General features: G+C 36.7%; 1 protein-coding gene across 3 annotated transcripts; it reads right to left on the bottom strand.

Moving 5' to 3' along the window:
• Nucleotides 1-2,380: 2,380 nt before the first annotated feature.
• Nucleotides 2,381-38,461, bottom strand: kcng4a (potassium voltage-gated channel, subfamily G, member 4a). 3 transcript variants are annotated; one of them, XR_007829686.1, is made up of 5 exons: nt 37,805-38,461; nt 34,522-35,440; nt 3,272-5,507; nt 3,062-3,127; nt 2,381-2,907 (listed from the first exon to the last, which is right to left on the bottom strand). XR_007829686.1 is itself a non-coding variant. In XM_051134937.1 (3 exons), the coding sequence occupies exons 2-3, from the start codon at nt 35,269-35,271 to the stop codon at nt 4,641-4,643; spliced, it is 1,617 nt and encodes a 538-aa protein (XP_050990894.1). In that variant the 5' UTR covers nt 35,272-35,440; nt 37,805-38,461; the 3' UTR covers nt 2,381-4,640. The 3 variants fall into 3 exon arrangements, 1 of the variants encoding a protein (XP_050990894.1); XR_007829685.1 differs by having other exon boundaries at nt 3,062-5,507; XM_051134937.1 differs by having other exon boundaries at nt 2,381-5,507.
• Nucleotides 38,462-56,445: the final 17,984 nt, after the last annotated feature.

Below are 56,445 nucleotides of genomic sequence, written 5' to 3'. Positions count from 1 at the left end.
TAAGCAATGCTCATGCTAAAAATTTAAGATTAGATGAGATTAGGCAGTGCATTATGGGTAATTCAATATATGCTGCATATCCAGATCACTACAATGTCAGCCAAAGTTCACAATCTTAAATCCTTTTATAAACAAGTTGGACAGACCGACTGACAAACTAATGGCCAGTTATAACTGACATATTAGATCATATATGGAGAACTCAAACATCTGTTCACTTCTAGTATCTCTGCCAAAAGCAAGCTAAACGCAGTGATTCATCTTAATGCAGTGATGAAAAGTCACATTTGAGCCTGACAACATCATAAGTATGCTAATAGAAGCATCCAGTCAGCAATGCAACTCATGTCAATCGTGAACAGTTTAAGGATTCATGTAAAAGGAAATAGTGTTCTTGATCCTAAAAATGCCATTTAAAGAAACTACGCTGCAAAACATCTTGATGTCTAACACCACCCACATTTACACATCAATAACGTCAATTCAGCAAGCAATTCATAGTCAATTCATAGTCAAGCAATGAGGAGAAAGTAAGAAACATAAAAGATAACAGATAAACACCATAAGAACTAATGGCATCAGTAAAATGAAAGTTAGACAAATACTGTGCTGTTCCAGGCTGTCACTTTGCATATCCTTCCATTAAAAACAAGTACAGTTTTCATTCTAGTCTGACCTTCATAGTTTATGCGTTATATTTCAGTGTGGATGAATGTTTTGATAAATGTCACAATGAAAAGCTGGCTTTGCCAAGTGGCTGTTATTGAAAGATGTGTATAAAAAAAAATATAAAAAAATGCTGTTATTGATTTCACATGTGAAAAGGGCATATACAGTTGAGGTCAAAAGTTTACATACATCTTGCAGAATCTGCAAGATGTTAATTATTTTACCAAAATAAGAGGGATCATACAAAATGCATGTTAATTTTTTCTTTTGTACTGATCTGAATCTCATAGAAGACAAGATAAGATAATACAAGATAAAATAAAAGTTGAATTTTAAAAAATGACCTCGTTCAAAAATTTACATACACTTGATTCTTAATACCGTGTTGTTACCTGAATGAACCACAGCTTTTTTGTTTACTGATAGTTGTTCATGAGTCCCTTGTTTGTCCTCAACAGTTAAACTGCCTGCTGTTCTTCAGAAAAATCCTTTAGGTCCCACAAATTCTTTGGTTTTTAAACTTTTTTTTGTATATTTGAACCCTTTCCAATGACTGTATGATTATAAGATCCATCTTTTCACACTGAGGACAACTGAGGGACTTATATGCAACTATTACAGAAGGTTCAAACACTCACTGATGCTTCAGAAAGAAAAACGATGCATTAAAGCCAGGGGTGAAAACTTTTGAAAAGAATGAAGACGTGCACATTTTTCTTATTTTGCCTAAATATCGTATTTTTTTCATTTAGTAATTCCATTCAAAAGTTACAGAAGATATGCATCCTTCAAAATGCGCAACATAAAAGTAAACATTCTGCAGATTCTGCAAGGTGTATGTAAACTTTAGGCCACAACTGTATGTGGACATCTTAAAGAGACAGTAGCAAAAAGTAAGCCTGGGAAATGGTAATAAAAAACATATTGACTCTTTATAGTGCAGGCACACATAAATAAATAAATAAATAAATAAATGATCAAAAGTCGTAGGAGAATAAGAGTTGGAACGGCCATCCATCCATGGATTGCTTATATTTGTCACAAACACACAACTATACACTCTGAAACGTTCAAACACACACATCCGCATGCATCATTGACCTATCGCTTAGATTGCACTGTAAATTGACTTGAAGCGCAGAACTAAATCTTAGATTTACTACACTTTGAAATCTAAAAAGCAACTTACCCACCAAATGACAATCAATCTTACCATCAAGAAGATCTGATAGACTGCCTTTTAAACCCTTCTTGATGCTTTCTACATCAATCACTGAAGCCGGCAGAAGACACCTGCCATCTAGATATGGCCTTCCTTGATAAATAATGGCATATGATACATCATTCAAGCCATCCTTCAACAAGACTTCTCAATAAGCACTGTGGCTAAAAGCATCTTTATAGCAGAGCTGATAGCGTATCTCAAGAAGCTTCCCCCCATTTAATGCTGTTTAATGGTGCAGATAGTTATTAAGTTCATATGAATTGCCACCTCAATAGAAAACGTTCTATCAAAATGGTTAGGAATATGGTTTTCTCTTCCTGGTTATGTTACATAACAGTTAAGGATTAGTGTAACGTGAACTTGAATTTAAGCATTAAACACTGGGGCACCAATGACTTAATGACCTGCAACACAATTGTGACCACAAAACCAGTCTTAAGTAGCATGGGTATATTTGTAACAGTAGTCAAAAATACACAGTATGGGTCAAAATTATCAAGTTTTATTTATGCCATAAATCATTAGGATATAAAGTAAAGATCATGTTCCATGAAGATATTTTGTACATTTCCTACCATAAATGTTTCAAAACTTAATTTTTGATTAGTAGTATACATTGCTAAGAAGTTAATTTGGACAACTTCTAAGGTTTTTTCTTAGTATTTTGATTTTTTTGAACCCTCAGATTCCAGATTTTCAAATAATTGTATCTCTGCCAAATACTCTCCTATGCTACCAAACATCAATGGAAAGTTTATTTATTCAGCTTTCAGATGATGTATAAATCTCAGTTTCAAAAAATTGACCTTTATGACTGGTTTTGGGGTCCAGGGTCACAATTTATCATTTGCTGGCATTTGTTTAGCTTTACTGCAGCAGTTTTCATGAGAATAAAGATGAAACTTCTAGTATAATCATAATGATTTGACAGAAATTGCTGACTATCTGGGTACTTACTAGTGGACTGAGATGCCCCTGCACCATCTGAGACCTGAACCTGGCTCTGCTTGTGTCTATCATGAAAGAAAAACAAGTGATAAACAGGTTTAACCTTTACATCAAGAACAAGCTGATGTCCATTTAATGATTCAACCAGCTGGTTAATCCAGGGAAAAGCTACACGTGTAATTTGATTGGTCCATCAAAGCCGCTCATTTTCCTCTGTACCTTTTTCAATCCATGACTCAGTCTTCTGGGACTTTCGGTGCGGCAGCAAGGCCGTTTATGGAACATCTGATGCAACATGAATGAATAATTGGATTAGAGGTGCAAATTTGTTGACAAAGCAATGTCCGTCACAGAGTCTGACTCCGGAAGGACTTTCTATCTCTATGAATTTATTGCATGTTTAATTCCCAGACTCATTGAGATTCTTACCCTCAACCAGCTGCAAGCATTGGGCAGTGGGACAATTTTTTGACCTTATACAGAGAAGCTCTTCACCTGGGGGCAAGAGACTCTCCTGTGGGGAAATCAGCAAGAAACGATGAAGACAATGTAAACTAGATTGACCTTGTTGAGGTTACTTTCACAATAGTTACTTTCCCTGGTAATTAGTTACTTTTATAATAATTTATCTCAGTTATGACCCTGGACCACAAAACCAGTTTTAAGTTGCTGGGGTATATTTGTAGCAATAGCCAAAAATACATTGAATGGGTCAAAATTATAGATTTTTCTTTTATGCCAAAAATCATTAGAAAAATTAAGTATAGATCATGTTCCATGAAGATATTTTGTAAATTTCCTACTGTAAATATATCAAAACTTAATTTTTGATTAGTAATATGCATTTCAAAGAACTTAATTTGCACTACTTTAAAGGCGGTTTTCTCAATATTTAGATTTTTTTTGCATCCTTAGGTTCCATATACTGAAATAGTTGTATCTCGACCAAATATTGTTCTATCCTAACAAACCATACATCAATGGTAAGCTTATTTATTCAGCTTTCAGATGTTGTATAAAGCTCAATTTTGAAAAATGTACCCATATGACTGGTTTTGTGGTCCAGGGTCACATTTGTGAAAAGTAACTAGTAACTGATTACTTTTTTAAAAAAGTAACATGCCCAACACTGGTCACAACATGGCTGAATCTCAACTCTAGCAATAAAAACCAAAACAATCATAGACTCATCATTCTGTAACTGCTGCATGTCAAAGCTGGCAGATGGTAGGGGCACATGTGCTGTTTCGTAAAATGAAAAGAAGAGAACAGGGTGACTGTCTAATGATTAAGCGCTTCAAAGAAGAGGATTAGAAAATCCTTCTATGAACCCTAAAAAAAGAACATGACATTGAGATTACTGCTGTTTTATTTGGAGCTGTACAAGAGCATGTCTGTCCCAAACTGGTGCTGGGAAATTTTATGTGCACGTTTTCTGGAAGAGCAATTTTTGAATCTGAAAGAGTCAACAATAAAGCACATCTTTGGATTTGTTTCAAAAATGCAGAGTCAATTTGAGGAACCTAAATGTATCTCCTGTGTGTCTAACAAGGCGTTAAAGTTAAACTATATAGCTTTATTTATTTCTATTGCATGGATTTTCATGAAGTGCTAATTCTGACAAGTCCACAGTGTGAATATGAAGGAAACAGTACTTTAATGATCAGCTTGTAGCTGATGGAAGACAAAATAGCTTCAATGCCCTTGAACTCTTTAGACAGAGTCGTCTATGAAAATTCAGTATGAGGGCTTGGAAGAATAAGTTTGATCTAGAAGAGTACAATGCATGTGCATCTCTTTAAAAGGCTCCAGCTGGTAACAGGTGCTTGTTATTCCCAGAAGTCTCTCCGCCATTCCCGAGAAGAGAAACGTCTTCGTAGGAGCCCGGCGTCTCTGTGTCTGGAGTTAGAACTAGTCTGGGAGGAGGAAAGGCCACCCATCCTCCATCCTGCTCGTCCTCGGTTCCTGCGGTGGCAGCTGCGGCTGCCGCACACTCCTCTTTAAACAGCCTGTCGTGCTCCTGTTTCAGCTCCTGGTAGGAGCGGGAAAACATATGAAAGATGGAAGTGGCCGGGAAGGCCATTATTAGGATCCCACTCAGGATGCTGCTGAGCGCCACCACCTGACCAGGTATGCTCCTAGGTACCATATCTCCATAACCCACTGTGGTCATAGAGATGATCGCCCACCAGTAAGAGGCGGGAATGCTACTGAAGTCCTGTGCTCCAGTCAGCTCGCTTTCCGCCAGGTGCACCAGAGGCGAAAAGAGCGTCACGGCTACGCAGAGAAACAGCAGCAGCAGGCCGAACTCGCGTGTGCTTCGCCTCACCGTCAACCCCAGCGTCTGTAAGCCCAGAGAGTGGCGGGCCAGCCGCATCACGTACAGGATCCGAAGAGCACGTAGGATCCGCAGTACCAACCCGAGCTTGTCCAGGTAGCCCTTACCTCCAGAGGGTCGCTCATGTTCACTGGTGGGGTTCTCGTCCACTATCAGAGACACGTAGTAGGGCAGGATGGCCATGGCATCGATGATGTTCAAGGGTCCACGGAGGAACTCCAGCTTGCTGCGCGCCTGCACGAATCGTAGCACAAACTCCAGGGAAAACCAGGCCACACAAACCGTCTCAATGATGAACATGTGTTGGCATTTCTGGGAGCACACACCCTGCAGAGGGAGAGAGAGTGAAAAACTAATTTATTTTCAATTCAATTATTTTCAGTAAAACGGTCTGCATCTAAATTTAAAATCAATGCATAGGGTAAACATATTAGAAGTTAGAACAGAAAAATGTTTGTGAAAGGGAGGTTTAAAATAGAGAGTAAAAGCTGGTCAGTAATACAAAAAAAGGGGGGAAGGGAAATAAATAAGATAAGGAGAGGGCAGATAGGGTTTTTCAGAAAAAACTCAATGTTTACTTTTAGCATTCAAGTCACACAAACCGATAAGTCAAGCTGTATCAGTTAATTAGCCAGAGTCAGAGGTCAAATTGAGGCGTTGGGAGAAGGAGGGCTTACAGAAAAGACAAACCAGACCACTTTGACCTTGAAATGTCTGAATTAAACCCCTCTTATTCAGGTGACATGCTGGAAGTGACCCACATTTGATTTTTCCTTCATGTGACATGACTCTAGATGTGATCCTTGAAACGACACATATCTGATGCAACCAGATCTGAAATAACACATTCTGTTAAAGGGCTAGTTCACCCCAAAATGAAAATTTTGGCATTAATTACTTACCCTCATGTTGTTCCAAACCTGTAAGACCTTCGTTCGTCTTCAGAACACAAATTAAGATACTTTTGATTTAATCCAATAGCTTTCTGACCCTGCACAGACAGCAATGTAACTGACACATTTAAGGCCCAGAAAGGTAGTAAGGACTCTGATAAAATAGTCCAAGTGACATCAGTGGTTAAACCTTAATTTTATGAAGCTACGAGAATACTTTTTGTGCACAAAGAAAACAAAAAGCTTCTTAACATTACGGTTGAACCATTGATGTCACATGGACTATTTTAATGATGTCCTTACTACCTTTCTGATCCTTGAATGTGTCAGTTGCATTGCTGTCTATGCAGGGTCAGAAAGCTCTTTTGGATTTCATCAAAAATATATTAATTTTTGTTCCGAAGATGAACAACGATCTTAAGGTTCAGAACGACATGACGGTAAGTAATTAATGACAGAATTTTCATTTTTGGGTGAACTATCCCTTGTGCATATAGTATCATCACACCGTTTTGTCATGTCGTTATCATTCAGCTCTAGTAAGCGCCTCACTAAGATCTTAAAAACCGAAGGAGGAGCAAGCAGAATCAGTGGAAAGATGCTGAGATAGCAGATTTAATTAATATTTGGTGAGATGCATTCGTTCAAGCGAAGCTCGAGGGAATGTATCAGTCATGCCATGTTAGCAAATTAGCTGTTCAGTATGCAGTCACTTGAAGGCCCTTGCAGATGTAACCGTTTTGATGTTGTTATGTGCATATGCTGGTAAAACGTGATGCTGTTTTTGTTTCTGTACATGCTCAGTCACAGGTACTTTAAGGTCAGCTGACTGTTCACAATAATGCAGGTATGTGTAATTTATAAACAAATGTGAACTGTCAAAGAAAAAAGATTACATCTCAGCAAATGTTTAGAATGGATCAGTAAGATCTATGATCTATGACCTAAGGAATAACTGATGATGGACTTTGTGTGTAGAACATGTACATGGTCTTAATGTGTTTACCTCAAGACATTGTATTAGTGGAGATCAATACTTAGTTTGACTATTTTTTTTTACTGATATTGACACTTTTCCACTTCCTGTGGAAAAGTAATAAATGGCAAAATATTTTAAAGGGGCAGTTCACCCAAAAATGAAAATTCTGTTCATGTCATTCCAAACCCGTAAGACCTTTGTTCAGGTCAAAGACTGACACCGAAGAGAAGAGATTGTTGAAGAAAGTCATTATTTTTGTTTTCTTTGCACACAAAAAGTATTCTCGTAGCTTCATTACGGTTGAACCACTGATATCACATGGACCATTTTATGCCTAAAGATTTTTCTGTTCGACTAGTAGTCATTCATTTTAAGCATTAGTTGACTAATCGCATGTTTATTAATAAACAATTTGAACTACAATAATGAGCCTTTAACTGCCTACATAGCCTAGTCAGCAGTCAAGCACACACATAAAACTTGCCACAGCACATCGGCATGAGTAATGATTATGAATGCGTCAGGGAAAATCAACAAGGAGGTTGTATTAACATTTTATTGATAAACCAGTGCTTTCTTTGTTTTCAGCTTGATGAAGTCGGCGACACTGACTCGTCATCTCTGCAGTAGTGGATGTGCATGTTTCATACAGATTACATAATCTCAGCATATTTGTTTTCCATTTGGTTTAGAAAGCACATCCTGTTTGCTTTCATAATGTTACAAAAGCGCAATGTTTTGTTGTTATTGTAAGTCAGCGGAGTCCAAACTTGGTCGTGAAGGGCCGATGTCCTGCAGAGTTTGGTTCCGACTTGCCTCAACACACCTGCCTGGAAGTTTCTAGTTTGCTTAGTGTGAGCTTGATTAGCTGGTTCAGGTGTGTTTAATTAGGGTTGGAGCTAAACTTTGCAGGACACTGGCCCTCCAGGACTGAGTTTGGACACCCCTGTTGTAAGTGCACACAAATAAACGTAGAGTCTTTACAGATTCGAAAGATGTATTACTCTTATCTGAATGAGCAAAAATGACGGAGTATTTTAAGAGCAAGTGACCGCACCGGTGCCTCAATATGTCATGTATTAAGCGCGTTACTATTCAGCTTCTACACTCTGCACAGACACTTCAATAGCACACATTTTTCTAGGTTAACATTAGATTGAGTGGCTGTGTAAAGTTGCTACTACTTACATGTTTCAAATGATAAGCCATACTTGAGGTCAATGATAATAGGTGACTTAGAGATTTACTGGTTGTTTTGTTTACAGTGAAAAAGCAATTCTACAGATTTTGAAGTTGGAGAAGAAAATGAGATGGGAGTTTTTCGACCTACCCTACAGTAACCGTATTGACCCAGATTAGAGTTTGCATGCACTTTGCAGAGAATAAACAAGATGAGCATTTGAGGTTAAAAAGCATGTAAATTGTCAATTTGTTTCAAAAATAACCGATTGTTTCGCTAGATAAGAACCTTGTTCCTCGGCTGGGATCGTTTAGAGACGTTTGAATTTGCATTTAAACTGCATTTTGGAAGTTCAGAATTGGGGGGCACCATTGAAGTCCACTATATGGAGATCATTCCTGAAATGTTTTTCTCAAGAAACATAATTTCCTTATGACTGAAGAAACAAAGACATGAACATCTTGAATAACAAAGGGGTGAGTAAATTATCTGTAAATTTTTGTATAATATTTAACAGCCAAAAAAGGAGGAATATATAGGATAATAAAATCTCTAATGCATGCGTTTTATACTGTTGTACTCTAAAAATTATATATTAAATAAAAAAACAAATAAATTGTAAGCAAAACAACCAGGAAATATCTAGTTTCAAGTGCAAACTTGTGAACTATTACATAGCAATGCAGTAGAAACACATGACCTTGAAACAATCAGAACCAAGATTTAAACAATGCCTTAGTAAAAACTAAAATAGTGCAGACAGGTTTCCTTGCTTTTCCTATCCACTCTTACATCTTTCAAAAACTTTCAAAACTCATTCATGCTTTTGCCTGCCTAAAAAGTCTGAAAAGCCTTTGTAAATTCTCAAGCTTTCAACAGGAGCAACAGACTTGCAGTTAGAGAGGACGTATTATCAAACCGCAGCAGCTCTGAGGTGATTCATTTGTGTAAATTCAGCAATTTTAAATGCTCAGCACACAAATTGTCCCTCTTCGTCCAGCACGCACACTGTCCCATTTCTCACTCACTCCCTTTCTGTCACTCTCCCGGTTCTCAGTCATTCTCATTCCCTCATTCTTCTCCACCACCTTCTTTTCATCTCATTTCTCAGACTTTTGCTCCTCATCTCCCTGCGGCGGAGTGAAGTGGTTGTGACTGCAGCTGCAGACATTATGCATGTTAAAGAAGGATAACAATTTGCAACTCGTCAGGGTGATTGTCAATTTCTCAGTGCTAATGCACTTAGGGTGACCTTATCTCTGCGCTGCCACTAGAAATGTCAATGACATCCCCCCTCCTTTGTGCCCAAAACCAATCAACCGCAGCCCTAGCATCTATACAGCCTGTATACATTTGGAAATCACCTACAGAGCTGATGAGCAGCTTACCATGAAGACCTACACCAGGGGTTCTGAGATCACAGCAGTAGGGCTGCACAAATAATCAAAATAAAACAAAAAAGTGATGCTTTTTGTGCTTTTAGCCTTGAAATCTAAGCAGCAGAAGGATTAGATGTTAAATATTTAGGGGAAAGTATTGTTAACTTTTAAACTTACACCATATTCAACTTTAGCATCTTGCCTTAATAATTCAAAGAGCGTGATTTTGTGCTCAAATCATTTAGTTTTAAATAGCAGTACCTTACACATGGGATTCAGATGCATTCTGGGTGAATAGCAGAGTATAATGACAAATTAAAATCAATAGGATGGTTGGAATAGGTTTGGCTCAACTCAACTGCCGCAGTCCCAGAGCAAAACATGAAGCAACCAAACACAAAACTACTATCCTAGACTTGCCAGCACACTGCGGTCTTCATTAGCACTAAACAGATTATACAAACTGACAGCCATCTTTCCAGTATGAGTGTCTGATTGAATGTTAGGTGGTCTGGCTGGCTGTTTGAATCTAGAGGGAGGGTCTGAGAATGCAGAAATGGATGTATTGAAAACGAAACGTAGTCGGGATAATCCGATCTGTGAGCTGCTTAGTGAATGAGATATGGGGACCCGGGAACGGGGATGTCAGGAAGAGACGAGGGGTTGGACAGAGAGTTAAATAATTGAAAAAACACACACACACACACACACACACACACACACAAACAGAGATTCTTTCATCTGACTGTACACTACTACTGGATCTGATAAACACCACCAAATATATTACCGTACAGAACTCAACACTTTATACATGTAAACACACTAAAAACAAACCCCTTGGGTCAGCTGTTTTCTAAAATTCCAATTTGAACTCAGACCTCCAAACATTTTCACATCTTGTATTTTCATGGAAATGCATCAGATATTCATCAAAAAATATTATTTATGAGGAACGAAACCGCAGCAGGCATCTAGCCCTAAATGCATAAGTATGGCACATATAGCATAAGGAAAACCAAAAACTATATTACTTTCAACATGTAATATTCAAGCTTTTATAGAAAGATTCAAATTAAGTTATGGAAAACACTTGCAACTGGGTTTCTAAATTTTCAGATTTTAGGGCCCTAAAGGGCCTTGGGCAAAATTTTATATTACTCAAGGGAACTGAATATGAAAACTGTGTTAAATCTTACCTTTTAGATTAATCAAAGCCGTCAATTTTTTTACACGTTTGACACCATGAGGTGCATCTGGAAGTGTATGGTGGGCACATCTGTCCACTTTTATTCCAACTCATCCATTTAAAAAAACAAACTAAATCAAATAGACAGCTGTGGAAATTAATGTGTATTGTTTACCCTTTTGATCTTTCATTAAAAAAAACAAAAACAAAATTCTAACCTATCATTGAAGTAAAACAATGGAAAGTGGGGGGAAAATCTCATTATGAAATACATGTTTTTTCTCTAGTTCACATTGGCCACAATGTCCTTTTACGAAAATAACAGCTCTGAGTTTTCTCATATCATGCCTGATGAGTTTGGAGAACACCTGACAAGAAATCAGAGACCATTCCTTCATACAGAATCTCTCCAGATACTTCAGATTCACAGGCCCATGTTAGTGCTTCTTTTCTTCAGTTCACCCCACTCATTTTGTATACACTCTTAAAAATAAAGGTTCCAAAAGGGTGTTTCTGCAATGATGCCATAGAAGAAGCAATTTTGGTTCCCCAAAGAACCTTTTAGCGAATAGTAAAAACAACCATTTTAAACAACCTTTTAAAAATCTAAAAGATCTTTTTCAACCACATAGAACCTTTTCTGCATTTGAAAGGTTCCATGGATGTTCAAGGTTCTTAATGAAAACCATCAATGCTAATAAAGAACCTTTATTTTTAAGAGTGTAGGATTCAGGACAGGGAACTGGGATGGCCATGTCAGAAGCTTCATTTTATGCTCAGTTTTAATCGTGGACGTGGGGTACTTTTTATCCCTGTTTGCACCAAACCGTCTGGCTGGTTTGCTGCCAAAAAGCTATTTTTTAGTTTCTGACCATTTGACCATAGAAGCAAGTCCCGTTTGAAGTTCCAGTGGAGTCTGACAACTGAATATATTGGAGTTTGTTTTTGTAAAAATGTAGAAAATGTAAATATGAATGGGAATATACTTCAGAAATACTCTACTCCTAAGAATTTCTAAGGGTGCAAATAATTGTGGCCAAAACATTTCCCTACTTTCAATTGTTTTACTTTAATGAAATGTCAGAATTTTGTGAATTTGTTGTTGGTGCCAATAGCCTTGTGGTCAGTGCATCGACATACAGCTCAACTGCACTCACAGCGACCCGAGTTCGAATTCTGTCTCAAGGTCTTTTGCCGATCCTGCTCCCCTCTCCCCTCATCCCTGTCATCTCTGAACTGTTCCATCTACAAAAATACACAAAAGCCCATAAAAATAACTATATGGAAAAAAGAGCACACAGCTGGCTTTACTCATATTTACCAAAGGTGCCAATATTCTACCTGATCTCATAATGAAAACATACCTGTGGGAAATTTTTTCACAAGATGCCAAATACGTACCAATAAGTCTATATCACTGCAGTTTCCAAAAGAAATTAACACTAGATGCGGTAAAACAGCGAGCACTTGTAATCGTTTTCGTACACAGATTACAGCTCCATATGTTTCGCTTTCTGAACATAAAAAGCTTGCCCGGTAGCACAGCCGGCACGGAATTGGACTTGGGATGCAAAATCCTTGGGTATGAATCCTGTGAAAAACATGACTCATGATGAAAGAACTAAATGATGAGCGATTGAAAAACAAGCTAAAACGGCATGCTTGAAATTGTGTTTTTACATCATATTTGCTTTTGTTCATACTATCGGGTAGGTTTAGGTGTAGTGCAGATGGTACTTTATTTTAAAATGTCACAGAGCATTAGAGTTATAGCACCACTCAATGTACATTTCAAGTCAGAACTGCTGTGACATGTACTGTACAAAACCAACGTCACATAAAACGTACCATATGTACATTCATCTGTTCACATCGAAAATGTCATGAAAGGTATATGTCAGTATGTGTTTCGCATCTTGTGAAAAAGTTCCCACGGGGTAAATGCGATCAGGATGCAATATTAGTGGAGGGCACTGTATGTGTCTACATATGTAAATATATATGTGTGTTGGTAGTACAAGGAAATTCTAGATCATTTTAAGAACTTAAGCACAGAGAGACAGAGAGTGAAGTGAGACTAGGAGGAAAGCAGATATCACAAAGCTAACAGACGTTTTAAGACTGATGTCCTGTCTTTGATGTTTTTGAGCTTGTGACTTTGTCAAACAAGTGATAAAATATGAGCCTGAGGACTCTTTCAGAACTCCTTCTACTGGCAAGAGTGATGACTGATGCCCAAAAAACATCAAAACAACAAAACAGAGGTAAATGGATGTTTAAAGGAGTAGTTCACTTCCAGAACAAAACTTTACAGATGTACTCACCCTGTTGTCATCCAAGATGTTCATGCCTTTCTTTCTTCAGTTGTAAAGAAATTATGTTTATTGAGGAAAACATTTCAGGAATTTTCTCCATATAGTTGACTTCAATGGTGCCCATGAGTTTGAACGTCCAAAATGCAGTCTAAACACAGCTTCAAAGGGCTCTAAACGATCCCAGCCGAGGAAGAACGGTCTTATCTAGAGAAACGAGAAGTCATTTTTAAAAAAAAATAAAAATGTATATACTTTTTAACCTCAAATGCTCGTCTTGTCTAGCTCTGCCATGCACATGTGCACTCTGTGTAATCCAGGTCAATACAGTTGGGGTATGTCGAAAAAACTCCCAAAACATGTAAATAAGGTCAAACACCCTTTACAAAAAAAGGTAAAACAGCGATGTAGGATGATTTTAAAGTTGGAGGAGAAAATGAGACGGGTTTTTCGACCTACCCTGACTGTATTGACCCGGATTACACAGATTACGCATGTGCATCACAGAGCTAGACAAGACGAGTATTTGACATTAAAAAGTATATACATTTTTTTTTTAGAAAATAACCAATCGTTTCGCTAGATAAGACCCTTGTTCCTTAGCTAGGATCATTTAGAGCCTTTTGAAGCTGCACTGAAACTGCATTTTGGACGTTCAAACTCACGGGAACCATTGAAGTCAACCATATGAAGATAATTCCTGAAATGTTTTCATCAAAAAGCATAATTTCTTTATGATTGAAGAAAGAAAGACATGAACATGACATCAGGGTGAGTACATTTTTATTCTGGAAGTGAACTACTACTTTAACATGCTGCTGTAGTCCTGTATAGACAGTAGCTGTATAGTGTGATGTAATGTTATGTGCTTAAGTCTTCTCCAACGCACCATTGCTGCTCATCTGCTCTAACGCATAAGGCATGAGCCCAGACCAGTCTCTCTTTTCCATCATCTAAATCCATTATTCATTCTGTCCCACTCTTTTTCACTTTCTCTCGCCAAAATATTTGTTGTCAAACACTTCCTGGCGCAGAGTCAATAATGCCACGTCATTCAGAGCTCCTAGAAAAAGACCACAGGCAGGAAACTGTCGAGGTCAGCATATTGCTTTTATTTAAATCGCTGTACTCTCGCCTCCCCCGGCTGCTCTCTATTCAATATTCTGATTGAACGTTGTTTCAAAGACATAAAGGATAAAGTAAGCGAAAAATCAGTAACAGCGTGCTCAATCTGTCATGTTGGGTATTTACCAGGTTGTGTGTGCTGATGAAGGCGTATGTCAAAATGACCTTCAGGTCATTGCCAGGGATTGAGAGACAGAGATGGAGTGATTGGGAGGTTGAAAGAACTCTCTGTGCTACATCGCAGTAACCCAGAAACCCTCACCCGTCTGCTGTGCACTAATACAGTCACAGAGCAGAGACGGACAGGAACATGACAGATGATCAGATATACTCGCGTCTGGGTCTTTCTGGCAACCAACCTCCATTTTACTCCCTGGAAAATACAAACACACACACATACACACTCCTAGAGAAAATGAAATTATAGGTCAGAAGACTTAAGGGTGGGAGATTTCTCTACTGAAAATACTTCCTCCTAGCCCAGTCTTTTGTGGGTTCATAACTATGAAAAAAATATATTCACTAGAAAAATGTCTGACTTTTCGGTGACCTTTCAAGGTTTTATGCTTTTTGAAAGTTCCTGTTATTTTTAGATTTTCCAGGACAGTGGGAACTCTGAACAGAGTTCTCCGTTTTTCAGATACAGCTGGGAATACTACAAAAAAACGTATTAATCAAATGTTAAATAAATGTAAAAAAAAGCACTCGCTCTTCATTTACTCACACTGAGACAATAAAGTCATTATGGAGTCAAAAACTAAATCTATTTTCTTAATACGTGTTCCTGATCCTATTGTGCATCAGTACACATTATTCCAAAGAAAAATGTTTGTCTTCATAATCTCTAATCAAAACGCAAAGCTTGCGCTGTGTCTGAAATGACTTTGCCTTCCAGCTCACGTCACCTTGCTTTCTTATTTTTTAAAGTCTCTTTCTTTATCTCATCAAGTCTTTCTAACAACACACGCACATCCAGTTTTCCAGTTTTAGCCTGATGCTTTAATCTGTGTAATCCTCTAAAATGCACTCCACTCAGTTTTTCCTCCTGAATAATAATTTGTCAAACAGCAAGACGTTTCTCCTTCTTTTTCTGTCTCTATCCATCCTAGCCCAGAAACCTGAAGTATAAAGCGCAGGGTGGGATGGTACGGCTCGGCTCTGCACTAGCTAAAGTACACAGCGAGACGGACTCAGAATTTTAAACACCTGCCTCTCCGTCTCCCGCTTGCTAAGCACTCCGTATTTTTAACCTAGACAGACTCGTTCTCTTCTCCTCACCTTATGCTCCTATAATGGATAGTAATGAAGGAATGGAGGAATGGTTAGGAGAGAGTGAGTTGGTAGAACACTATGAAACCAGTTTTATTTTTTCCCAAATTCTGTTTTGTGTTTTCCCCCCTTTTTAATAATGAATTCAATACAATAGCAGTGCCACATTAAAGGATTTATTTTTTTCAGAATTTCTGTGATGTCTATTTTCTTTCTTTTTTTTTTTTTTTTTTTTTTTTTTTTTGGATTTTGTGTTTTATGATTTAATACACATTTATTATCAGAAATGTTGTTAATCAAATTAATGATTAGAAATGTAATTGTGCTGATTGTGCTGCTAAGTGCTGCATAACAGACACTTTCAGCTTAAAAAAAAAAAGGTTTTAATAAACTACATTATTATTTTATTAGTAGTAGTTTGAGAAGTACATTTTAATGTAAAACCGGAATATATTTGTGTCATAATTTCTTCAAATAAAAACAAACTTTTATTTTGGTGGGTTGTAGTTAAGGCCTTTCAATGGAAATTTCTGCCACTGAATTAAAAAAACAACAAAAAATTCTGACTTTTTTTTCATAAATGTGGGATATAAACTCGCAATTGCGAGTTATAAAGTCAGAATTCACAAACAGAACACAAAATTCTGAGGAAAAAGTCAGAATTGCAAGATACAAACTTGCAATTCTAAAAAAAAAAAGTTGCAATTTTGAGAAATAAAGTCAGAATTGCAAGAAAAAAACCTCAGAATTCTGAAATTTCAACTCAAAATTTGGAGAAAACGTCAAAATTGTGAGATTGAAACTCGCAATTCTGAGAAATCAAGTCGCAATTCTGAGAAATCAAATCACAATTTTGACAAATAGTCAGAATTTCGAGATGTAAACTTACAATTCTGACTTTTTCCCTCAAAATTGCAATATAAACTCGCAGTTGTAAGTTATGAAGTCAGTATTGCATGATATAAACTCGCAACTGTGAGAAAAAGCCTTAGAATTGTGAGATTTAAACTGAGAAAATCTGAGAAAGTCAAAACTGCAGATACAAACTTGCAATTCTGAGAAATAAAGTCACAATTTTGACTATTTCTCAAGAGTTTCTCAGAGTTGCGAGTTATAAAGTCAGTATTGCGAGATATAAACTCGCAATTGCAAGAAAAATTAAACTCAAAAAGCTGAGAAAAAGTCTAAATTGTGAGATAGAAACTTGCAATTCTGAGAAATAAAGTCGCAATTTTGAGAAATTCGAGATGTAAACTTACAATTCTGTAAACTTACAAAGAAAAATTAAACTCAAAAAGCTGAGAAAAAGTCTAAATTGTGAGATAGAAACTTGCAATTCTGAGATATAAACTCGCAATTCTGAGAACATATCAGTCTTTTTCCCCCTCAGAATTGGACTTTATAAAAAAAAAGTCAGAATTGTAAGATAAGAACTCGCAATTACCTTGCAATTACCAAATTTTTTATTCAGTGGCGGAAACTGGCTTCCATACCTTTCAGTTACTATGTGTATCCGATGCAGATATTTCTCATATGAATAACAGTTTTTTGCCATTTAATATTCACAGTCACTATTCCATATCTTCACTTCAGATACTTCAGATTTATTCATCCAAATTTCGCCAAATTCCATAACAACCTGCATTGCACAGTAAATTCCATTTTTATGACTGGGGTCTGCAATTCCAGGCCCTGCATTGGAAAGATTTTGAGTGCCTTTCGCACTCAGTGTTCCTGAGTGCCCACTGAACTTGATTGTGATAAGCTGTATGTGCTGAGAAAGGCTGCGAAGAGTTGTCTGCTGAAAGAGATCACAGATCAACTCACATATATCTAACACAAAAACGGATCCGCTTGCAACAACCTGCGACTGCACCCACATGACCTTTGGAGGCACTGGTCACCCACCCACACCTTTCATCTAACTGCACTGCTCTCATTCTGTTCAATCTCTTCAGTGTCCTCCTTCCCCAGAGACCGATGCTGCACTCGGTCCATTTGATCTGTCCTTTATGGCAGGCGACTGCGAATCCTGTCAGGGAAGGTTTACTACCGTAGTTCTGCACCAGCAGTTTTGTGTTCTCCATCTGCCAGAGCATCTCTGCATCAGACTATAGAAGAAGACTATAGAAATCAGAGTGTAGCAACCATTATAACTTTTATAAATGTCTTAGCTCGTTACCCTGCTCATTTTTTATAGAAATTGCAGCTGGCCGCATATAAAACACTGACTTTTACACCAAATTGACATGTTTATATCTGCTTGTTACCATTATGGTAACATTAATGCATGAAAAGTGAGTACAACGGGACAGTCTGCTTCCGCTGTTGGGCATGCATTCAACTATGGCCTAAGTGTAAATGGCACTGTAACATCCTCTCCTTCCCTTTTAGCGCAGGATCACTAGCTTTTAGTCAGGACCCAGGAGACACTGAACAGACATGGATACCTAACAGCCAGCCCATACTCATCTCAGTGGAAAAATAACCAAGAGGTCAACAGATAGACTTATTTATCTTGCTAGTCTGTGAAGAGAAAGTAGGAAGGAAATGGGTGCTTGTTAGAAATATGCAATGCTTAAAGTGATAGTTCACTCAAAAATTAATTACTCACCCTCTTGTCGTTCCAAACCTGTAAGACCTTCTTTCATCCTTACTAACGTTTCAGCTGCATTTCAGAAAGCTCTCGGATATCATCAAAAATATCTTAATTTGTGTTTCAAAGATGAATTGAGGTCTTATAGGTTTGGAACAACATGAAGGTGAACAATTACTGAACAGAATTTTTATTTTTGGGTGAACTATCCCTTTAAAAGGATATTTTAAATGGCAGTCAATAGGCACAAAATGGTTTGGTAACCAATATTCTTCAACATATCTTCGTTTGTATTCTCATTCATTGAGTTGCGTAAAACCCCTGCATATATAACTGAGAATTAGTCCGAATTAGAAAAAAAAAGGATTTTATAATGTCAAGGTGAGAAAATGTCAAGACATTTAAGTGATTTAATCTGAAATAAAAAGCTGAATTAATTGAATATTAAATCATTCACCTTGTACACATTGTGATTTATTGTAGTTAACCTACTCGGAGAGGAAATTTGAGATGTAAAATGAACCACCATCAGATTTACCAGCCCCAGATGACAATTATGGACATGCAAAACTGAATCCAATGCTACCACAATATTAGATCCTAAAAACTCTTTAATGTCTCTAAAAAAATCAAATGCCATGGCTCTAATGAACACAGGCAAATGCAAGTACTAGTTCCTTCACTTTTATACTGTAAAAAACAAACAAAAACAAACAAACAAAAAAAACCCACAATTTGTTGAGTCAACTTAAAATAAAAACTTAAATTTTTAAGTTCAGTCAGCTCAAATAAGTTTAGTCAACTTGAAATGTTAAGTTGTACTAAGTCACAACTTAGATATTTGAGTTGACTTACCTAAAAATGTGGTTTGTTGAACTTAACTGGGCTTGTTACCCATCTTCCTTTAAATTTTTCTTAAGTTGAATCAACTCAAATATATAAGTTGTCACTTAGCACAACTTAACATTTCAAGTTGACTAAACTTTTTAATTTTTTTTTTCTGATTAAAATTTTAAAGGCAGCCAAGTAACAAATTATTTTAAGTTGACTCAATTGTTTTTTACAGTGTAGCTTAAAGGAGAAGTTCACTTCCAGAACAAAAATATATTTTTTCTTCAGTCAATAAGAATTATGTTTCTTGAGGAAAAAATTTCAGGAATGTTCTCAATATAGTGGACTTCTATGGTGCCCCCAGTTTGAACTTCCAAAATGCAGTTTAAATGCAGCTTCAAATGGGTCTAAATGATCCCAGCTGAGGAAGAAGGGTCTTATCTAGCAAAACGATCTGTCATTTTTTAAACAAATTGACAATTTATTTACTTTTTAACCTTGTCTTGTCTAAGTCTGTGTGTTTTTTTCTGGTTCAAAACGGTCAATACAGTTAGGTTATGTCGAAAAACTCCCAACTCGTTTTCTTCCCCAATTTCAAAATCATCCTACATCGTTGCAGAAGTACTGACCCGGTGTTTACAAAGTGAACATACAAAGAAGATCAAACACCCTTTACAAAAAAAAGGTAAAACAGCGATGTAGGACATTTTGATGTTGCAGAAGAAAACATACCCCAACTGTTTTTTTTGACATACCCTAACTGTATTGACCCGCATTACAAAGACTATGCATGCGCATTGCAGAGATGAGACAAGACAAGCGTTTGAGGTTAAAAAGTATATAAATTGTTAATTTGTTTCGAAAATGACTGATTGATACGCTAGATGAGACCCTTCTTCCTCGGCTGGGATTGTTTAGAGCCCTTTGAAACTGCATTTAAACTGCATTTTGGAAGTTCAAACTTGGGGGCACCATTGAAGTCCACTATATGGAGATAATTACTGAAATGTTTTCCTCAAAAAAACTATTTCTTTATGACTTAAGAAAGACATGAACATCTTGGATGACAAGGGGGTGAGTAAACTATATGCCAGTTTTAGTTCTGGAAGTGAACTTCTTCTTTAAATGCTGCTTCCCACCATTTAAATGTACATTAAGAGGTAATGACCTGAAAGAGAAAACTGACAAAAAAATGTTACTTGCTAACGTTGCTGTACTGCCCCTTGTGGCAACGCTGTGAATGCATTGCATAAACCAACACAAAATTGAGCAATCATTGACTTTCACAGGCTATGATTCAGGCCTTTGAGTAGTGACGGCTGCATAATGCTATGCTTCTTCACAGCAGGGGCTGAAAACTCAGAGAGACACAAAGAACAATGCATAAAGCTAAAACAAGAAAGTCCTAGGAGAAAACATGTTACAGTCCTCCACAGCACTGAGACTTCAAGGGTGATTCATCTTCAAACAGGACAGATACCTGAAGCATACAGCAAAAAACACACTTAAAACACTGATGTCCTGGAGAGATCTAGTCGTTCCAATTAAGCATCTGTGAAATGACTTGAACACTGCAGTTTGCAAACAGTTCCTGCTTAACTTAATGAAGTCCAAGCATCAGTTTCTTGTCGACAGACACAGTAATTGCTGTCAAAGGTGACCCCGCTATAGTATTAACTCTAGAAAGAGAGTCAAATTCGAATACATTCAAATACAAGCTTCATGACTCATTTAAAACAGTGTGGAAAAGTCCAAAAAATTTTGTAAAAACAAAAAACAAAAGTGTTTGTATTGTATATCTATGCACAAGAAAGTAGTAAGTGAGAGAGCTATGTTGAGAAAAAGGTGCCCACAAAATGTGGCCTGCACAAGATGAGTTGTGTACATCTTGCAAATTTAATTCCCGAAAATTATAGGGGAAGATAACAAGCGGGCGGGCATTAAAAATGCATCTTTAACTCTGGGACGAAGCTACTACAACGAATCTTCTGATGGATGGCACTATTTACATCATTTACTATCTCTGCATCTGCTGAATCAAAAATGAGTATGCAGCACAAGAGGAAAAATGATCAGACGTGCCCACATACATTAATGGCCTTACAGCACCACACCTAGCATCCCATGCATCTTCTCACTGTTGTTTCTTGTGGCTCCTCTTCTATTGTATTCAATTTAAAGCAAAAAGCTTATTAAACGAAACACTACATTGACGCAATCTGGGCCTCTTGAATAATCTGGGTTTGAGTGACTTCCCAATCTGACTTGGGCGATTAAAACCAGCAATCTTCTGGTTACCCTGAGCTTGTAACCACTTCACTATATTCACTAACAAAGACCAGCACTACTGCAAGGCAGCCACTTGTGTTTTTGTCTATACGTACACCTGTGAGACACTCCAGAGTATCTTTTTGTAAACCTCCAACCTTGGAACTGAAAAGATGTTGGTGCTCAGAATAGTAAACAGCAGGCAGATGTCAGCAAAGCTCCCATTCAGAACATTTTCTTTCAAGTCATGCTGCTCATTTAGGGAGTTCAAGCCAGTCAATTCGTTCAGGACCTCAGCTCCAGTTTTAACAAAGGTGATTCTGGTGCAATAACTCTTTTGACCTACACTGACACTTTGTGACTTTAAAACTCCTGCTGTTGAGTGTTATATAAAAACTATTCTGTAACCTGCATGTGAGGGCAATCACCTTCCAATTTCTCCTGCATCAATATTGCAGCACCGCAGGGTTGCCAGCTTTCTTTCTTCCTACACTTTTGATCAAAATGAAAGCATGTAGAACTACAAGGCAGTCTACATTCTTGTAAAATGGAACAACTCAAACTCACCTCAAAGCTATGGAATTAGTAATCGACAACCTACCAACCTACTAACCATTATTCCACTGCTGAATTTCCTGCCCAGCGGCAAAACAACTTTAGATTTTAGCTGAGATGCAAGCTTGCAGTGTGAACTGAATGTAACGAAAAGGAAAGAATACATCCTGTGAAATAATATACAGCTGAAGTCAAAAGTTTACATACACATTGCAGAATCTGCAAAATGTTAATTATTTTACCAAAATAAGGATCATACAAAATGCATGTTATTTTTTTAGTACTGACCTGATTAAGATATTTCACATAAAAGATGTATACATATAGTCCACAATAATAGTTCAATTTATAAAAATGACCTTGTTCAAAAGTTTACAAACATTTGATTCTTAATACTGTGTTGTTACCTAAATGATCCACAGCTATGTTTTTATTTTTTTGCTTGCTTAGTGATAGTTGTTCATGAGTCCCTTGTTTGTCCTGAACTGCCCACTATTCTTCAGAAAAGTCCTTCAGGTCCCACAGATTCTTTGGTTTTTCAGCATTTTTGTGTATTTGAACCCTTTCCAACAATGACTGTATGATTTTGAGATTCATCTTTTCACACTAAGGGAATGTAACTATTACAGAAGGTACAAATGCTCACTGATGCTTCAGAAGGAAAAACGATGCATTTAAAGCCCCGGGTGTAAACTTTTGAACGGAATGAGAGTGTGTACATTTTTCTTATTTTGCCTAAATATCTTCTTTTTTTTTTCATTTAGTATTTCCTTTAGAAGCGACAGAAGATACTTACAGTACATGCTCCCCAGAAGATAAAATAAGTAAAATTTACCCTGATCTTCAAATTCAAAAGGTTTTCTCCCCCTGGCTCTTAATGCATCGTTTTTCCTTCTGGAGCATCAGTGAGTGTTTGAACCTTCTGTAATAGTTGCATATGAGTCCCTCAGTTGTGAAAAGATGGATCTCAAAATCATAGGGTCATTGTTGGAAAGGGTTTAAATAGACAAAAATGCAGAAAAACCAAAGAATCTATGGGACCTGAAGGACTTTTCTGAAGAACAGCAGGCAGTTTAACTGTTCAGGACAAACAAGGGACTCATGAACAACTACCACTAAGCAAACAAAAAAATAAAAACATAGCTGTGGATCATTTAGGTAACAACACAGTATTAAGAATCAAGTGTATGTCAAAATGTCCTGATAATTTACTTACCTCATGTCATCATCCAAGATGTTCATGTCTTTCTTTCTGTTTTTGTGGAAAACATTCCAGGATTTTTCTCCATATAGTGAACTTCAATGGTGATCAATAGGTTGAAGGTCCAAATTGCAGTTTCAATGCAGCTTCGAAGGGCTCTGCATGATCCCAGCCAAGGAATAAGGGTCTTAACTAACGAAACTAATGGTAATTTTCTTAAAAAAAAAAAAAAAGTATATACTTTTTAACCACAAATGCTCGTCTTGCACTAGCTCGACCTCAGGCATTACGTAGTCATGTTGGAAAGGTCATGGATGACGTAGATGGAAGTACCGACCCAGTGTTTACAAAGCGGACGTGCAAAGAAAGTCAAACGCCCTTTACATAAAGTAAAACAATTGTGTATACTTATATGTATATTTTGAAGTTAGAGGATAAAATGAAATGGAGTTTTTACCCTACCTATCCTACCTTTTTGAACAGTACACAGACAAAGAACTAACCACACTTGACCTTTCCAACATGATTACATAATGAGTGAAGTCACAGACGCGCATCGCAGAGCTAGTGCAAGATGAGCATTTGTGGTTAAAAAAAAAAAAAGTATTAAAAAAAGGTTTTTTTGGGAAATGACTGATCATGTCGCTAGATAAGACCATTATTCCTCAGCTGGGATCGTGTAGAGCCCTTTGATGCTTAATTAAAACTGCAAATTGGATCTTCAACCTGTTGGCTCCCATTGACGTTCACTATATGGAGAAAAAACCTGGAATATTTTCCACAAAAACCTTAAATTTTTTCGACTGAAGAAAGAAAGACATGAACATCTTGTATGACAGTCATGGGCCCTTGAAGTTAAAAACACTGAGGACCACTGAAATAAATCATTACAGTTTACTGAGAACTTTCAAATAAATGCCAAGTTAATAAAACAACAAAAAATCCTACAAATTCCAATTAGTTGGTGGTACTGCTTTGTTGTAAGCTTTGTTACTTAATTTAAATGGGTTAAAAAACATGCTGTTATTGGAAACATCTACAAGTGCACACAATCTTCATCATTTCCTTTCCCTTCTCTCACTTTGTCACTTTGGCCTCATCATGCTGGTTTTGGGCGGTATCTTCCCACTCAAGAGGAAACATGCGTCACATTGTCCAGATTGCACTGTGGATTGTTCACCTTCTCCTGCCTTATATTAACAACCCAGGCCATCTCCTGCATCAATATTGCAGCACCGCAGGGTTGCCAGCTTTCTTTCTTCCTACACTTTTGATCAAAATGAAAGCATGTAGAACTACAAGGCAGTCTACATTCTTGTAAAATGGAACAACTCAAACTCACCTCAAAGCTATGGAATTAGTAATCGACAACCTACCAACCTACTAACCATTATTCCACTGCTGAATTTCCTGCCCAGCGGCAAAACAACTTTAGATTTTAGCTGAGATGCAAGCTTGCAGTGTGAACTGAATGTAACGAAAAGGAAAGAATACATCCTGTGAAATAATATACAGCTGAAGTCAAAAGTTTACATACACATTGCAGAATCTGCAAAATGTTAATTATTTTACCAAAATAAGGATCATACAAAATGCATGTTATTTTTTTAGTACTGACCTGATTAAGATATTTCACATAAAAGATGTATACATATAGTCCACAATAATAGTTCAATTTATAAAAATGACCTTGTTCAAAAGTTTACAAACATTTGATTCTTAATACTGTGTTGTTACCTAAATGATCCACAGCTATGTTTTTATTTTTTTGCTTGCTTAGTGATAGTTGTTCATGAGTCCCTTGTTTGTCCTGAACTGCCCACTATTCTTCAGAAAAGTCCTTCAGGTCCCACAGATTCTTTGGTTTTTCAGCATTTTTGTGTATTTGAACCCTTTCCAACAATGACTGTATGATTTTGAGATTCATCTTTTCACACTAAGGGAATGTAACTATTACAGAAGGTACAAATGCTCACTGATGCTTCAGAAGGAAAAAAAAACGATGCATTTAAAGCCCCGGGTGTAAACTTTTGAACGGAATGAGAGTGTGTACATTTTTCTTATTTTGCCTAAATATCTTCTTTTTTTTTTTTTTCATTTAGTATTTCCTTTAGAAGCGACAGAAGATACTTACAGTACATGCTCCCCAGAAGATAAAATAAGTAAAATTTACCCTGATCTTCAAATTCAAAAGGTTTTCTCCCCCTGGCTCTTAATGCATCGTTTTTCCTTCTGGAGCATCAGTGAGTGTTTGAACCTTCTGTAATAGTTGCATATGAGTCCCTCAGTTGTGAAAAGATGGATCTCAAAATCATAGGGTCATTGTTGGAAAGGGTTTAAATAGACAAAAATGCAGAAAAACCAAAGAATCTATGGGACCTGAAGGACTTTTCTGAAGAACAGCAGGCAGTTTAACTGTTCAGGACAAACAAGGGACTCATGAACAACTACCACTAAGCAAACAAAAAAATAAAAACATAGCTGTGGATCATTTAGGTAACAACACAGTATTAAGAATCAAGTGTATGTCAAAATGTCCTGATAATTTACTTACCTCATGTCATCCAAGATGTTCATGTCTTTCTTTCTGTTTTTGTGGAAAACATTCCAGGATTTTTCTCCATATAGTGAACTTCAATGGTGATCAATAGGTTGAAGGTCCAAATTGCAGTTTCAATGCAGCTTCGAAGGGCTCTGCATGATCCCAGCCAAGGAATAAGGGTCTTAACTAACGAAACTAATGGTAATTTTCTTAAAAAAAAAAAAGTATATACTTTTTAACCACAAATGCTCGTCTTGCACTAGCTCGACCTCAGGCATTACGTAGTCATGTTGGAAAGGTCATGGATGACGTAGATGGAAGTACCGACCCAGTGTTTACAAAGCGGACGTGCAAAGAAAGTCAAACGCCCTTTACATAAAGTAAAACAATTGTGTATACTTATATGTATATTTTGAAGTTAGAGGATAAAATGAAATGGAGTTTTTACCCTACCTATCCTACCTTTTTGAACAGTACACAGACAAAGAACTAACCACACTTGACCTTTCCAACATGATTACATAATGAGTGAAGTCACAGACGCGCATCGCAGAGCTAGTGCAAGATGAGCATTTGTGGTTAAAAAAAAAGTATTAAAAAAAAGTTTTTTTGGGAAATGACTGATCATGTCGCTAGATAAGACCATTATTCCTCAGCTGGGATCGTGTAGAGCCCTTTGATGCTTAATTAAAACTGCAAATTGGATCTTCAACCTGTTGGCTCCCATTGACGTTCACTATATGGAGAAAAAACCTGGAATATTTTCCACAAAAACCTTAAATTTTTTTCGACTGAAGAAAGAAAGACATGAACATCTTGTATGACAGTCATGGGCCCTTGAAGTTAAAAACACTGAGGACCACTGAAATAAATCATTACAGTTTACTGAGAACTTTCAAATAAATGCCAAGTTAATAAAACAACAAAAAATCCTACAAATTCCAATTAGTTGGTGGTACTGCTTTGTTGTAAGCTTTGTTACTTAATTTAAATGGGTTAAAAAACATGCTGTTATTGGAAACATCTACAAGTGCACACAATCTTCATCATTTCCTTTCCCTTCTCTCACTTTGTCACTTTGGCCTCATCATGCTGGTTTTGGGCGGTATCTTCCCACTCAAGAGGAAACATGCGTCACATTGTCCAGATTGCACTGTGGATTGTTCACCTTCTCCTGCCTTATATTAACAACCCAGGCCAGGGAACAGTAGCTGAGATCATTGCTAACCCTGCATCACCACCTGTCCCAGGAACTCCCCTTCTGGCAAATCAGAGCTAAAATGCAAAACTGCAACACAACACCAAAACCGCTCATGCCCTGCACCTGCACCGACACCATCTGGCCCTCTGTAATACTCTGTCCAACATAGCATGAACAGGACATGTAGGGCGTTAGCTAGTCTGTCACTGATGGGTGTGTGGAGACTATGATCGGTCAAGAGGAAAATGAAACTAGCTTTGGTTTGAACTGCAGCACTGGCTTAATCTTCAAAGACTCACAGATGTGAAAGTGATGCAGAGCTACTGTATAAAATGGCTTTAAATATTCTCTCACTCTGTGTGCTTGAGCACATTCAGGACAGATGATTCATTTACCTGTTCACTTTTTAATCTAGCATATGTAGATAATGTGCTCAACTTTGTGACACAGAAACGAGGATGTTCATTATCTCTTAATGCATGTAAATCAAGTAAATACACTTGCAATATAAAAGATTTTGATTGCTGTAGAGGTAAGTACAATATCAGGTCAAGCGAGTACTTTTAGAAGGTTTCCATCAAATTAAACTGATTATGTTGTCTTTTTTTGGTTGCAAACACAAATCTAGTCTTTGCTTGATGGATTGGCTGGAGACTTTTAGCCAAATTAAAGTCCATGACATCATACTAAATCGCTTATTCTCCTCTACATTTTTCAATTCAGGCTGATTCAAACATGCATTAGTGTATAATTGTCTTGGCAGAACAGGGCCATTTCTTTTTTGCAGTCTAGTACCAGCTATGTGCAGATCAGTCCTGAATTTTGGCTCATCTCAATAGTCAATACTACAACTACAACAAGTTCATTAGATTTTTTTTCTCACTATGTATTTATTTTAACATAAATTTTTTAGTCCCAGTGTTTTAAATAGCATGCTGACAGCGTACTGTATTTTGGTTTGTTAGACAATTTGCACAGTTAAACTGCTGCATCACAATCTTGTAGGGTTGTGCCGATAGACGATAGTGCCGTGTATCGACGATAATCAGAGATATCGCCTGTTGCTGATGCCTTTGACGATAGCAAGACGATTATTATTATTATTCGTCAAAAATAGACTAGGCGCCTAACTTTAGCGATACAGTGCAGAGAGCCGCTTCTGGGGCGCTTTAGATAAACACAAAGGCACAAATCACGTGGGTGTTTTGGGTGGGAAGTATGCAATCTTACGTACACTGTTTTTCCTGTTTTACTTTCACTTTTGAAATCGATACCGTTCAGAAAGGAGGGGGGAACATGGAAAAGGGGGGCACAGTAACTTGTTTTGGGGGGAACGGCCCCCATTTGCGCCACAGAAGTATGCAGTGTAAATAAGGAGTAAGACCTGTATTCATCATATAGTGATGTAACTATCGTATTGACTTATGGTACCGGGAGTGTTTTTTAAAGTGCATAAACTCTAGGCCTGTTTTAAAATAAAGCTTTGAATGTCTGTCTTTTTGTAATATAGCCTATAAATTTGTAAGAGCTACTCGACTGCTCCTGAATGAATAACAGCAATTCTTCCATGACAACCCTTGAAAGATTTTAGCATGGTAATGTAAATGACAATGTTAATGTTAATGTTAATGTATTTAGTCTTGGCGGAATAGATCTGCTACGCTGTGCTGAATTGCTGCTGCTGTTGGTTATTGCTGTAGTTGTAGATTATTGTTGCTGCAAGCGAGTACAGGAACTTGCTACTGCCAAAGTATATGGCGATACGGTGCTGTGAGTATTTAAGACATACTGCTGCTGCACAAATAACATATAAAATAACCCGTAGCAGATCTATACAGGTGGAGCTGGGGAAGGTGGAGGGCATCAGAGGAAGTCTGAAAGCGCGCTGCTGCGAAAGGCTTGAGTGAATGCCGACTAGCCATTTACAGGTAAAGATGCAAACTCATTGGCTGCGTATGTGGTATGAACCAATCAGCTTGTGCCAAATCGTGTACGCTGTGAACATTATCAGTTACGTTAACACCCATCAGCCTGCGCCATCTAGAGTTTCATGAAAGAACTAGGCATTTGTCACATTGGACGCGTCCACCCAGCTTTTTTTTTACGAACAGGAATTTTAGCTTAGCAATAGAATACAAAAACAACTACAACAAAAGTAGCTAGGCAACAGAAGATTTTCAACCGCAGGAAAAAGCCACAAAAGTTGAAATTATATGCCGTCTGTAATGTGAATGGTCAATTTACCGCTTTGGCCATTCAAGGTAGAAATACTAAAAACTACAAAATAAAGTTGATATGAAATATACACGCATTTAAGAAAAGTCAAGGAATTATAGTTATGTGGGTTTAATTTCTTCAAAGTTATTACATTGCAAAATTTAACAACGGTCAAAATTATTTATGTATCTTATTTTATGTTCCACAGAAGAGAGAAAGAAAAGTCATATAGTTTGGTACCACATGAGGGTGAGTGAATTTACTCCAAAATGTTCATTTACGTAACTTTTCACCTTTGTAACTGTGTAGTTTTATCCTTAAAGTGTTAGTTCACCCAACAATTAAAAGGCTGTCAATAATTACTCACGCTCATGTCGTTCAAAAGCAGTAAGACCTTTGTTCATCTTCAGAACACAAATTAAGATGTTTTTGATGAAATCTGAGAGTTTTCTGACCCTGCATAGACAACAAGGGTCCTATCACGTTAAAGGTCTAGAAAGGTACCAAGAACATCAAAATAGTCCATGTGACATCAGTGTTTCAACCGTAATTTTATGCAGCTACAAGAATACTATTTGTTGTGCAAAAAACTCAACAATTCTTCTCCTCCGGGTCACCCTAGTGCCATTTTGGAGAGTACCAAGTACCAAGTACCGTATGACACATTGCTTCATATGGTTAAACCACTGATGTCATATGGACCTTTTTGCTGATGGTACTTTCTGGACCTTGAATGTGGTAGGACCCTTGCTGTCTTTTCAGGGTCAGAAAGCTCTTGGATTTCATCAAAAATATCTTAGTTTGTGTTCCGAAGATGAACAAGGTCTTACAGGTTTGGAATGACATGAGGGTAAGTAATTAATGACTGAATTTTAATTTTTGGGTGAACTATCCCTTTAATATGCTCAGTGATTCAGCTTCACTTTTACAGGATACTGCAAATAAGTGTGCGTGTCACCAGCACTTGGTGAGTGAGAGTTTGCAGGATGCTTGTGGCATACAAACACCTTCAATTCTGAGTCCTTGCTGCTGTAGTTCAAACAAAGCAAAATTTACACCTGCAGCCCCGGGGAGGAGAAAAGGAGAAAGAGCATAAGACAGCATGGGGGAAGGAAGGAGCAGAGAGTGGTAAACAAGAGTAAAGGTGAGAAAAGGCATACAAAAGATAAGAGGGCAGAGAGAAAAGGAGCCCAGAAGAAGAAAAAAAAAAGGTAAGGTAGAAATGAATATTTAAGAAAGCAGGGCTGGAGTGAATCTATTGTAGGACAAGAGAGGAAAAAAGTAAAAAGATCCATAGGAAGGAGTGAAGCAAGGATGCTCAGATGCTCTTGAGTAGCTGATGCTTTATCCTTTCACACAACATAGGACCAGCTGAATAATGGTTAGTTTAAATTTTTTATATATAATATATAATTAAATGTTACAAAACTGTAGAAGATATACCCAAGCGAAGCCATAATACCATTCTAGTAGCACTGCTACTGACTTATCTAGCTGCTGCAAAGATAACGGGTATTATGGCATATGAATCCAGATAAAAGTCATCTTATCACCTCACGACAATGCATTTATCTAAACAATAAATAAAAAGGTGCTGCTTGGGATTATGAGAATACAGCCTGCTCTCAAACACACAAGATGGTTAACCTCTCTGGATTGATTCCCAAGGTTGTCAGTTTAAACGAGTTCAGATGGTACTCCATAAATGTTTCCTATCTCTTGTCTACCCATGTCATACTTAAAATAACAAACACAACTGAAACTGTACCAGTTTAGAAATCATACAGACATACAGATGCCCCAAAAGTAGACTGGGACACCTAAAATGCCTGAAAATGCCTTATAGAACTAACTTTGATTTACTCTTTCAGTCTAAATGTGATTTTCAGTGTTTGGATAAAAGCAGTTCCCCTCATGTTCACACAGGTGTAGCTCATTGCATTAAATATGGAAATGTTCCACTAACATTTACTACTAGGAAGTGTGTAAATACCTTTCGTCTTCATTTTAAACAGTATAGGGGTACAACGGCGTCTTTGATATTATTTTCCTCTAAACCACTAGATGGCAGAAAAACGTGGTGTAGCACTTTCCAAAACATCCGCTTTTCAAGATACACGTGCAAATTTGCCTGATCTTTGACGTGATCGCAGACAGTAGTGCAAAGTTGATTCTGTGCTTGCTTGATCTCATATTCGGTGTTTTTAAAAATGTTGTAATTTTGTAGTAAATAAGAATCGCTAATATTTTTAAATGTTTTTAAATAACGAAAGAATATGTAAAAGTATGGTATTTGGGGAAAAGCTGCTGTTGGGGCTAAAAGGCACAATAATTAACATAATTAACAGATGGCTGACTTTTTCATTTGTTGACATGACATTGTTAGATTCATATGGTAAATACCATATGTTACATTGGGTGTCCATCTTAGAGATAATGTTTAGAATGAATCTTAATCATAACATATATTAAAATATCATTTGTTGTTACTACTGTAAATCTATATTCAATTACTATGGGATCTCCTTTAATGGTTTCAGAATCTTTACATTTTAAAATTATTTTGTTTCTGTATTTTAAAAAATGTTTTATATTAGCATATTTTAATGACAGTATATTTACTGAACAAAAATTATTGTTTTTTTAATTTATCAAAATAAGCAGAAATAGTACAAACTTTTCTAAAGTTAAACATTTTTTTAGCAAAAGTATTTGTATCAATACTGTGTGCCTTTTACCCCATGCTGGTGAGCCTTTTACCCTGTGTGTGGGGTAAAAGGCCCCCCTTGCCATCTCACACATTTATAAGACTTTTAAACAAAATGAACAACGTGCATGATTTATTTTCGCGCAAAATCTGTTGCTCCATAAATTGCTCCAATACACTTTGGGCCCAGTGAAAAACACATTTTTTCTTAGAGTGTGCCTAGCCCTGTTGTACCCCATGCTTTTTTGGGGAAAACATTCAGAAAAGTGTAACTTTTCTTTAAAATAAATGCCACTCCATTTGATATTCTGTCATCTAATGCAATACCATTCATACATATTTATGGATTGCAGAAGTGTCCAGACACTTTCTGAGGCCAGTGTACTTTCATACAGATTCATTCAAAGCTAAAACGCTTTCTGCATAAGCTACAGGGTCTGTTTCGGTCACTCTCATGTCAAGCGTTGAGATAAGCCCGTGGGTTGTTGAATTTATTCACTGTTTTTCTCTATCAGCTCATTGCGAGTTTGCTCACAGTGTTTCTCACTTCTGTTTGTGTTTCCTGTTTACTAGAGATTTGCTGGCTTGTCTTTCCGCATCTGATATTGAGCTCTAAGCTAAAACTGTGTTGTATATAATTTATAGGGGCATAAAACTTCACAGAAAAGTTTTATGCTTGTAAACATACAAAAATTTGAAACATCAATCTGTGCATCTTCACATTCGAGTACGCAAGATTTGAAACTGCTGTGAGAGATAGAGGAGGTCATCTTGTTATCACTCAATGTACACATGCGCACACACGTATCAGTGCACACACTCACATTTATGAGCAGAGATGAATGACTCCATGCTCAGGCCATTCCTTTTCTACCGTGCGGCTGACATTGACAAACGGCCCGGCAGTGTGAATTAAATATGACAGTCCTGCTGCTTCCAGCGGGATGCTGCCTGTTGGATGCTACATGCTGGCGTAACTGCCTAGACACCGCCAGAGCCTCACCTTGACATACACTCAAGCACATCCAACTGCACACGCACAGTATTCCAATACAAACATGTGGAGTGAAACTTCAGGCAAATTAAGCTACAGCCACCACTTTGGGCGGTGTGAGGTGTCCGCCTAAGGGCGATTAAAATGCATAGTCATTTAACAGCAAAAAGGTCTAGTCTTCTCAAGCGGACCCCCCTGTGTGCCTGCTGACATTCCAGAGGTCTCTATGGAGCTGGTTCATTATTCTCTGTGTGTGTTTGCTGACATTGTGAAGGCATTTCTGGTCCAGTTCATTACTCTCTGGGTATTTACTGACATTGGGGAGCCCTGCTGAGGTGCATTCATTATTTCTCACTAGGAACAGCACGCACAGGTCTGCTTGAAGACCGGAAACACACCTCCAGTGACATACTCACATTCTACCTGAGGAGATGGAGGTCTACGTTAACAGCTAAACATGTGTTTGGCTTTTTCGACTGATCCTGTATGAACTCAAAGGTAAAGATGAAGAGAATACAGTGACAGAATACAGAGAATACAGAAATGTACTAAAGATCATTGTTGCCAAGTTTTCACAACAAAACCCGCCCAATTGCTACTTAAAACTAGCCCAATTGTGTTTTGGTGGGGGCCCCCTGGTAAAAATCGAATTTCAGGAGATAAATAATCACACTACTGGCGTCATTTAAACTCACAGACACGAAAAACAACCTGTGGCAACAGTGTTAAAGTACTCTTTTAAAAAATAAATGTGCTTCACGATGCCATAGAAGAACCTTTTTTGTTTAAATGGTTCCATAAAGAACCTTTAGCATTTGAAGAACTTTTCTGTTTCACAAAAGGTTCTTTGTGGTGAAAGAAGGTTCTTTAGATTATAAAAAGGTAAGAACAAGCTGGTTCTTTAAAGAACCTTTGACTGAATGGTTCTTGGTGGAACCAAAAATGGTTCTTCTATGGCACCGCTGTGAAGAACCTTTTAAAGCACCTTTATTTTTAAGGCAACACTGCTAAAGAGAGAATTGTTACACATGTATTTACATACAAATCATTTGATTTTCAGTGCGTTGACTTGATGTGAAGGGATCTATGCATTTGAGAGCACAAAAATGTTTTTGATCAGACAGACTTGAAGGGTTAGTTCACCCAGAAATGAAAATCCTGTTGTAGTTCTGGTCATCACATAAAGCAATCATATCTCTTCACAAGACTTAAACCACTCAATTCAAATCGATTCATTTTATGATGCCTTATGATCTTCTAAGTTTCGGTTCTTTGATCTTATGCTCTTCCAAATTTTTGTTACCTAGACTTTAAATGGATAGACAGAAACCACCCAGGTTTCATTAAAAATATCTTAGATTGTGTTTTGAAGCTTAACCAAAGCCCTATTGGTTTGGATGAACATGGGAGTGAGGAAATGGTGACAGAATTTTCAATTGTTTGGGTTTAAAGGGACTTGAATGGATTAATATTTTTTAAAAAGTTTATAAATTGTAAATTTTTTTTTAGAAAATAAGTGATTGTTTTACTAGATAAGACCCTTCTTCCTCAGCTGGGATCGTGTAGAAGTTCAAACTTGGGGGCACCATAGAAGTCCACTATATGGAGAGAAATCCTGAAATATTTCCCACAAAAAACAATTTCTTTATGACTACATAAAGAAAGAGATGAACATTGGATGACAAGGGGATGAGTAAAGTATCTGTAAATTTTTGTTCTGGAAGTGAACTTCTCCTTTAAGCCATACAAGGTATTAAAATCCCCTTAATTACCCTCATGTTGTTCCAAACCTGTATGACTTTCATTCTTTGGTAAAACAGAAAAGATGGAACGACATGATGACAGACTGTAGGTAAAACCATCCGCTTGATCAATTTGAGACATTTTGTGCGTACTCACTCACCCTATTCTCCTCCTCTCTGAGGTCTGGCATGGTGCTGATGCACAGGCTGATCACTGTCACCGCCACCATCAACACAGACAAACAGGCGAACAGCTTTCCCGGCAAGCCTGATTGAGGGTTCTCCACCATGTCCCTCAAATTGTTCATGAACTTTCGGTAACGCGTCTCCTCGACAGGAGGGCGCAGCTGCATACTGCGTTGACGACGTTCCTCCTCCCGTCGTTCAAGCTCGGCGACCTCGTCAATGCGAGTGTACATCTTACGCTTGCAGCAACGTTCCATGTAGGCCATCTCCACGCCCCAATAGTTGAGCTCCTCATGCAGCGAGAGCGCACACATCTCCCGTAACAAACGTAGCTTTCCTGCTGCAAGGAAGTTGAGGATTACACGGAACGCACTGGGGCTACGGTCAAAGAAGAATTCACGGCGTGCCTCATCGTAATCGTCGCAAACACAAGCAATCTCCTCAGGACTGCTGCAGGGTTTTAGACGTCCTAAACGCGTTAAGGGGAACTGCTCCAACGTACTCCAAGGGAAGGTGTAACGGTTGCCGCCCACGTTGATGAGGGCCTGTAGGCCATGGTCCACCGAAAGCAGATCTTCCGTTCGGCGAATGAACTGAGCGCGCTGATAATAAACTCCCTTGATGGTCTCGGTTTCCGGGATCTCGGTAAAGATGTGGTCCAAACTGCTGTCGTCACTGACCGAGAGGTTGCTGAAGTCATGATTGGCGTTGCTGATGATTGGCATGATGGCATTGAAGAGGAAAATTAATCAAATGGGTTGGGCGAAGCTCAGGTCGTCTCAGCGTTAGCCTGAAACCTGGGTTTGGGGCATTGAGGTGTTTATTCGAAAATAGATCCCATGGGATCTGGTGCAGAGTTCAGTGAAGACCCAAACAGCCCACATCATTTGCACACTGTTGGAGACAAAAAGATGACAAAGATGACAAGTTTGCAACAGCACTATATGTTATTGTATAATATGCTCTTCAGATTTCAATAAAGAAGGACACTGTTGTTTGACACAGTCTCTGGTGGTGGAGTGTATTAGCAGAGACCTCTAGACATCCCACAACTTCTAATAGAGATTGAATAATTTGCTGTTGTTAAGGTGTTCCATTATGCTAGGGTCGGAGCTGGAGTGATAAACTATTTATTAATAGAAGCGTATTCCCGTCGGGAGCAAGGCTTGCTTTACTGTGTGGAAAGTTAATTGAGGGAAGGGTGTTGAGCAGCCCCAGTGGCAGTGACTCTATCAAGAACATTCTCTCCAGTACAGGCTGATGAGCAGAAAGAGAGGGGAGCAAAATTCTTCATGATCACACGTAAGCAGGTGTTATAATAGGGTGGAAATTAGGAAGGATGTGAACCAAGGAGACAATCCGTGATAACTGCAAATGTGTCTAAACAATAGTGAAATAACGGGCATAATTTTACAACAACAGACAGCATGCAAAGGGGGTTTAAAAAGCTTATTCACTGCATTTCTGAGTGATTTATTGACTTTAAATTTTACAAATTTAAAATATCAATTTAAAAGTTTCCATAAAAACATTTCCACAATGTTAATTTCTGCCATCTGGTTGCTAAGAGCATTTTTCTTAATTTTACAATCATTCAAATGTTTCTTATGACAAATCTTTTTGCAATCAGCTTTTAAATTCCAAATAGTTAGTACATTATTGTATTTTCAGACTCATTTTAGTGAGTCAGAAACACTTTTGAATCAGTCATGGCAGTTACCTGAATTAATCTAACTCACTTACTATATCAATTAGTTATGTTTAGCATTTTTATTTCTGTATATTTATGAACAGTTTTAAAGGATTGTATTTATGCTGCTGCTGCTAAAAATCTAAAAAGTCTCACACATTTGCAAAAACTAAATTACATTTATCTCTGACTTATTATATACGCATGTTCTGTTAAAATCTGAAATGATCCGGTCATGACCCTGGACCACAAAACGGAGATTTATACATCATCTGAAAGCTGAATAAATATTGTTAGGACAGGACAAAATTTGGCCGAGATACAACTATTTGAAAATCTTGAATATGAGGGTGCAAAAAAATCTAAATATTGAGAAAATCGCCTTTAAAGTTGTCCAAATGAAGTTCTTAGCAATGCATATGTGACCCTGGACCACAAAACCAGTCTTAAGTCACTGGGGTATATTTGTAGCAATAGCCAAAAATACATTGTATGGGTCAAAATGATAGATTTTTCTTTTATGCCAAAAATCATTAGGAAATTAAGTAAAGATCATGTTCCATGAAGATATTTTGTAATTTTCCTACTGTAAATATATCAAAACTTAATTTTTGATTAGTAATATGCTTTGCAAAGAACTTAATTTGGAAAACTTTAAAGGCGATTTTCTCAATATTTAGATTTTTTTGCACCCTCAGATTCCACATACTGAAATAGCTGCTTCTCGGCCAAATATTGTTCTATCCTAACAAATCATACATCAATGGAAAGCTTATTTATTCAGCTTTTAGATGATGTATAAAGCTCAATTTTGAAAAATTTACACCTATGACTGGTTTTGTGGTCCAGGGTCACATATTACCAATCAAATATTAAGTTTTGATATATTTACGGAAGGACATTTACAAAACATCTTAAGAGAACACTATCTTCACTTAATATCCTAATGATTTTTGGCATAAAAGAAAAAAATTATATACCCGTGCTACTTAAGACTGGTTTTGTGGTCTAGAGTCACATCTGTCAACACTCCCGATGGCAGCACAAAACTGCTCTTTTGTCATCCAGTTATTTCTTCCTCAAAACTACTAAAAGAATCGTTCGTGGATCCGTTAAGGAATCAGAATCGTTTAAGAAGAATCAGAATCGACGAAGATGAATCATTACGTTCCTTATCCCTATCCCATCACGGTCACGTATCACAAATATGCACTTAAACATTTATTAGAATAACTGGCTCAGTCACAGGCCATAATATAGCTAAAAAAAATGAATATACAACAGGAATAAGTTCAAACAATGATGAATTTAACTAATAGGTTCGAATAACAGAACACACAATATACAAAAAGGTTCAAATAACATTACTCTGGATACATTTATTTGACTGTTTACAGTAATTTCACGAAAGAACAGACATCAAATGAAACCAAGCGAAATCAAAAAGCTCCGTTAACAGTCTAAAAGTTGATAAACACGAAGTAAATACAACAACACATACGTTAATGATTGAATAAGTTTATATAATTACATCTACAAGAGCATCAAAGTAGAAACTCCCAACTCACCCCTCGACACGACTCCGGTCCTCACTTTCTTCAGCAGAGACATTTTCGCTCCACAGTGCTCCATAACCGGTTAAACGAACTCACTTTAGTATTTAATTAACGGTTCTTGATGGAATGTTGAAGTCAGGAGCGGGAAAATGATCAGAACGTGAATATTCTTCGCTGACACATCATCACTGTCCCGCGCACTCAGAGTCACTATCACTGCATAGACCCGAGCGAATGTGTGTGAGTGAACGCCTTGAGAGAGGCACTGTAAGTTTAAAGCGAAGTCTAAATCATCACAGGGATGTACTGGATGCAAACCCTGGTCACGTACAGTTCGCACTCCGACAATAAACCTTATAAACCGCAGATTATTTATTACCCACTCCTGTTTTAAACGAGTTTGAGATGCCCACGTCATTTTGCGTCAACGCGGCTGAGGCGTGATGAATTATTACACTCGCAGTGGACACTTGAATTTCCATTTGAACCCTTTTTTCGGCGTTTTCAAGCTATTAGTGAATTTATTAACAGGATATGACTAACGTAAGGTCTGCATTCCCTCATGAGAACAGTCCCATGAGGTTGTTTCAAACGCAATATAGTTCCATTACGACAATTGATAAATCTACAGGTACGAATCTGTGTTTGCTGCACACACTATAGAAATTATAATGCCGTGTTTATGCATTGCACACAGTGCAAACACCTCGGGACAGCCCAATTAGTTTGATTCAGTATTTGCATACATGCTGTTCACCTGGCAGCACTATTATGGAGTCCAAAGCTTACAAACAGACGCGTACAAAGTGTGCATACTGTACTCATTAGGTTGCACATGCCTAGGGAAATGCTAAAATAACTAAGCAGTTTGCACAGGTCCTGGTGGCATATGAATGGAAAGTGAGACAGCTGGCATTGTGCACTCACACTCTCCATCACTGAATGCCAAGGGTCTGCACACATAAAACCCATGAATGATTGCACAAATTTGCACTTCTATCCTCTCCACACTGTCTTGTTCTATTTGTTTCATTTTAATTATGCACATCTATGTATTTGCACAAATAATAAAGCCATACTGAGTTTTAGTGCATTTTTAATACTCTGTACTGGGGGGAAAAATAGGATTTTCAGAATTTTCACTCAGAAAAAAACCCCCATAAATAAATCACAAAGAAATGGCAAGTAAAACAGAATTAAGCATAAAATTTTGAAGCAGAAAGATTAAATTTTAAAGAAATTCTGTTCTTTTCTGGATATAATTATTTTTTAGTTATTTTATAGGCAGACCGAATAAATAAATAAAAGGTAACTGATTTTTTTTCTCTCACAATTCTGACTTTTTTCTCAGAATTGCGTAATACAAACTTGCAGTTCTGACTTTTTTCTCAGAACTGAGATATAAACTTTCATTTGCGTGAAATAAAGTCACAATTGCGAGACAAACTCGCAATTCTGAGAAACAAAGTTGCAATTCTAAGAAATAGCCGCAATTTCTTATAATTCAGATTTTCAGGCAAGTTTATATCTTGCAATTGTGACTATTATGCGCAATTGAGAGTTGTTAAGTGAGAATTGCGCGATATAAACGCGCAATTGCGAGAAAAAGTCAGAAACGAGAGATACAAACTAAAAATTGCGAGGACAGTCAAAATTACAAGTTTATCTTGCAATTCTGACTTTATTTCTTTCAATTATGAGTTTATATTATGCAATTCTGAGAAAAAATATCAGAGTTGTGACTTTATATCTCACAATTCTGATTTTATAATACGCAATTGCGAGGTTATATCTCATAATTCCGAATAAAAGTCAGAATTGCAAGATGTAAACTTGAGAGATACAAACTCACAATTGCGAGAAATAAGTCAGAATTCCTTGTTAACACGCAATTGCGAGTTTATATCTCACAATTCTGAAAAAAAAAATCAGAATTGTGAGGTGTAAACTCGCAATTCTGAGAAAAAAGTCAAAATTGTGAAATAAAAAGTTGCAATTACGTTTTTTGTTTTTTATTTATTTAGTGGCGGAAACAGGCTTCCATAGCAGAGAGATACATCTGCCTATCAAAAGACTGATCAATGTAGTCTTCTGACTGTCTTTTGAAGTCTGTCTTCGAATATTTTTATTACAGATGTTACTGATTTTATCGATTTGTGGTCCCATCCCTACTCTATATGCGATTTGAGGGCCATTACTTGAATTCACAGTCCTGAAGACCATAGCCTAGTAGACTCCCCTTGTCAAAGGGCACAGGACAGTGTTTCTGGTTGTCTCTAAAGTGTTGTTCTTTATGCACACAAACAAGTGGCCTCATCAAGGATACAGTGGTTGAAGCAATGGACGTACAACATTTTAGAGAGAAAGGGGCTGTTTGAGAATGAGACTGAGGGGAAAAAGGACAGGAATCAGTTGGTGGATTAAACTGTAATCCCCAGCGACAGAGAGATGGGGTCAGACTGATGAGAGTATCGCGCTGGGGGACGGGACGGGAACAGCTCCGACAGCTCATGGGCCGTAGTGTGTCCCACTGACATCCGTTGGATCCAGCAAATGTTCCGATCAACCTAATTGCTCCTCCAGCACGTGTGTGAATAGCTAGATTACCGCTGAACGGTGGCCTGCCAAGAAAAAGAGAAAGCGTGGAGAATGAGCTATAGAGCTGCGAGACTCTCTCAATCCCAATAACAGGTGTTTGATCAATTCCCTCCCAGTCAATATAATCAAAGACGTGATTTTCGTTGTGCTGGTTTGAAAAGCTGGTTTGGACATAACCATGCTCTGTTTCGTCATTCGGATGGCAATCCTAATCCAGGATGATTTACATAACATTCAAATTTGTAATCAAATCCTGAAGGCTGCCAAGGGAAGCAGGTTAAATGAGTTTCCTCCTGGGGGACGGCAGATGTCAGTCATCTGGAATTTGGGGCGGTAGTAGCACTGGAGATTTTTGAAGAGAGAGAGATATGCAGTCTAAAGCCTTCCATGGTGTTCATATTAAACATTAATGCTGGAGGACGGGATGAGTGGACCTATCCCTTTATGCAGACATCAAACCTCCCTTTGAGCTTAAATTGGAATTTGAGAACAGCCAGGAACGTAGAACTCCCTCAGCCACACCACCTCTCTGTGTGTGTCTAGTGCATGTGTGTGTGCCTGTGAGAGAGCAAACTGCAGACCGGATATCCCCATACAGGAGGGCCAAAAATAGCGTGGTCTTCATCATCTGCACAGGGTGAAGCACATCTGAGCCTTTCCTGTACTAAAAGTGCCCCGTCAGCATTTCGAACAAACCTCATGCTCTATAGAACGAATCCATCTGCCTATCAATTAACTCTCGCATGCAACTCTAGAGCATCCACTTCATGTCAATAACATCAAATGATGTGGTTGACAAGGACACATGACATTGGCATAACTGCAGCCAGCAGTGAAACTAACTGGGGACCGTCCGTCTCACAGTGAGGGACTTTCTGTGGTCTCTGCTGTACGTGCAGTGTTTTATTTCCATGTTAATTGAGTCTATTTACATCAGCAGCCCTTACCCGACTGCTCAAGTTACCTGTAATGACACACCTGGATAAGAACTTGAGAGCTCAACCTGATCATCTCACTTCCCTGATCTCTGATCAGTTTACAGACACCGTGGCTCCATTTCCCGGTCCATCATGAATCAAATCAGAACACTGGAAAAACTTTTCTTTCTGTCTATCTGTTTGTCTTTTCCTTTTTTTCAATAGAATGAGAGATTTCAATGTCTCATCTCCTGTTAAAGTCAGCATAAAACTGCTTTTCCAACCCATTTAAAAGTGAAACAGGGTGAGGAACAAACATGGCGTGGGATTTGATTTTATCCTTTAGAAATTGAATGAAACTTGGACTTCTCCTTTCTTGAAACACAACCAGAACCCACTTTTAAAGAGTTTTTTTTTTTTTTTTTGCCTAAAGGCTAGGGTCATATTACCGCCTTATAGCCACATTAAAAAATAAAAAAAAATCTAAAGATTAAAGTTGCAATATTTTGAGAAAAAAGTCTAAATTATGAGAATAAAATCGTATCAATACGAGGATAAAGTCGTAATTTTTTGTGAAAAAAAGCTGAAATTACAAGTATAAACTTGTAGCAATATGCGAATAAAGTCAAAATCACAAGAATAAAGTCAAAATATTTTGAGAATAAATTAAAAATTACGAGAATAAAGACGCAATATTTTAAGAATAAAGACAAATATTTTGAGAATAAAGTTGAAATTGTAACAATACAAAAATAAAGTCATAATATTTTGTGAAAAAGTAAAAATTACGAGAATAAAGTGAGAATAAATTCAAAATTACAGGAATAAAGTCGTAATATTTTATGTAAAAAGTAAAAATTATGAGAATAAAGTCGTAGCAATATGAGAATAATCTAAACATTTTGAGGATAAAGTCAAAATTTTTAGAATAAAATTGTATCAATACGAGAATAAAGTTGTAATATTTTGTGAAAAAAGGCGAAAGTTACAAGAATAAACTTGTATAAATATGCGAATAAAGTCGAAATCACAAGAATAAAGTCAAAATATTTTGAGAATAAAGTTGAAATTACGAGAATAAAGTCATAGCAATATAAGAATAAAGTAGGATATTTTGAAAAAGTAAAAAATTACAAAAATAAAGTCATAGCAATACAAGAGTAAAGTCAAAATATTTTCTGGTAAAGCACTGAACTTAGGATAAAGTGCTTGGGTATGAGTCCTGTGAAACACAAATCATGATAAAAGTGCATAAAAGCTTGAAAAGCAAGCAAAATGGCATGGTTGCTTCAGAAAATTAGCTTTTGTTAAATCTACCAGAGTTCAAGGTAGATTTTAGGTGGTACATTATATTCAAACACAATAGAGTATTTACCTTTAAGCGCAACTTACTGGACATATCATTTCTGAACTGCCCCAAAACATACAACAACCAGTGAAGCACTGACAGTCATGTTCATCTATTTTAATACCAACCTTTTCCTTTGGAATAATGTGCACTTATGAATTGTGCACGATGAGCCAAGGAAAACAGTGTAAATATTGATTTCATTTTGACTTTGAAAACAGGAGGAAACCAATCGGAGCCTCTCAACATTTCCCAAATGCACTGAACTGTCGACATGCTAGTGAAGAATAAAGAATAGACCAAGACAGGATGCGAGCACAGTCATGGAGACAACCGCTTCCAGCAAAATACACAGTACATGAAGTCTCATATTTTTGTGTTGCAACTCACTCGCCCAGCGGCTATATGGGTGCCTGTGGACTCAGGGACCACGCGATGCTGGGACGGATAAATCAGCTATATCTGGCTTCCCTACAGCACACAGACAGCCATCCAAATTGAATCTCCATTCCTGCAAAGAATCATTAACTCATTACAATGAATCCCAGCTTTACAATTGTTTCTTCTACAGACCAAGCAGGCATTGACACGCATCATAACAAAACCCCCAATAGACTGAATCAGTCAGCCTCTCTCCTCCACACCTTTTTCCATGCCCAGGGGCAAGTAAAATGGGAAAAAATACGTTTTCAATAATTAAAACCCAGCAGGAATGATCTATTTTAATTTTAGGGGAGAACTAGCTCTGATAAGCAAACATATACTGGGCTGTTACATTACCTGGTCCAATTAATCAGTACACTGCAGCAGAATTCAATATTCTTGTCAGGAAATATTTGCTAGCTAGCCGAGTTAATAGAGCTCTTTCTCATTTCTTTGCCGATACACTGCATACGCCGTGAATACTGACAGTACGTTAGCACACCACAGCATCAAACATGAGGAGCAAAGCTGGTTCTGCTGGAGTAAGTATAAACTGAGTGATGTTTTAGCATGAAGTTGCTTTTGTAGAGAAAAAAAGAAGCCATATCCGAAAATGAATCTTCTTGCATGAAACAGTTTATCAGAAAAGTTTCAGAATGTTTGATGTAAACATACATTGACATTAAACTATTAAACTTCAAAAACGTTTTCATTGCACAGAAAGGATAATATGAAAAATAGAAATAACAGAAATAAAAATATTCTGCTAAGATTCTAAAGAATATTTTCAGTGAGCAACAGCTTAAATGTCTGTTTTACATGGAAGTCAGTTTTCGCCACTGAATAAAAAAAAGGTAATTGTGACATTTCTCATAATTGCATTGCATCTTGTAATACAAACTTGAAATTCTGACTTTTTTCAGAATTGTATGAAATATAAAGGCTGAATTGTGAGACATAAACTCGCAATTCTGAGAAATAAAGTCACAATTCTGGCTTTTCTCTGAATTTTTCTCAGAATTGCAAGATATAAACTTTATAACACGTAATTGCGAGTTTGTATCATGCAATTCTGAATTTTTTTCTTGCAATTCTGACTTTTTTTCTCAGAACTGTACAACAAAAACTCTCAATTGCTAGTAATAAGGTCAAATTTTGAGGAGAAAAAGTCCGAATTGCGAGTCTATATATCACGCAATTCTGAGAAAAAAAGTCTGAGTTGTGACTTTATATCTCGCAGTTCTAACTTTATAACTCGCAATTGTGAATCTATATCTCAGAATTGTGAGATGTAAACTTACAGTTTTGTGAGAATTGTGAGAGAGAGAAAAAAAACTAAAAATCACAATTTCCTTTTTTATTTAGTGGGGGAAACGAGCTTCCATACTTTTAAGCACAGTGTTGTTATTGCAAAAAAAAAAAAAGTTTTTATTAGCTGAAATAAAATAAAACAAAAATAAATTAAATTAAATTACATTTAAAAATCAGTATCAAAGTTAAGCATATAAATAGATTTATAAAAACTAAAAAAAGACTAAAATAATATTGCTAAAATGTCTGCATATAGTACCTTTGAGAAGACTTTAAACATGTGCTTGCTTTATTTATTTATTTGGGGCTAAAATGTATTATAAAAAAGCAGTGCTTTGGACCTTTGTTTTCATGGAAGAATTAGGTTTGGTGAGGAAATGGTGAACACAGGCATATAAGCTCACAAAATATCCATCTTGGGTTCATTTGTCACTGGTACATACAGTCCATTCTGAATGCCACAGGACTGCCATAGAAGACGAGTTCAAGACAAACAGAACAAGGTTAATGAATGACCTCTAAAGTACATGACAAAGCTTCAGACCTCATTTAAAAAACATGTGCCGTTGGCTGGGCCTGAGTCATGTTCTCTTGTGACAGCAGTGTACAGTACAGCCCTCGGTGATCAAATAGGATGGAAGAGGAATGGCCAGTCTAATCATAAAGAGAGTAAGGATCAGTGTCCCCATTCAAGCCTGCTGAATATGGAGCAGCTGCCTCTGACCAGAAATGTAACGGACTCTGCTGAAATGAATCCTTTGAAACATATTTCAAAATACCCCTTTGACAACAAATACAAACATAAACCAAGGTCTTTAACTCTCATGCACTGCTACTTTTTGTAAGTTTGAGGTCCCAGAAACCTTTATTCCTCCTTTAAACAGAAACAAACATTAAAAAAATGTAGAAAATCTATTTTTAATGGAGGACAGATGAAGCATGTTATCAAGTCAGAAAAACTTATTAAATATTAACCTGACGTTTCAATGTTAAGCATATTTTTCAAGCTATCAGTGGCCTTGGGGTCTCATCATTCACTGTATATTCAAAACCTTTGTTAAAGAAGGTTGTGTGATTCTCTCATTAAGCAAAAATATTTATTCAGAGCAAAGAAACTTTGAACATTTTCTGATTAAAATGCTAGTACACTAGTCCCGAATTTAAAAAAAGCCTCTTAATTATGTGAGCATAAAGGGATCCTTGGTAAACATTTCGAAACATCTCAGCTACGATTAGCTGATGTAATATAGCTGTGTTGTAAAACGTGTTTAGGATGTCAAAAGATGGTAATGCCTTGTATTTGAGGTACACTCTGGAGCATAGCAGGCAGATTAAAATGCTGATACAGACACAGAAAGACACATGCACACCCCTAGGGTACAAAACTCAGCAGCAAGCTCTCGGCATTCTTCCTAATCAAATACAGGTCAGAATCGGCCAGCCTTCCTATTCTCATTTCATCATGGGCCGTTCTCGCCTCCTTTACTTTTAATCTCACACACCCACCCACGTACACACTTGTTAAAGAAACAGTTCATCCGAAAAAGAAAAGAGTCATCATGTACTCACCTTCATGCGGAAAAACTTCATATAACTTCTTTCCTCCTTGGAAAGCATAGTGTGACTTTCTGAAGTATATTCGATATGATGTAAGCGGATGAGGATATGTGCTGTCATAAAATATATACATCTAGAAATATGCACACGAGTAATATGCATGTTAAAATATGCACTTTGAAAAATGTACACTGCAAACATTGCACATTTAAAAAAATTTATCAGTTTAAAGGAGAAGTCCACTTCCAAAACAAAGATTCACATATAATGTACTCACCCCCTTGTCATCCAAGATGTTCATGTCTTTCTTTCTTCAGCCATAAAGAAATTATTTATTTTGAGGAAAACATTTCAGCATTTTTCTCCATATAATGGACTGCTATGGTGCCCCAATTTTGAACTTCCAAAATGCAGTTTAAAGGCGGAAAATAACTGAACCCAAATGCGGTTGATAAGACCCTTCTTCAGCCTGGGAAGAAGGGTTGGGATTGTTTGAAGTCACATTTAAACTGCAGTTATTTTCATGAAAATAATACAATTTATATACTTTTTAGTGTCAAACGCTTGTCTTGTCTTACTCTGCCTGGACTGTTTTTCTTCCGGTTCATGACAGTTACTGTATGTCGAAAAACTCCCATCTCATGTTCTCCCTCAACTTCAAAATCTTCCTATATCTGTTTTACCTTTTTTGTTTAAGGGTGTTTGATCTTCTTTGCATGTTCACTTTGCAAAGACTGGGTCGGTACTTTTGCAGCAATGTAGGATGATTTTGAAATTATTTTTGAAGTTGAGGGAGAAAATACAATTGGAGTTTTTTTGACATACCCTAACTGTCTTGAGTCAGAATACACAGAGTTTAGGGAGAGCAAGGCAAGACGAGCATTTGAGATTAAAAAGTATTTAAATTTTACTTTAATGAAAATAAACGATCGTTTCGCTAGATAAGACCCTTCTTCCTCGGTTGGGATCATTTACAACCGCATTTGGGATTGTTTGAAGTCGCATTTAAACTGCATTTTGGAAGTTCAAAATCACTGTACCATATCAGTCCATTATATGGACAAAGATGCTAAAATGTTTTCCTCAAAAAAGATCATTTCTTTACGGCTTCTATCTCACAATTCTGACTTTTTTCTCACAATTCTGACTTTTTTCTCTGAATTGTGAGATACAAACTTACAATTCTAACTTTTTTTTTTTGACGCAATTCTGACTTTTCTCAGAACTGCGTGATATAAACAGAATTGTGAAGCATAAAGTCAGAATTTTGTGATATAAACACAATTAAGTCGAGTTATTAAGTCTGAATTGCAAGTTATAAACTCGTAATTCTGACTTTTCTCACACTATTGTGAGTTTATATTTTCTCAGAATTGTGAGATATGATCTTGCAATTGTGACTTTTTTGATGCAATTCTGACTTTTAGACGCAATTCTGACTTTTTGTCTTGAAATTGCGAGTTTATATCTTGCAATTCTTACCTTTTTGATACAATTCTCCCTTTTTTCACAATTTTAAGTTTCTATCTCACAATTCTGACTTTGATGCAAGTTCAAGTTTTTTCCTCAGATTTGCATGATATAAACACGCAACTGCCAGTTATAAAATCAGAATTTCGAGATATAAACTCGTAATTCTGACTTTTTTGTGCAATTGCGAGTTTATATTTTCTCGTTAGATATAAACTCACGATTCTGACTTTTTTCTCACAATTGCAAGTTTATATCTCATTATTCTGACTTTTTTGATGCAATTATGATTTTTTTCGGGATGGATTGGACTTGAATTTTGTGTCACCTTTTGGCCACAGTTAGGTTCATTAATATATAGGTTAAATGTAACATTTTTTACAAAATGCAAATCTAGCAATTATAACTTTGCTCATAAAAAAAGAACAAAAATCTGCTACCATCCAATTTAAATATGCAAAAAATAACCCATGAACTGATCTTTATAGCAATTATAATTTTTTTTGGATATATATAGTAGGTTAAAAACATAAAGAACATGCAGCAGACTAAGTAACACCTGATCTCCAATTTCACTAATCACACTACACAGACTGAGACTATAAGCACTAAATAATTGCATTAAGTTCTGTCTGAGCTAATAAATGTTGCTTTCCCATCAGGTTTGATGCTGGTATCATTACCCCATAGTTATTTCAAATGTGTTACTATTATACATCACAACCAAATAACACCGATGGCAGTCCTTCTTGTTCTTATTAGCTCTTTTAGCGCAGTCTTTGTGCTTCTATGGATGGAAATTGTTCTGGTAGTGATTGAATCCACCGCTCTGGGTCTCAAAGGGCAGAACTGGAGAGCTTTTCCTAATCCACCACTGATATGGTTACAGTGCATTCACCTTCACTCTCAACATAATTACCAATATCAAATGTAAAGCTGGCCCATTTTGACGTCACAGCAGGGGAGACTAATGTATAGTGGACAGAAATGAGAGCAACACATATGGTGAGAAGAGTAGACTTGCCTACAGATATGGAAGGGTGTAAACAAAGACACATATGGTTGGTCAGAAACCACATAATATCCAGCTGTTGTCATAAAAATGGAAAATCTTGGAGAAAATGGAAAGAAAATAAGAAACAGAGAGAGATGGGAGGCTTTTAATGAGATCTCTCATTTCAAAAGCTCATTTTCTTCTTTTTGTCCTTCTGGTTTTATATTAATCCCTTCATTGGTATTCACAAAACAAACCAACATAACCAACAAATATAAAGAAACAAGGTTTATGAAAACAGTCAGTTTTTCTATATTCTTTCATTCTTATGTAATATTGCATGATTAAAAAAAACCTTAATTACCTTGATTTTGCTTACAATTTATAACAAAGCTCTTAGGAATATATGACTCTGATTGGTTTCATCAGTCAGATATTTTTGTATAATGTCTTCTATATTGTTTTTCCACAATATATTTGTTAAATCACCTGACTAGTCTTTTATATTCATCTTCAGTCTCTTTCCTCTCAAACAATAGCATAACTTTAGCTAAAATCAATAATTCATGTGCATTTATTTATTATTTGACAAGTGGCCTTGGAATAATCCATATAATATACACTCAGACAACTCTTAGCACAAAATAAATCCATTTGGGATTATACAAGACTTTTTGAAGTTTATTTTGTGATAATGACTGTCTGAATGAACATAATATCTTACTTACAAACACACATCACGATTCTACATGTTCAAAATGAAACACAATACACTTACGAGTATTCAGAATATACTTGTTACTTTGGTTGGTTGTAAGTGACCACCTGTTGGACTCACTTGTGATCTTTCAGCAGTTATCAACAGCGACCACAGCACCGTTCAGGTGTAGAATGCAGTGTCCAGACACTTTTTCACATCCCACTGCTAATAAAAACCAAAGAAAGAGGGGAAATCAGAGAAAGGACACCGAAAGGTCACAACTTTAAAGGCTTTATGTTGGTGGTCCCATCAATCTCCCCTTAGGTGTGGGAGAGCCTGAGTGTCACCATAGGTCAGCATGTGATAAATCACGGGGTTTGTTTAATGCGTTTTCAGTGTTCATGCTGCACTGTGAAGAGGGTCAGGGACAGGTGAGAGGAAGTGGAAAAGAGCAGCGCTTACAGAGAAGCCGCCCATCCCGTGATCAATTTCAGGAAGTCAGTAGAGTGCTCCTGGTTTTTATGATCATCTTTGCTCATTTATAAAAAAAGTCTGATATTGCTAAGGTCCCACTGCTCTGGCTGTCATTACAAGGTACTAAATAACTCTATAACTTCCTGACAGAACAGTTTTTAACAGGGCAATGAAACCCTCTGTGGTGGTATCACACTGTTTGTGAGGGAGGGAGATAGACAGAAATCAAACTTTACTTACACTATCAGAAAAAAAAAAATCTATATTCTATTTATTAAAGCCAAGTATGAATCTCACCAAGTAAGTGTTTTTAAGCATTTTACATTTAGTTTAAAATAATAACTCAAGGCAGTAAAAACTATTAAAAAAACAGTAAAAAATATTAAAACAATATTAGTCATCTTATGTTCAGCTATCTTTTGAATAGTTCATTTTTAACTATGTTTGAATTTTTTAGATCATCAGTCATCAAAGCTTGGTAAACACTGGTCACAGGCATTGAGATTTTGGCCAACTTTAAATTTCACAAAGCTGATTACTCACTAAAAACTCCCACAGATCATGTTTTCAGGCCATTTTAAGTCTTATTTTGACATAACACTTATATATCTTTAGTGTTATATACACTACCATTCAAAAGTTTGGGGTCAGTAAGACTTGTAATAGTCTTTAAAGAAGTCTCTTATGCTCATCAGGGCTGCATTTATTTGATTAAAAATATAGAAAAAAAAAACAGTAATATTGCAAAATGTTTTTACAATATAAAATAATGTTTTTTATTTTAACATACTTTAAAATAGAATTTGTTCCTGTGATGAAAAGCTGAATGTTTATCAGCTGTTACTCCAGTCTTAAGTGTCACATGATCCTTCAGAAATCATTCTAATATGCGGATTTATTATTAGAGTGATCAATGTTGGATAATATCAACAGTTGTGCTGCCAAATATTTTTTGGAACCTGGGATTTTTTTTTTCAGGATTCTTTCATGAATAACAAGTTTAAAAAGTACAGTGTTTATTCAAAATATAAATATTTTATAACAATGTAAATTATTTATTATTAACTTTTAATAAACTTTTAATTATTAACTTAATACATCCTTGGTGAATAAAAGTATTAATTTCTTAAAAAAAAAAAAAAAGCAATAAAAATGTACTGACCCCAAACTTTTGAACGGTAGTGTATATAAACGAGTGATTTATACACTTTTTAATGTTATATTTTGTTTTATTTTTGTTCTACAATTAGTTTTACAATTTGTGAGGAAACGTTCCTGGTACGTATAATATAATATACATACACACTACTGTTTAAAACTTTGGGGTCAGTAAGATTTAAAAAAATATACACTTTTATTCAGCAATGATGCATTAAAAAGTAAAGTTTGCTAAACATTTCATGACAGGAATAGATTCCAATATATTCATATAGATTTTTTTACTTTTTAAATTATAATAATGATTCATAAAACATTACTGTTTTTACTGTATTTTTGATTTTGGCACAATATTAAGGGAAAGGGTGACATCTGTGAAACGCTTTCTCTCTCCAAAAATTGTTACTTTTCGTCTGCCGACCTCACAAGTGCTTAAAACTGCATGGAAACTTAACCCACAATGCTGAGGATCCCTTTCAATGATCTCAGTCTTTCCCAAGCTCAGATTCTCTTACACATTCATTATTTAAAATAAAAAAGGGGGGAGAAAGACAGCAGAAAAAGAAGGAAGAGAGAACAAACCACTAAAGATTTCATACATTTAATGTTCATCAGCAGTAGAGGACTGAATCTGAAGAACAAGAAGTCAGGTCCATTGAGTAAACTAGACGTAGCATCAACCAGTCGATGATTTTTTCATGAGGTGTCCTGTATATGGGATAGAAAAAGAGCAAATGTAGGTCATCCGAAAACTGCTTGGATCTGGTCCAATGTCTGTAGGGCAAAAGGGGTTAAATTTCCATTTAATCTTGGCAAGATTTTCACCTTCTTTGAAAGACTCTCCCCACCTGTCTGGCCCATGGAGTTCTGCAATACCTATTGAAAACTACCTAGCAGCATTCCTTTTCATTTCAATGGCAGTTTCCAGTCAGAATGTACTTCGTTTGAAAGTCTGTCAATGGAAAATAATCTTTTTGCCCAAATAATGGTGTAGCCAAACCCTACCTGGACTGGTTAACACTTCAGCCAAGAAGAGTATAAAGTTAGAAATTATGCAAATGAAGCAAAGGCTCACATTTTTTCCTGTCTTAATGAAGTGAAAACCCCTGCAATATCCAGCGTTTTGAAACAGACAATTCCCCAAATGCACAATTCCAGCTAGTGATTCTGCAATGCCTGCCAGAGTTGGATTTGTTGGAATTAATTGAAACCTAACTTCGTAGAAACGGTCTTGGTTTCTCATGATTGCATTTCCTCTCATTACTACATCGAATGAACTTGTTCATAATGAGCAAAGTGCTTCGACTAAGGGCCAGTGTAGAGGTTCTGACTACTCTGAGCTTTTTACATGCTTCTTTGAATCTATTTCTGCTTAATGATGCATATATTTTGTTTTGGAGACCACCAAAACTGGTCTTAAGTCTGAGGTCGCATAAGAGCCCTGCTGATGAATTCTATACCATGTAATGTGAATCCATTTCTATTTGAGACGGCAACATGAGAAGCAGTGAATATCAATGCTATGGAGAGAATGAAAGATAAAGCACCTCATACGATATAAATAACTAAATATATAGGAACCAGCAGAGCTACTGTATATAAAAGATTATACATTTGGTAACTTTATATCTTCTTGCTGAAATGCACATTAGCATTGAACTAACTAAACAAAGCTACCTGCGTCATGAGCAGGTGCTCATAGTCACCTTCAGCGGTGACAAGGAGGGTCCCATACTATGTTATGTAATGGTTTTGACCCTGTTTAATTAGTCTGTGTGGGATTACTGCCCACGGGATGGGCAATAATAATCGCTAGGGGGGAGGTGGTTAGAGCAGGCCATGAGATAGACCGGGATGCCCTTGACGTCCCTTGCCATGGAATGAGAGTCATGCCTAACAAAAGAGGTCTACCCTGAGGGACACCATGTATAGCGATGTATGGCAAGGACACATTCAGGCAGCTATTCACCAAAGAGATGGATTTGAAATGAGGGGGCATAAGGAGCAGGCATGGTAGAGGTGAAAGAGATGGGAGCTGTGATTGATAGAAGGAGATACAGCTCAGCAAGTGTGGATAGAAATAATGATTAGCCTCAGAGCTACATATATTTGCATTTCCCAGAGGCTGTGGCTATAGCATGAGCACAGCGTCAATGCAGGCAAATGCAAGTGGTTTCAAGGACATCAGATTAATCTTACCATTCACATGGAAAGGAAACACAATGTCAGAACAATAAATGTGTAGATAATCCAGTTTTGAGAAATGTAAGAAGTAGATCTTAAAGTCCTCATGAAATCAAAATTGACTATTTACTTTGCACACATTGTTAGCCTTGAGGTGAACAATTAATTTGTGCAAGTTAATTCACTGATAAAAACTGTTTGTCTTGGTAATCTGAACATTTACTTCTGCTTTGGAATGGCATTCCTTCTCTGATGACGTCAGTTTGATGATTTGGGCGTTGGATTGGGCAGAATATCCTTAACCACGACCCTCCAACTGTTAGGTTGCTATGAGTGAGAAATGGAGAAGAGGAGCACTAAAATAAAACCCCCTCTATTTAATATTCAGTTTCAGTTGGAAATACGTCACTATACTGAAATAAAGTCAGCAGCAACTGCTGGTTCATGCACACTTCAAATGAAATTTAAAGAAATTTATATAACTGTAATTTGCAAAAATGGACAGATGAATGGACAACAGATGGACGAAAGGACAGACAGACAGACAGAATGATAGATAGAACGATAGAACAAGAGACAGACAGATAGATAGACAGACAGATAGAATGAACAAACGATAGATAGATATGTAGATAAATAGACAGAAAGATAGAATGATAGAAAGATAGAACGATAAAAAGAACAATACAGACAGATAGAACAATAGAACGACATAACTAGATAGATAGATAGATAGATAGATAGACAGATAGACAGAATGATAGATAAAACAATAGAATGATAGAAAGATATAATGATAGAACGATAGATAGAACAATAAATAGACAGAATGATAGAACGACAGACAGAACCATAGAATGATAGATAGTACGATAGTACGATAGATAGATAGAACAATAAAGACAGAAAAATAAATAGACAGAACGATAAATATAATGATAGACAGAACAATAGAATGATAGATAGACAGACAGACAGAACAATAAATAGAACAATAGATAGAATGATGGAACGACAGAACAACTAAATGATAGAACGATAAATAGAACGATAGATAGAACGATAGATAGATAGATAGATAGATAGACAGATAGAACGACAGATAGAACAATAGAATGATAGAAAGATAGAATGATAGAACAATAGACAGAACGATAGAACGACAGACAGAACGATAGACAGATAAAACGATAGATAAAACAATAGAACTATAGATAGAATGACAGAACAATAGAACGACAGATAGAACGAAAGAACGATAGATAGATAGATAGATAGAACCATAGATAGAACAATAGAATGATAGATAGAACAATAGAATGATAGAAAGATAGAATGGTAGATAGAACAATAGACAGAACGATAGAACGACAGACAGAACGATAGACAGATAGAACGATAGATAGAATGACAGAACGATAGAGCGATAGATAGAACAATAGATAGATAGAACCATAGATAGAACAATAGAATGATAGAAAGATAGAATGACAGAACGATAGATAGAATAATAAATAGACAGAACATTAGACAGAATGATAGACAGAACGATAGACAGATAGAATGATAGATATATAGATAGAAGGATAGAATGATAGATAGATAACATACAGACAGAAAAATAGAACGAGGTTGAATGGATGGATGCTTGACTAATTCAATCTTAATTTCACACTTTATTTACTGCAGCGGTTCTCGAATCTGTAATCATGGGCAACTTCTCTGATTGGACTGAAATATCATTGGTTTAATAAAATCCCTTCTGCACTTGTTCGTGTCTTTAAATAAGCCTGCCCAGAAGCCGTTTGGAAATAGAGTGCTTACTTCTGTTCCTGAAATCTCATTTTCTGTGCTGTGAGGGAGGACATAGAGACACACAGGCCATTTCTGAGCTGGGAAACACCATGTCACTGAGACGCATAATGTCTCCTCTGCGCTCTCAACACTCTTTATGATAGGTTAAAAGAGGTCGCGCTTACCCTAAAAATATGTTAGCTAAAAACTATGACCAACGTCTATAAAAATAGATGCTGGTAAAATATATATAGAAAATAAATAAATTATGGTTGATACTTCAGTTTTGATTATAGCACACAAAGAGCAGCATAGAAATTCTGCAAAAAATCTCATTTTGTTGTGAACTGTCCCTTTAAAAGTGAGGGGAGTATTGCGGCCATAAACAAAAGAGATGTTCCTCTGTCATAATCTCTCACAGATGCCTTCCTACCGTAGTTACGCACCATTGCCAAACCCTTTGCATGACTTTTTGTAATTCCCCAGTTGGACATTTTCTCGGGTGTACCTATAGCACGGATGAGAAGACAATGACACTTATGATCTATATCAGTCATAGTAATATATGCCTCATCATTATGCTAAAAACCTAAATCGATATTCCACGTTATTAAATGGAGGGATGTAAGGGAAAGGTTGTGCGCACCATAAACTTACTGTAGTAATTTAGCATGGCTCATAATAACCTGTGAGCAGAAAATAGCTCCACTGCCAAACGGCCCGATTAGTGATTGTTTCATTTGAATCACCAGTAATGAGAAAAAAGTTGTAATTGGTGGGAGAGAAACTGATATTGATTTAAATATGGTGCAGCGCAGTGATTCCGGTTGAGATGGAGACTGCCCTCAATCAGATTGAGGGCTAATTGCTCGGGTAAAGGAGCCCGGGGGCATTCAGAGGAAGTCATTCAGGGAAGTCCACGAGTTCAGCCACTCTGCTAATCATTCGGAACAGCAGCAGCAGCAGCAGCAGCAGCAGTGACGGAGTCATTTTGTTGACCACCACTGGCACTGCGGTTTGTCTGCAAGGCTGTGTGAGCTGACAGCCTGACCTTACACAGCAAAGAATGAATGAAAGAAAGACAAATCCAAAGGGAAGCAAAAGTAATAAATGGCACCGCTAAAGCACTGCAAAAAATGTTGCCCATTTTAACAGAAAAAGAAAGAAAAAAAATGCATCAGTTGTAGCACCATAAAGTGTAAAATATATATTTTATTTAATTAGACAATACATTTACATTTTCTATAGTTAAAATGCTTAATATTATAAGGAAAAGTACAATTTAAATTTAAAATGTCAATTTCAATAAAATATTTGTATATACACATTCTAAAAGGATGCATTAAATTCAAAAGTGACACCAAAAAGATTAATAATAATGTTTCAGAATATTTATTCCAAATAAATGCTGTTCTTTAGAACATTCTATTCATAAAAGAATTCTGAAAAAATATATTATTTCCACAAAAAATTAAGCAGCAAAAACTTTTTTCAACACTGATAATAATAAGAAATATTATTTACTGAGCAGCATTTTTACTGCTTTTCATCACTTAAGTCAAAAACATTAGCTTAATGATTCCAAACTCTTGACTTGTAGGGTAAAATTAATAATATTTTATAATAATTATAATATTTCCATTTCACGAATGTCAATTTTAAGAAAATTATTTATATACACATTTAGAAAGGATGCATTCAATTTATCAAAAGTGACATCAAAGG

Source organism: Labeo rohita, chromosome 18, assembly GCF_022985175.1.
Source record: "Labeo rohita strain BAU-BD-2019 chromosome 18, IGBB_LRoh.1.0, whole genome shotgun sequence".
Taxonomy (NCBI): Eukaryota; Metazoa; Chordata; class Actinopteri; order Cypriniformes; family Cyprinidae; genus Labeo; species Labeo rohita.
The sequence above is the reverse complement of the archived record's forward strand: the minus strand, read 5'-3'. Positions and strand labels throughout refer to the sequence as shown.

What these genes read in the sequence shown, in the direction of transcription:
- kcng4a (XM_051134937.1), bottom strand. Translation starts at nt 35,271, where the DNA reads ATGCCAATCATCAGCAACGCCAATCATGACTTCAGCAACCTCTCGGTC. An exon ending in TCAGAGAGGAGGAGAATAGG is followed by an intron (nt 5,508 to 34,521) that starts GTGAGTGAGTAC and finishes CTCCCTCTGCAG; the next exon opens with GGTGTGTGCTCCCAGAAATG.